The sequence below is a fragment of the Rhinatrema bivittatum genome, chromosome 11, assembly GCF_901001135.1.
Source record: "Rhinatrema bivittatum chromosome 11, aRhiBiv1.1, whole genome shotgun sequence".
NCBI classification, from domain to species: Eukaryota; Metazoa; Chordata; class Amphibia; order Gymnophiona; family Rhinatrematidae; genus Rhinatrema; species Rhinatrema bivittatum.
Window position 1 is genome coordinate 79,817,640 of NC_042625.1, and position 69,733 is coordinate 79,887,372.

General features: G+C 46.8%; 4 protein-coding genes across 10 annotated transcripts in view; 2 read left to right on the forward strand and 2 right to left on the reverse strand.

Moving 5' to 3' along the window:
* Nucleotides 1–1,950: 1,950 nt before the first annotated feature.
* CCER2 (coiled-coil glutamate rich protein 2) lies at nt 1,951–15,018 on the forward strand. Its single transcript, XM_029620104.1, has 6 exons — nt 1,951–2,212; nt 5,688–5,734; nt 8,817–8,910; nt 9,523–9,591; nt 11,693–12,672; nt 13,764–15,018. The coding sequence occupies exons 1-6, from the start codon at nt 2,167–2,169 to the stop codon at nt 13,845–13,847; spliced, it is 1,320 nt and encodes a 439-aa protein (XP_029475964.1). The 5' UTR covers nt 1,951–2,166; the 3' UTR covers nt 13,848–15,018.
* On the reverse strand, nt 8,083–30,110 carry LOC115100974 (inositol-tetrakisphosphate 1-kinase-like). 3 transcript variants are annotated; one of them, XR_003859227.1, is made up of 12 exons: nt 30,002–30,110; nt 27,645–27,669; nt 21,671–21,793; nt 21,367–21,484; nt 21,128–21,229; nt 20,632–20,672; nt 19,816–19,981; nt 19,419–19,486; nt 18,872–19,034; nt 13,671–13,781; nt 8,793–8,900; nt 8,083–8,679 (listed from the first exon to the last, which is right to left on the reverse strand). XR_003859227.1 is itself a non-coding variant. In XM_029620106.1 (11 exons), the coding sequence occupies exons 1-10, from the start codon at nt 30,094–30,096 to the stop codon at nt 13,696–13,698; spliced, it is 987 nt and encodes a 328-aa protein (XP_029475966.1). In that variant the 5' UTR covers nt 30,097–30,110; the 3' UTR covers nt 8,697–8,900; nt 13,671–13,695. The 3 variants fall into 3 exon arrangements, 2 of the variants coding, with proteins under 2 accessions (XP_029475966.1, XP_029475965.1); XM_029620106.1 differs by lacking the exon at nt 8,083–8,679 and having other exon boundaries at nt 8,697–8,900; XM_029620105.1 differs by lacking the exons at nt 8,083–8,679; nt 8,793–8,900; nt 13,671–13,781 and adding an exon at nt 15,745–16,773.
* A 7,040-nt stretch (nt 30,111–37,150) lies between these two features.
* Nucleotides 37,151–47,978, reverse strand: NFKBIB (NFKB inhibitor beta). Its single transcript, XM_029619356.1, has 6 exons — nt 47,270–47,978; nt 44,402–44,507; nt 41,833–42,064; nt 41,574–41,662; nt 39,461–39,694; nt 37,151–39,112 (listed from the first exon to the last, which is right to left on the reverse strand). The coding sequence occupies exons 1-6, from the start codon at nt 47,662–47,664 to the stop codon at nt 39,065–39,067; spliced, it is 1,104 nt and encodes a 367-aa protein (XP_029475216.1). The 5' UTR covers nt 47,665–47,978; the 3' UTR covers nt 37,151–39,064.
* A 755-nt stretch (nt 47,979–48,733) lies between these two features.
* SIRT2 (sirtuin 2) overlaps nt 48,734–69,733 on the forward strand; it is a 24,344-nt gene continuing 3,344 nt past the window's right edge. Inside the window, exons 1-13 of one of the 5 annotated variants that reach the window (XM_029619352.1) lie at nt 48,734–48,833; nt 60,245–60,291; nt 60,764–60,812; nt 61,428–61,544; nt 62,205–62,246; nt 62,950–63,056; nt 63,378–63,434; nt 63,744–63,812; nt 66,367–66,496; nt 67,163–67,222; nt 68,018–68,073; nt 68,171–68,247; nt 69,220–69,271. In XM_029619352.1, the coding sequence (XP_029475212.1) occupies nt 48,827–48,833; nt 60,245–60,291; nt 60,764–60,812; nt 61,428–61,544; nt 62,205–62,246; nt 62,950–63,056; nt 63,378–63,434; nt 63,744–63,812; nt 66,367–66,496; nt 67,163–67,222; nt 68,018–68,073; nt 68,171–68,247; nt 69,220–69,271 (870 nt within the window). In that variant the 5' untranslated portion in view covers nt 48,734–48,826. Of the gene's footprint in view, nt 48,834–50,262; nt 50,315–60,244; nt 60,326–60,763; nt 60,813–61,427; nt 61,545–62,204; nt 62,247–62,949; nt 63,057–63,377; nt 63,435–63,743; nt 63,813–66,366; nt 66,497–67,162; nt 67,223–68,017; nt 68,074–68,170; nt 68,248–69,219; nt 69,272–69,733 lie in introns of those variants that run through there. The other 4 variants (XM_029619353.1, XM_029619355.1, XM_029619354.1 and 1 more) reach the window with 4 other exon arrangements.

The following is a 69,733-nucleotide window of genomic DNA, read 5'->3' on the forward strand; positions in this document are numbered from 1 at the left end:
AGATACTTAATAAAATATACAAATAATTTGTAATTCTGATTACAAATTTTGTAACACTCTATTCACTGTTCAAAATATACAGAAGAAACTAAAGCTAGAACTGATCTGGACTTGAATGTGTTTGCACTAGCAATGCTTGCAATGTTGTGTGGTGCAATACTGAGATTCTGATATAATAATCCCCAGCAAGGACCCTCGTTTCACTGCTCGGCTTCTTCAGGAGGAATGTTTAGTCATCACCAAGCATTGAAAATTCTGCCAATTAAATACATAAAAAATATTGTTGCAAACAAAAGAGCCATATGTAAAATTAAAATGTAATAACTTTTTAGATTATTGAGCTATTGCTTTGAAAAAATATATATAAATGCTATTTCAAATTAAATTAGAAATTTACATTAACAACTTGAAGTATGTGTGTCTTACTGGAAAATGCTATTTTCAATGGGTCAGCATAGTAAGAAATTTTAATAACACCATTTATCCTGAATCACAAGAAGAGATCGAAACAAAATGAATAAACTCGCGGTTATTGATAATATATATATACTCCTTAAAACTCATCTCATTTTATAAAGCTTGTGGTGCAGATGGCACTATTTTGGTAGTTCATTCTGTATGGCCTCTACTCTGCCTCTATCCATGTGCGTGCATTGTCTTCAGCTGAGGTCTTGGAGTGACCTCCTTTACTGGTTATGCCCATCCCTATGCACCCTAGCATTCCTCTGCCTCTGGGCACCGCCTAGCCATACTGTTGTACTACTTTGAGATCATCACTATGAAGTTTATTCTGACTTGGTAGACAACAGTATCTTGCCTCCAGTCCTGTATTGGTCCTAGGACTTTCTGTACTCCAAATGCATGACTTCTCTACCTTTTGCTTTGAAACTTAGCTACTAAGCACTTGACTATTCCTCAGGCTTCCTTAGATCACTTCTTAGTCTGGCAACTCCCTTGGGAATGGCTACTCTGTTATAGATATTAAATGTCATCAGCAAAAAGACACATTTTTCCAAGTAACCCCCATACCATGTGGGTTAGTTAGAATATAAGAAGTTGCCATACTGGGGTCAGACCAAGTCTCCATCTGTTTCCAACAGTAGTTAATCCAGGTCACAAGTATGTGGCAATATCTCAAACAATAAATAGATCTCATGCTGCTATTGCACACTTGGAAATAATGAACAGCGCCCAGACAAATCCAGAAGGCAATTCATTAATCACCCTTCTCTCTCCAGAGTGAACCTTATTGCCTTTCCGCCACTTCAAAGCAGATTACATTCAGATACTGTAGATATTTACCATTACCCTTTGCCATCTATAGTTCAAGCAGTTTCTAATAGGCACACCCCAAATTATTTTCTGCTAGACAATTACTGATATGTCTGCACAAATTAGGATTTTGCGTCATATTAGGGGAAATACTTTGACTTCTTGCTTTGAGGTGAACTGAGGGCCATCCTTGCTTGAGACATTTTGGACCAGCTTGGTTGTTTTGCCAGAGAGAAATGTTTAGAAAAGGATTAAAAATCAGCCAAACTGAAAATCCACTTCTTGTCCAGCCGTTGTACTCGGAGATTTCCAGACTGTAATTGTGAAATGCTGGGCTCTTCAAGAAGAGAAAGGGAGGTAAACCTGGAAAGCCAAGGGGAGGACAGAAACTGATTTAGAGAAAGAAAGAAAGAAAAAAAAAGGATGCGAGATGGACAGAGAGAGAGAAGGAGAAACCTTGCACTAGAAGCAGGGCTTCTAGAATCTGAAGGGAGGCGGGGTCACCGGGAGAAGCGGCGTTTCAGAGTTAGGTGCTAATCCGGAGTGTAGAGGCAGGAGAAAGGGAAGGCTTAGATGGAAAAAGCCTCCTGCCTTGCTGGGAGGTAAGAATCTGACATCACTTCCTATGCTGCTTGCTGCCTGGTATTTAAAGTGCCGTCTCGCTGCCAGGGCTGCAGAGGGAGCCCGGAGCCTCAGCCTCAGACACCACATCTTGAGAGCCGGAATCAGTCCCTCACCCCGGCAGGAAGATTCCCCACCTTCCTGCAGCCCCCCCCCAGGTCTCCTTAGGTTGACAGTTCTGCCCGATTGGCCTCCATCCTCCCCCTTGTTTGCTTCCTAGCCCTTTCAGGTCCCCTTTGGATTTTCAGCAATTATTACTGCCACAACCCCAAAATGATTTCTGCCGGATTTTTCCTGCTCGTCTCTTTAATCCTGCAAGGTAAGGAAGGGGGAAGTACTTGCTCCTAATGCGGCTCCCGTGCCCTCACTCCTGCTGCTCTCTGTGCCTTTTTCCAAAGAATCACAAAGGTGCCAGGGGGACATGGACTAACTTTTTATAATTTCGATAAAATACTGGGCAACAGCGCTTTAGAAGCTTCACCTGTTATTTTTTTCCAGAACATGTTCTACATTCTGGCTTGAAACTAAAGCTGTTTCTAATTATAAGGCATGCCCTGCTCTGTTTGGAGCAGTATTTCATCTTCTCTTTTTTTTTTAATTCATAGGAAAAAAAACCCAAAGAACTGACTGCTCTGTTGCTAAACTGTTAAAATACTCAAGCATATGTGTTCCATCTGAAAATGATCCAAAGTCCCTGATCGGTTTCTTACTATTAAGTCCCGAATGAGGGGCTTCAGCACCTTGGACAGAGGTAGGAAAGTTCCAAGGGGCTGAGGCTGAAAGGACAAATTCAAAGAATGGGGCGGCTAGGGCTCTGGCCGAGCAAATTAATGAGCTAGACCCAGGGTTAAATTTGAACTTGGGGCCAGGGGGAAAATACCTTTAAAAGGGTGACTGCGTTCCCTACTAAGGAAACAGAGCTGCAGGCTATGGAATGGTTTGGGATTAAAGTTAGAAGTAGTGGCCTGGGTCAACCGATCCCTATTTAACTGAAGTTCACTTTTCCCTAGGTCTTAATTCTCCGGTGCAAAGAGATTCATGCAGCTTCACCTCCATAACATTGTTATAACTAATTTAAAGTTAGTTGCAGCAGGGACCCAGTGTACCTGTATATATAATTTAATTTGTTGTAATGTGCCCTAGTTTAGGATGCTATAAAAATGTCTAAATAATAAAAATTCAGAAGGGTCTGAACAATCCAGACAATTATTGCTCAGGGGGTGATATATTCATGTGCCTTTCAATTACGATCATTCTTTTCTTTAAAACACTATCTCCCATCCCTAACTTCTTTGGCAGGTAGTTAAACCAGGATGAGTGACACAAAGCTAAAAAAGATGGAGGGGCTCTGTGTGCATCCTACTGTTCTTGGCCACCATGGTCCAACCTCCGATGCAGAGTGGGACTAATGTTCTAAATAATACATATCAAGTCATTAGGCATGGCGCTGAGCTGGAGGAAGGAGAGTTAGCAGTCCAGCGTGAGTTCTTTGTTGTGTGTGCTCTATAAACAGGGCAGAGTGCAGAGGATTGGATGGACAGAGGAAAACATTATTCCCTGATCTTTATGGAAAAAGGGACATATTAAACTAACCTACAGAGTAAACCTACTTAACCCCACTAGTGTTTCATCAAGAGCAGTGTATTAAGGAGCAAAGCATTCTCTATCACAGAGGGAGCCGCACTGAGCCTACCGTGGGTTTTACTCATGTTTTAGCACAGGTTTTTTAGTGCTGAAAACCCATGCTAGGAAACCAGCGGTATGCTTCAAGCAGGTGCATGCAAACCCCATGTAACAGAAGGCATTAGCTATGCCCCAGCAATACAGGGAGGGGCGTTAAAGAGCAGACAGCTTAAAGCCCATTTTCTTAACACTGGAAATTTAACTCCTAGATCAGAGCAGGAGTAAAACTTAATTCACAAGGCTGGTGGCCATGTTATACTATTTCTGTGCCCAGTGTGGTAGTGTCTAACTGCTTTTACCAGACTGGACACAGCAATAGAATAAGCGGCTACCAGAAATGTGAGTTTACTCCATCTGGGATACAGGAGTTTAATTTCCAGTAAGCTCTTGGGGTAGGCACCTACAGTTTGACAGTACACCAGCGCAGTGCATCCCAACTTTGCTGTACTACTTAACCGTAGGTGCCGTTCCAGGGAGCTTACACTTTGTTCAGCTCGCTCCAGAGAGAAAATTCTTGCATTCAAGGCCATTTTGGCAAGGAATGGTAAGCAAAATCAAAGCATAAGCTCTACGGGGAGGGAACCTACAGTTATCTTAAAGCATAAAACTCTCATGGGGGGGGGGGGGCACCTGCAGCTGAACAGGATGCCAACATCAGATGCACAACACCAAAGTGCTTGCTATTCAGCCGAAGGGCCCAGCCTCAGAAATCTTTACCTTTTTACTCGTCAATCCTTGCTAAAATGGCATTGCATGTGAGACTGGTGCTGTGCATCCTAACTTGTGACCATGTTCTCTCATTCAAGTCCATTTTGACAAGGAATGGCAATTAAAATTAAAAGAATACGCTCTCTGGGTAAGGCAATTACAGCATGCGATATGTACGAAGCATAGGCTGTCTGGGTGGGCACCAACAACTGAACTGTGCACACTTAGTTCAGGATAGCAAAGAAAACCTGGGAATGGTGCCTTCCTCAGAGGGCATACCTTGAAAATTGAACTCCTGTGTCTGCAATGGAGTAAACTCACATTCCTGGTGGCCAGCGTTGTCTGTTTTTTGTGCCCATTGTGCCTCTTCACCTCAGAGACAGGAAGAACTTATATTTCCAACATAAGTTTTCTGGGGCTTGCACCTACAGCTGAGCAAAACATAAGCTCTCTGGGGAAGGCACATTCAGCTGAGCAGTATGTACTTCAGTGTTGTGCTTCCTGACTTTGGCATATTGTTCAGCTGTCGGTACCAACCCTAGAGAGCTTATGCATTGTTTGGTTTTAGGTATCCTGAAGCATATCTAAAGTATTCCAGTACCATGCTGCCTGATAACTTTAGCCATAACCAGCCATATTCAAAAGAATATAGCCAGTTAAGTGGCAATGCTGAGTAGCATATATATATATATATATATATATATATATATATATGTATATCAAGCAGGCCCCTCCACCTAAGCTGTAAATCATGGACTGAGCCAGCCACTCTCTCCCAAACCCCTCTGAGAGGACTGTAACTAAAAAAAATGGAAGGGGTCTGGGGCCAGGCTCCCCTGCCCGGTTCAACTTATTGCTCCAAGAATTAGTCTTCTGCCTTCACCCTCCTGGTACCTTTGCCAATCTCTATAGCCAGCATTGTAGTAAGCTGCTACCATAGACCCAGCCAGTGCTTTCTGTCAATATCTCTGGAAGCGTAACAATGCAGAAAGCGCTGGTCACAATATATCACGATTCCAGCTGAAGGTAGAGATTGTACATTTTATTTATTTAGATTTTTATATCCTGCTTTTTGCACTTCACAGTGGATTACATTCAGGTACTGCAGGTATTTCCCTATCCCCAGAGCACTTACAATCTAAGTTTGTACCTGAGGCAATGGAGGGTAAAGTGACTTGCCCAAGGTCACAAGGAGCAACAGCGGGACTTGAACCCTGGTCTCCTGCCAGCTGCTCTAATCACTAGGCTACTCCTCCACCTACCGAAAGAGCTAGGGTTGAGAGGGAGGGATATCCAGTATAACTTATCTGGCTAAATTTATCTAATCTACTGTTTTTTAATATTGGCCTCTATATGGTGAAACTCCGATCTATATATTTATATCATTTTATCTTGTTTTACAGTCAGTTCCGTACCACTGTCAACTCAGCTTTCTGAAGAAGAAGAGAAGGTAAGCGGCAGATGCAGACTAATGCATGATACAGGGACACACAGGCTGCCTGGTACACAGCACTACACACTTTCTCAATCAACACTTATAATATTTAACAATAAGCTGTTCCAAACCACAACACAGGTTATACATCATAAAAATCTTAAATATTTTGAATAAAGAGTCATCTTATATTCAAAGACTTTCTCCAATGTATTCGCAAAGGCAGAATTTGAAAAAAAAACTTGCTGAGGAAGTAAAAACTTATAATAAAACCTTTTTCAGTTATATTTGAAGAAAAAAAAGCCTGCTATGGAGTCAGTTGGGCCATTAGATGATTGAGGAGTAAAAAGGGCACTATGGGAAGACAAGGCCATAGCAAAGAGTTTAAATGATTCTTTGCTTCAGACTTCATTAAGGAAGATGTAAGAGAGATACCTAGGCCGGTAGTGATATTTAAAGATGACAATTCAAAGGAATTAAAACAAATCTCAGTGAACCTGGAAGATGTAATAGGGCAAATTGATAAACTAAACAGTAGCAAATCACCTGGACCAGATGGTATACATCCCAAAGTGCTGAAAGAACTGAGAAATGAAACTGTAAAACTACTATTAGTAATCTGAAAACTATCATTAAAATCAATTATGGTATCTGAAGATTGGAGGGTGGCTAACACAACCCCAGTTTTTAAAAAGGGTTGCAGGGATGATCTAGGAAACTACAGACCACTGAATCTGATGTCAGTACTGAGAAAAATAGTTTAAACTGTTATAAAGAACAAAATTACTGAACATATAGTTTAATGGAACAAAGCCAACATGGGTTTAGCCAAGGGAAGTCTTGCCTCACCAATCTGCTACATTTTATGAAAGCGTGATTAAACATGTGCATAAAGGTGAGCCAGTTGATATAGTATATCTGTATTTTCAGAAAGTGTTTGACAGATTACCTCAGGAGAGACTCTAGAGGAAATTAAAACATCATGGGATAGGAGGCAATGATGTATTGTGGAGTGAGAACTGGTTAAAAGATAGAAAACAGAGAATAGGGCTAAATGGTAAATTTTCTCAATGGAGAAAGATAAAAGTGGAGTGCCCCAGGGATCTATACTGGGCTCGTTGCTTTTTAATATATTTATAAATGACCTAGAGATGGGAACAATGAGTGAGGTGATCAAATTTGCTGATGATACAAAATTATTCAAAGTTGTTAAATCACAAGAGGATTGTGAGAAATTACAGGAGGATCCTGTGAGATTGGGTCTCCAAATGGCAGGTGACATTTAATGTGGACAAGTGCAAAGTGATTCACATAGGGAAAAGCAACGCAAATTATAGCTACACAATGCAAGATTCCAGATTGGGAGTCATCATCCAAAAAAAGGATCTAGGCGTCATCGTGTATATGTTGAAATCCTCTGTTCAGTGTGCGGCGGCAATGAAGAAAGCAAATAGATTACTAGGAACTTTTATGAAAGGAATGGAGAATAAAAGAATATCGTAATGCCTCTGTATTGCTCCATGGTGTGACCAAATTTTGAATACTGTGTGCAGTTCTGGTCACCACATCTCAAGATATAGCAGAATTAGAAAAGGTACAGAGAAGGGCAACCAAAATGATAAAGGGGATGAAATGATTCCCCTATGAGGAATGACTAAATAGGTTAGAGAAGAGATGGATGAGGAGAGATATGATAGAGGTGTTTAAAATCATGAGGATAAATTCAAATCAGTTGTTTACTCTTTTGAAAAGTACAAAGCCTGGGGAACACACAATGAAGTTACTAGGTGATACATTTAAGAAACATAGGAGAAAATTGTTTTTATGCAACACTTATTTAAACTCTGGAATTCGTTGCCAGAGGATGTGGTGAAAGCTGTTAGTGTAGCTGGCTTTAATAAGGTTTGGATAAGTTCCTGGAAAAAAAGCCCACTTATAGCTGGGATAAGCAGCATGGAATCTATTGACCTTTTGAGATCCTGGATTAGCCACTGTTGGAAACAGGATACTGGGTTGATGGACCTTTGCTCTGACTCAGTATAGAAATTCTTATGTTGTAATCCTCACTAAAACAAAAAATCCATTTGTCATATTGCAGCCACATTTCTGGCTTCTCTTATTACAGCCAGATCAAAAATCTCCCAAACTGGGATTAGCTTTTGGTTCCAATTTTCTCAATTTACCACTGTGCACTGTATAACAACTAATTCTGGACCAGATGTGCAAAGAGTTTTCTCCCCTATTCTGGTCTTAGGTCTGCAAATTAAAAAAAAAAAAAAGTGTGAAAAATAGATAACCAGAACCGGAGAGGATGAATACATGAGATAATACATCAGCTAACCTCCTTGTTAGCTGATGTATTATTGTTAAAGCTATGGGCTTTGAATAAAAGGATAATCTGGTTCCCTTTTGTTTCTTTCACTCCTATATGCCTTGGTTTGGAGGGGGGGGGGTGTTTAAATTCTTTATCTAATCTGCTTTTTGGCATACTAAAATACAAAATATATGTTTCAGAGGATAACAGGGCAGCATAATGGCTTCAGACAGAATTCAGTAAGCATCTGGAAACGCCCATCAAGACAACAAACTGCTTATTATCAATCCCATGGTTGGATCAGCTTAGACCATATTACCTCCTATAACAGCCCCAGATCCTTTCATACTTATAACTTTCACTTGGTTTCTGTTTGAGATGAAAATTTTTCATCAGAGCTTTATTTCAAGGGCTTCTCGCCGATACTAAACTCCGGCATCTTTTCCCTCCACCTGCTTTTGCTTTGTGACCCCTCCAGAAAAAAAAACCCACCATGCATCCTACATGTGAGTACCAGCATCTTTTAATCCAGAAGGAAAGCCCTGGTCTTCATGCTTTGCTGTAGCCGATTTCCAGCGCCACAAATACCAAGAAATATAAAAAGATTTTATTCTTTTTGGAATTCTCCATACCATGAATACCAGCCCTAGACAGACAGAGAAGAGATGTAGATGGTATTTTGAGTTTATCTGTCCTGTGTAGGTATTCTGATCAAAAGTACTTTTGTAAAAATGCAGTTTTAAACATCCCAATACATACATTAATTTTACCATCTTCTTTGAGGTTACCAAATGCATCATGGAGGTTCTGGTGGATTCTCTGGCCAAGCCCAATCAAGGTGAAGTCAGCAGTGAGTGCATGAAGATCCTAAAGGAAGGTAAAGAGTGAAATAACCAACATTAAGAGAGAAAGTAAGGGAAAAAAACAAGCATACACATCCACCAGCTGCAAACCCTGCATATGCAGCATTCACTCACACATGGCACATCCACCAGCTGCAAACACTGCGCATGTAACATTCACTCACACATGGCACATCCACCAGCCACAAACACTGCACATGCAGCATTCACTGCATATGGCACATCCACCAGCTGCAAACACTGCGCATGCAATATTCACTCATGCATGGCACATCCACCAGCTGCAAACATTGCACATGCCACACACACTCACAATACGTACACCAGATGCAAATAGTGCACATGCCCCATGCACACATATATACACACAGCATGTACACCAGACAGCCACATACAAACAGCACATAGATATGTGTGTCCATGCATCTGTAGTACCGTAACTGACTATTCATCTGACTGTCCCTCCAATCACTGTCCTTATTTATCCTAAGTGATCTATCCATTTGTGAATTTATCCCCTTTCATGTATTCATGCATCTATTAGTTATGATCCAGGCATACAATGTCTAAAAAACTTGTCCAGCTCTATTCTGCAGCCCCCATACTCCAGTGTCTGTATTTTGTAGATGAGAGAGTCGTAGCAATGCTGCATCACCAGCACCTGCTGAAAGAGCTGGAGGACCTGGCTCACCGAGGTAAGCAAATGGATCTGCTTCTGTGCTACATTTAGCACTTCTCTTCAGTCATTTTCAGCTTTCTCTTCACTGAAAATGGGGTGTGTGAGCAGAGGACAAAACAAAGTGGAAATGTGTGGAGGAAAGAATAAGAGATAAAAACCTACGAGGCTGACGATGTATTCAGAGGAAGTGTCATATCACACAGCACAGGACGTGGACCCTAAGCTCCAGTATTATCAGTGATACTGCACAAGACATGGACCAGGGAGAGCTATGCTGCAGTATTATCAGTGATATAGCACAGCACACGGACCAGAGAGTGCTATGCTGCAGTATTATCAGTGATATAGCACAGGACATGGTTCAGGGAGTGCTATGCTTCAGTATTACCAGTGATATAGCACAGGACATGGCTCAGGAAGTGCTATGCTGCAGATTATCAGTGATACTGCAAAAGACATGGACCAGGGAGTGCTATGCTGCAGGATTATAGGTGATATAGTGCAGGACATGGTTCAGGGAGTGCTATGCTTCAGTATTACCAGTGATATAGCACAGGACATGGCTCAGGAAGTGCTATGCTGCAGATTATCAGTGATACTGCAAAAGACATGGACCAGGGAGTGCTATGCTGCAGGATTATAGGTGATATAGTGCAGGACATGGATCAGGTAGTGCTATGCTGCAGTATTATCAGTGATATAGCACAGGACATGGCTCAGGGAGTGCTATGCTGCAGTATTATCAGTGATATAGTGCAGGACATGGATCAGGTAGTGCTATGCCGCAGTATTATCAGTGATTATAGCACAGGACATGGCTTAGGGAGTCCTATGCTGCAGTTTTATCAATGATATAGCACAGGTCACGGACCAGGGAGTGCTTTGCTTCAGTATTATCATTTATATAGCACAGGACATGGACCAGGGAGTGCTATGCTGCAATATTATCAGTAATATAGCGCAGAATACAGTTGTGGGAATGTTATGTTGAAAGATTAACTGTGTTATAGCACAGAATATGGCTCTGCAAATGTTATGGGGATGTATTAGCTGTGATACTGCATAATGTGTGGCTCTCAGAGTGTTGTGGTGAAGAATTAGCAGTGATATAACACAGGATATGGCCTTGGGAGAGTTAAGGTGCAGGGTAAGTAGTGATATAGCATAGGACATGGTCAGGGAAATGTTATGGTGCAGGATATGTAGTAATATAGCACAGGATATGGCCCTGGGTATGTTATGTGCAGGATAAGTAGTGATATAGCACAAGATATGGCCCTGGGAATGTTATGGTTCAGGATAAGTAGTGATATAGCACAGGATATGAACTTGGGTGTTTTATGGTGCATGATAAGTTGTCATATAGCACAGGATATGCCTGGGAGTGTTATGGTGCAGAATAAGTAGTGATATAGCACAGGATATGGCCTTGGGAGTGTAATGGTGTGGGATAAGTAGTGATATAGCACAGAATATGGCCCTAGGAATCTTATGTTGCAGGATAGGTAGTGATATAGCACAGGATATGGCCCTGGGAATCTTATGTTGCAGGATAAGTAGTGATATAGCACAGGATATGACCCTGGGAATCGTATTTTGCAGGATACGTAGTGATATAGCAAGGATATGGCCCTGGGAGTGTTATGGTGCAGATACGTAGTGATATAGCACAGGATATGGCCCTGGGAATGTTATGTTGTAAGATAAATAGTGATATAACACAGGATATGGCCCTGGGAGTGTTATGGTGGCCTTAGTCCAATTAATTAGTCTGAGAATGATCTTATAGCTCTCATTTCCCAGACCTATGGAGTTCGGGCACATCATGAATGAGACCTGTCATTCCAGCAGGATGAGGACACAGCAGCTTTACAGACTGCATATCCTCTGATGGGATCTTCTCCTTTTTACAGTAAAAATCGGCTGCTTACCAGTGTATGTGAGTCGGAGAATGGAAAAATTAGAGGTTGAAACAGAAATTGAGTTATAAGATCCTCAGATACTGAATGGATGATCTGGTGATGGAATACATACAGGGTCCTCCCTTCTCCCCATCTCTCAATATCTCTATACTGTAGCATCTTGTTTGTTATACAGATACTGTTTTTCTATCATAGAGCATTCCAATCATAGACTTGGGCATGAAGGAGGACACAGTGTGTGGGAAAGTGAGAAAAATGAAGAAGAGGACCTAAAAAAGAGAGACCCAGCGTCAGCAGCTGTCCATCAAAGAGATGCTCCAAAGCGGGCACCTGTCGAGGGCAACGGGAAGGAGGTGGAAAAGAAAGACAGCGAAAGCAAACAGGAGAACGAGGATCTGAAGGAGTTTGAGAAAAGTGAAACCATAGAAGAGAGAATAAAAGAGCACAAAGTATCTGAGGAGGAGAAAGAAACCAGGGAACTCCTGGAGGAGGAAGACGAGGAAGACAAAAAGAAGAGAAGTTCACCAGGGAAGCGATGGAGGGACAACTTTGAAGAAGACAAAAAGAATGACCAAGAGAAGAAGAGAAACAACTTCCAACTGAATGAGAAGCATGAGAAAGCTAGCACTGAAAGACACCATGCCAGCAAGAGGCCTGGTGGCACCAAGAGGCTTTTCAGTAAAGAGGAAGACAGTTTGGAGGAGGAAGAGAATTACCACCATGGAGGCCATCACCACAATCATCACCAGGGCCATCATGGAGGACATCAGAACTGGGAGAAGGAAGTAGAAGAGGCAGACGAAGCTAAGAAGAGATCTGGTGTCCAAGCCAAGAGTGTCCACAAAAGGATGGATGAAAAAGCCAGTGATGAAGAGACAGCCCAGTTTGAAGCAGAAGAGAAAGGCGTGAAGGTCTCCAACTCTCAAACCCACCTGCATGGTGTCCATGGGGAGCATCACCTGGGCAGGAACCTCTGGGAGGACAAGAGGCATTTCCATCACCATCAGGCAGCCAGTGAAGACGAAGAGCTGCGGAAGAGACACCACGAGGAGGAGGAGCCCTACCACAAGAGCAAGCATCACAACCATGAAGCGGAAGAGGAGGAGGAGGAGGAGGAGGAAGAAGAGGAGGAAGAGGAGCAAAAGGAAGAGGAGGAAGAGAAGGAAGAGGAGGAGGTGAGTATTAGCTGCTTCCTGATGTTGAATAAAGGAGCAGAATTTACTGAAAACTAAAATCAGTTCTTGCATGGCACAAAATCCTTCTGAATTCCAAAAGTGCCACAGATCCCCGTGGACCCCCCCCCCCCCCTTATTCCCCCCCAAATCCTGCTGAGGTCAGAGATATTCATGGTAAACCCAGCAACAATAAACAGTGCATCATTTGCAGCACTCAGAAATAATCCAGAATTAGGGGAAGGCCTAAGCATGTTACACAGTGACTCAGCGTCACCAGGTGATGCTCTTTTTATTGGCATAAATTAATTTAATAAAGAGCTCCTAGATGCCCCTCACCAACAAACTGAGCCGCAGCTTTGGGCTGGGAACTGAACCCTATGCGTTGTTTGGTTCCAAGAGCACAACAGAAGCTGTGTGCCCATGCCAGGTGGGTCTACAAGTTAGGGCTATGCCAGTGTTGGAGCACCAGCCTCCGTCCAAGGTGGCATTAATACTGGAGCGAAGAGAGTGCGAGGGAGTGCACGTTCTGTCCCGCAGGGGAAAGCGTCTGTCAAGCCTTCCCGATCTGGGGGACTGGCCTGTGGCCTGCAGCAAAACAACAAGAGGCAGCAATGATTCATTTGCCAAGAACTCATTCCTGAGCCTGTATACCCATGAAAGGAGCAGTTCCTGTCTGTGCGCAGTGGGCACCCAGCATCCATGGGCTAAATACACTTTGCTGGCAGGGAAACGGCATTCAGTCAGTGCACTGGTAATTGGGTGCTAGGATACCCCACGGTGTAGGTCTTGAGCAGGGCCATAAATAGGGGTGGGCAAGAGAGGCAGCCATCCAGGGGCAAAAAAAAAAAAAAAAAAAAAGAGTGAAATGCAAGTGCTGGCAAGAGCGAATGAAAAATCGGAAAGAGCTGCTTTCCTCCTACCATTCAGGGAAAGAGGATTGGGGATCAGATGGGAGGAGGTGGAGGGAGAGATGGGGATGAGGACACACACACGCTTGCCTTTACTGGGCACGCAAACGCCTGATTAGACAGCTCTCTCGTGCAGGAACGGCTGCTGGTTTGTCACACTCTGTCCTGTACGTCCTCTTTCAGGAACAGGACCTGGAAGACCTGGAAGAGATCGAGTTTGAGCTGAAGAAAGCTGCGGAGAAGCTGGGTGAGCTACACAGAGGTTAACCTGTGCTAGAGGAGGGGGAACCCTCTCCCCCTCAGCCTCAAGAGACCACCACATGCAAAGTCCTCCTTTAGTTTCTGTAGATACTGAGGTTTCCTTACTCATTCTGCCAGGCTGAGTACTGTTACACAGGCCCAAGTGCACACGCTCACCTTCAAGATCCTTTGAGTGCTTTACAGTAGTCATTTATAATCTCTCTGCAAACAGTGTGGTCAGGAATACAGGAGATTAGGAACTGGTCACATCCTAACTTTTCCACAAAGTCAACCGTGTATAGCACTATGAATGCCACCAGGGTAAGGCACTAGATGAATCAAGGAGTCATCGGGGGTTGGGAGGGCCAGGCTGGGCCTGCCTTGGATTTGCCCCCATTGCCACAGAAAGGGTTTGAATGAGCACCAAGTATGAAACTTGTGACCTGTAGCACTGATCATCAAGGCTTCAACCCTTGGCTTTGGCGCTACTGCACACAAATTTCAGACTTGTGCTGATTCAGTCCCTTTTTGTGTGGTGACAGAATCAAATTATACATCCATAGATGCAATGCAGCAAAACTAGGACAGGCACACTCTGTTCCTTATGGTCCGGGGCCATCAGGTCACCTTACGTTTAACTGGAGAACCATTGCCCATGAATAGATTCGACCCCCAGCCACTGCACAAGTGAGTCAAAAGCACACAGTTCCTGATTCTCTGTTTCTCATCAAGAAGAAAAAGGCCCTCCGCCGGCCTGGGCCTTGGCGAACATGTCTGGTCCCTGCGAAGCCCTGACCCCACTCTGCTCTGTTAGGATAAATATTACACTGGCTGTTTCTGAATGCAAGAACCTCCAGCTGTGCATGATGCCTCCTTCCTCTCCATGCTGAACAAGAGGAGAGGGGAAAGGCTGCCTTCCTCATTCTATGAAAATTCAACTTTACCTCACACTCTGACAGGCCCCCAGAGGGAAGTAGCCCTGGCAAGCAGAGCTGGGACACAGCATCCCCTGGATCTGCTGATGACAGAAAGAAAAGGGAACTAGAGAGGCTGAGGGGATCAGCTACAAAAGGAAACCTCTAGGAGCGAAGAATTAACCAAAACAAGTCACAATCTCATGTACATAAAGCCCACCTTCACCCCTGCTCTCCCTTCTCTCAGTTCTTGGGTGTTCCATTACCATAGGCCCCCCCCCCCCAGATAAACAGAGGATATCAGGCAATCAACTGCCACCCCAAAACTGAGGAGCATGAGGAAAAACTGTCCTTTGAGCAGAAAACATCGCCAACAAGAATCCCATCTCTACAGGTCCCAAGGGTCTTCAGGGGTGCAAAGCGGAGGTGGCTGTCTCCCAGGTCCCAGAGGATCAGATCGCTCTGGTTCTACTGGTGGCAGGTGCTCTGTGACTGTCCCTACCGGATCGGCTCTCTCTAGTTCTCTTGATACCCTGTGAGGAGTTGCCACCTCATCCGGGTCAACTCGAAGAGGCTGATCCAGTAATGATTTCATCCCATTGCATATTATGGAGTTGTAATTCTGATTGCCCTATGAAAAGCAGGACCTCATTCCTATGCAGGCAAGGGGGGGAAGAGGGGGCAAAACCTGGACTGCACTGACTTTCTGGTTTGACCTGTGTGAGGTGGCAACCCCTCCTGGTAGGAAATGGCACGAATATTACAGTCCCTAGTGGATCGGTCCTCCTTGGCTGGTGCCATACTGTGTTGCTGTAGTGTCTAACATAATATGGCTTCTTGTGGACTTTTATTTTGTCATTGTTGTAACCAACTGTGGAACAATAAAAACACAGGTTTAAAAAAAACAAACCACAACACCAGCTCAATCTGCAGCAGCTTTCTTTTATCTAGTGGCATGGTAGGCCCTCATCCCCCGATCCCCGAGGAAACAACTTACAAATGAAGCGAAGTTTGCATGTGACAAAACGGTCATCTTTATTTCTAGATGGTGTAATACAATCTGTCAGATAAACCGGTTTGTGAATCATCTCATTTCAACAGAAAAAAAAACAAAAATCAAAGGAGAACATGAAAACCTGTGCCTTGCAGGGCTGTTCCAGTGCTTACCCCATTGAAAATGACCGGAACCTCAGAAGGTTCAGGTCATTTTTATCACTGTAATTTCTTGACCGTTTCCCCTCCCAAGCTTTGAGTTAATGGGTGCAGTTTAGTGGACGTCATCCTGTCGCCGGTCAGACAGACCGAATCGCTGCCAGAGCACTTCTGCACCCCCATGTTCAAAAGAACCAAAAACTTAAACTCAAGTTTGTTTAAACATTCAAAAGGCTTCCTCAGCTTGCAGAGAGAGAGAGAGAGAAGTCAGCCGCTGATCGGGAGCCAGGTTTATCAATCGGTGTCTCTGGGTAAACATTTAATAAACCTGGTCCTGAGTCATTTGTGTCGGGGTCTGGAGACTTGGTCTGGGTTGCAGGGCCTGCTTCACTTTTTTCCTATTCCCCAACCTTCAGGAACTTTATCAAAGCCTCAGAACCCTGGTGATCCTGCTGTACGGATGTGGTTGGGTCATTCCCTTCGTTCTGCCCCCCTCCCTCCCCCCCGGGACCTCGCTGGCAGCCTGGTATTGTGGCTGCTCTGGCAGCAGCATCCAGCGTCTGACGAGGACCTCCTGCCAACACTGCTCGGGAAAGAGCAGCGACGGCGCCGCGGCAAAGCTGAAAAACGCGGCGTCCGCTTTGGGGACTTTGATGGTCTCAAGAGTTTGGGCCTCTCCAATCCAAGGTTCTTGAGTTAGGGAAAATGGGCTATGAGGTGAGGCCGACACAGGGGGCTTTCCTGTGCTTTTTGCAGGTGCAGGCTCCTGGGCTGTGGAGAACGCTCTGCGGGCAAAGGCCTGGGTGAAGAGGTCTGCTCTTGGCGTTCCATGAGCGTCTCGATGTGCCGAAGCAGCGCTGGGAAGAATTCTGGAACGCCTTCATAGCCTGAAAACCCATCGGAAAGAGGAACTAATAAGGGTCATCCCAGAAAAAATGCTGCAGTGTAATAGGGAATCCATTAGATCAAGGGAGCAATTTCACCTACCCTTTCTCTGAGGCAGAAAAGAGAACACAGGCATTTATCTCCCTTCTATCTCATGTATTACACCACTGGTAATAAAAACTGTCCCCAAGCATTTCCATTGGGCACTTTATGCCTTCTTTCTCACAGTATCACATGGTGCAGGGAATAAAGACCATCCCCAAGTGTTTCTGTCCTTTCTATTTCACTGTATCATATGATACAGGGAATAAAGACCATCCACAGGGGAATGTATGCCTTCTATCTTACTGTATCACATGGTGCAGGGATTAAAGACCATCCCCAAGTGTTTCTGTCCTTTCTATTTCACTGTATCATATGATACAGGGAATAAAGACCATCCACAGGGGAATGTATGCCTTCTATCTTACTGTATCACATGGTGCAGGGATTAAAGACCATCCCCAAGACATATATGCCTTCTATCTCACTGTATCACATGGTGCAGGGAATAAAGACCATCCCCAAGATATGTATGCCTTCTATCTCACTGTATCACATGGTGCAGGGAATAAAGACCATCCCCAAGATATGTATGCCTTCTATCTCACTGTATCACATGGTGCAGGGAATAAAGACCATCCCCAAGACATATATGCCTTCTATCTTACTGTATCACATGGTGCAGGGAATAAAGACCATCCCCAAGATATGTATGCCTTCTATCTCACTGTATCACATGGTGCAGGGAATAAAGACCATCCCCAGGTGCATGTATGCCTTCTATCTCACTGTATCACATGGTGCAGGGAATAAAGACCATCCCCAAGACATATATGCCTTCTATCTCACTGTATCACATGGTGCAGGGAATAAAGACCATCTCCAAGCACATGTATGCTTTTTATCGCACTGTATCACATGGTGCAGGAAATAAAAAACATCCCCGGGGCATGTATGTCTTCTATCTCACTGTATCACATGGTGCATAGAATAAAAACCATCCCCAGGCATTTCTGTCCTTTCTATTTCACTGTATCATATGATACAGGGAATAAGGACCATCCCCAGGTGTTTCTATCCCTTCTACTTCAGTGTAGCATATGGTGCAAAAAATAAAGACCATCCCCAAGTGCATATATATCTTCTATCTCACTGTATCACACTTTAGGGAATAAAGACCATCTTCAGGCATTTCTACCTCAGTTATCTCACACCACATGGAATAAAAAAACATCCCTAGATGCTTATATGCCTTCTATCTTACTATAACAAACTGTGCAGGGAATACAGCGTATACCTGGTTTGTTATTCACTGTAACAGGGAAATTCCTTCCTTAAGCCAGAGTTTACTTCGTTGAAATAAATAACAAAAAAAATAGACAAAGTAGGAACTGTGAATGTAGAGAATTCACTTTGGATAGTCCAACATCCGAACCTCTGGAGCCTTTCTCAGTCCCAGGGACTGCACCAGATAGACTGACCTGACCCTCACCTTTAGCAATTGATCTGTGAGGCCTCTGATGCTGTCAGAGGTCCCCACCTTCCTCACTGCTGTACCAGCATGTTCTGAGATTGGACGCTAGTGAAATCTCCTAATTTTTAATTTGCCTTTTAGCTCTGTGTGTTTTTATATTTGGTTTTAAGTGTGCGAAAGCTGGTCTCTTTGAAATGCCTTTCCTTCCTAGAAAGGAGGAGGTTCTCTGTCTCCCTGGGAGGTATAGGCCCCCTACTCCTTGCCCTTCACCCACCCACCCCATTTCCTGTTTTTCTTCTGTAGATTGTTTTGTGGGGTAAAAAACTCCATTGTTACAGTGCTCACCCAATTAGTCAACATGGTTCCTATCTTCAGTTAAACCACACCTATTAACTCACCTTGAGAGGTTTTCATCTTTTCCCTGATTCTCCCAGACACTTATTTGTGTTCCCTCTCTGTCTGTGGTGACTAGATTGCAAGCTCCACAGAGAGGGGGCCGTCTTTTCTATGTGTCTGCATAGCGCTGCACATACCTTGTAGTGCTACTGCAAATATTTAGCAATAGCAGTAGTATATTTTCTGACCTGGAAAAGCATTCACATCAATCACTGCACAGCGTCCAGACTGTGTGTCCACGATTAAATCCACACCAAACAGTGAAATCCCCAGGGCCGAGCCCAGTCCCTGCACAATCTGCTGCACGATGTCGGGGGATGGGGGACCAGCCGTATTCTGTCCTTTGTCTGACTGTCAAAGAAATACACAGGTAAATGAGAGAGGCAGGCATTTTCTCATCTCACTGTCTCTTTACGTGCAGGGAGTTTGCCGATTATTACTAGTGAATTCTGATTCCCTAGGACCCCCTCATGACACTGCGGTCCTGTGGATCTAGATGCCCACACAACCCTACCCCTTACCCACCCAGCCCCCTGCATTCTACCCAGCGTAATGGTGAGGAACTGAAATTATCTCTCTGTTTGATATGGAATGACTTCCTCTGCTCCCAGTGAGTGCAGCCTGGTATAAACCAGCACAGGCACACAACCTTATTACTTCTAACACCTGGACAATAACACAAAAATACAGAGATAAAACATACATTCATTGATGAAGGGAAGGAAAGAAGCTTACTGTTGACAGATGGGAGCAGGATTCAGGCTTAGACACTTCATGGCTGTTAAAGAAAATGGTTTTCTTTTCTGAAAGAGACAAAATGATGTTTACAAGTATGGGCCACTCCATTCCCTAAATGCTACGGCTTGCTCCATGCCCTGGCATGACGCTATACATCTCTCTGCCCTGGAAGCTCATCGCCTCGTTTCACTTTGCCAGAGATCTGTACTACTATAAATGGTCCCGTCATTGTAAAGACAGAACATGATAAAATTAGCAGCACCATCATCCACCAAAGGCCACCTGAGTGCCATGAAATGGATTTTCACTTAAAAAAAAAGGAAAAGAAGCCATGTCAGGAAAGAACGAGAGAGAGAGAAGGGAGAGGGGAAGGCAGGATGGTAAGATTCCTGACCTGACTCCCCCAGGGGAAGGTTTTTCAGCGACGGCCTCTGCACCACAAACTGCGCCGAACCCACCACAAACACCTTGTAGAGAATGGCATTGTGGTTAATAAAACTCTGCAGGAGGCAGGGGGGCTTCACTTGGCCCAGACCATCCTGGTTAAAAATCAACGCCATCTGTCAGAGAGAGAGAGAGATAAAAAAAAAAGAACCCGCCAAGGGGATGGAGGTTATCCCACTGATTGATCACCCTTCAGTCACTGCAGCTCGGCCAGCTAACCCCAGTTCCGCCTGATTCTGCACTTCCTTCCCTACAAGATGATACTGAAGAAAAAGAAAAGGACAAATCCCAAAACAGATATAGAAGACCTGCAAAGCCCGGACTGGCTGAAAATATCACTTAAGAGTCTTAGATTGCAGTTCAGATACTCAGAACTACTGCTTGGCCTTTGAGGGAGGCCGCATCTGTATCAGCCCAGGGGGCCCCCGATCACCCTCTCTCTCCTGCACACTTCCCTCCCCTTCGTGATGTGAAGGAGAGGCCCGATAGTTGGAGCAGTGGGGCTAAGAGCCACAGAAACTGGGATTCAGATCTCACTTCCCCGACTGACACTCTTTGTGACTTTGAGCAAGTCATTTTATCTCCCTCTTAAATGGTAAAGCTTTTGGGGGAAGAGGCTTCTTGTGCCTGAAAAGTGTTTTTTTTCCCCCTTTACATATCTTTAGAAGTCACAGTCCTGACGTCTGATCCTTCTCCCCCCTCCCCCTCCCCCATGCCAGCTGTGCTACTGAGAGCCCTGGAAGCGCTGCTGACTAGCAGTACCCACCTGATGAGAACTGGATCCATGGGCCACACGGGGTTTACAAACTGGGAACAGAAAGCACAAGGGGAATTAGTTTGACTTTTTTTTTTTTTTTTTTTCCGAGAGCCTGGGGATGAATTGTTTCGTTGCAGTGATCGGGAGGCCATAGGCCAGGACCTCTAGGGTCTCTGATTCCTGCACGCTAACTCACGTACACCCTGCTCTCAGTGTTGCGACGCAAAAGCGCACACTAGCGGGCAGGCACGTAGCCAGACAAATAAACCCCTAGAGAAGCAACGCCTGGTTTATTGCTGTGACTCTTCCCTGGGACGCTGAGCCGTGCCTGAGACGAGGGGCAGGCTTCGCGGGTAGAGACGGCGGCAAAGGCTGGGCGGGGTAAGAATTCCGCGCTTCTGACGTCACCACGGCCAGCTCCCCTCAGCCCCGCCCATGTGTTCTCAAGGTTTGGTTTTACTGCCTGTCACCGGGTTATGGAGCAGGTGAAGAGTCACTGACTCACTGAAAGGGAAGGTGAGCTGCTGCTTCCTTATGTGTCTTAGGATCTTGCTCTGGTCACCGGTCAGCACTTCAATGTAGGGTGGAGAGAAAATGCAATTGTCCGCTGTAAAAGGAAAAGCAGAATCACTCATGGCTGGTGCCCCCGGCTACCCAAGGACAGGAGCTTGCTCAGCTCTTTGGTGAACAGTTCGGGAAGAGAGGAGGCAGAAACGTATGTGGCTCTAGCATTGGGTTACTGACCCCGATATAGGGACTGCAGGTTCTGCAGGAGTCTGTAAGACTGAAAGCGATCCAAAAGTGTTCTCATGGCAGGGAGTGGATCCAGGAGGATGGTGCGGGACTCAGTCTCCAAATAGGCCTGAGAATCCCAAACAAGCCAAAGTTAGACCCAGTTCAGGCAAGAGCGAGCAAACTTCCCCACACTACGTTCATGCCCACCCTCTTGTCTGAGTATCAGCCCAGTAATTCTGGCACTGCTGCTGCCAGTATCAACCCCCAAGAGTCGTCTGCCTGCCTCAGTGAAACACCCCCCGCCCCCCATTACCTGGAAGCTTCGGATAAGGTGGTGAGACTGCAGATCATGTACGGATCCCACCATCAGATCTGAAAGTTTGTGGATAATGATGTCGAAGGGACCTTGGGAACTGAGGGGTTTACTGAGGTCAATCTAGGAAGAGAGAAAACAGAGACATGGGATGATGAGCAGTCCTCTGGCAACTGGGCCAGTGTGACTGTAAGTCAGAGAGGTGAGTAGTATTACAGGCTTTTTCACATGTTACACAGAAACACAGAACATGACAGCAGTTAAGGTCATATGGCCCATCCAATCTACCCAGCCACAGCTCCTGCTCAGCTTTATAGTCCCTTCCTCTACCTCAGAAATCCTCTGTGCTTGTCCCGTGCTTTCTTGAATTCTGATACTGACCTTGTCTCTTCCATCTCTACTGGGAGGCTGTTCCATGCATCTACCACCCTCTCTGTAAAGAAATGGACTATTCCTGAGTCCACCACCTTTCACTCTCATCCCGTGACCCTAGTTCTAGAACCTCCTTTCTATTCAAAGAGGTTCACCTTCTGAGCATTTACTCCTTGGAGGTATTTAAATATCTCTAACTCCCCTTTTGCTGCAGGATATACATGTTTAGATCTTTAAGTCTTTCTCCATATGTTTTATAATGAAGACTGTTGACCATTTTAGTAGCCACCCTCTGGACATGCTCTATTCAGTTTATATCCTTTTGAAGGTGTTGTCTTCACAGTTGTACACACTACTCTAAATGAGTTCTCCAGGATACAACCCCTGACCCTCCAGGCACTTCTACCGATGCACATAAAGTCTGTAAAAGCCAATCAAATAGATCAATAAACTTGACAATACCATAGAAAGAAAGGTCAAATACGTTGTAGGTGAGATGTTTTTATTTAACGAATGTTGCATATTTGTGATTATTTTTTGAGAACTGTGCTCTGCTCATCAGATCAGTGCAGAACTGATGAAGGTAGCAGATCTCTCCAAACCAAGCCTATAACTTATTTATTTATTTTTATTTTGATGTATCTAAATGGACTAACAAAGCAAGCGTGTGGCTTTATATTTAAAAAAAAATATCTCACAGAAATTAACAAGCTCCTCTGTGCCTGTCATTCATCAAACTGGTCATTAGGTGGCACTGCACCTCAGGCAGTATAACATGCAAATATACGTGCACTGATGCACCCAGAGCATGATATGTGTTCTCAGCCTAGCCCTGCACACACGCACACGTGTGAGTCCTGATTATTTTAACAGTGCCTCTTGAAATGTAGGTGCCAGCTGACATTGGGCATCACAAATTACCCTAGTTCTAGAACCTCCTTTCTATTCAAAGAGGTTCACCTTCTGAGCATTGCACGTACACAGGGATAATGATGTCAGCTGTGACATCACTCACTGCTCTGACCTGTGGTGTCATATGCATAGTGCAACACTCTCCACTTGCAGACCTTCCATGTGAGTAACCTTTTAGGTGCCAGGCCTAGTTTTCTGACAGTTCCCAACCTGAAGCATTCTGATCACACCTGGGAACTTTTAAATTACCCTGAGATTGTCAAGGTTTGGGGGGAGAGGGGAATTGTGTGCACAAGTTCTCTTATATGCATACAAACTAAAACACTCATATTTTCCATCTCATACGCATACATACTTTCCCCAACACATACTCACTCCTCTTATTCTCCTACACACAAACTCTCTCATACACATATGGAACGATTCCCCTATGAGGAAAGGCTAAAGGAGTTAGGCCTCTTCAGCTTAGAGAAGAGAAGGCTGAAGGGAGATATGATAGAGGTCTATAAAATAATGAGTGGAATGGCATGGTTAAATACAAATTGGTTGTTTACTCTTTCAAAAAGTACAAAGACTAAGGGACATGCAAGAAGTTACTAGGTAATATTTTAAGACAATTAGGAGAAAATATTTTTTTTATTCAATGCATAATTAAACTCTGGAATTCATTGCTAGAGGATTTGGTGAAACTGTTAGTGTAACTGGCTTTAAAAAAGGTTTAGAAAATTCCTGAAAGAAATGTTCATAAACCATTAGGGTGGATTTGGGGAAATCTACTACTTATCCCTGGGACAAGCAGCATAGAATCTAATGATCTTTTGGGATCCTACCAGGTACTTGTGACCTGGATTGGCCACTGTTGGAAATAGGAAACTAGGCTTGAAGGACCTTTGGCCTGACCAGGTATGGCAAATCTTATGTTCTTACTCATTTCTGTCCCTCCTCCACAAAACCACTCTCTCTCCCACATGCCCACTCACACTCTCACATACATACGTTCACTCACACTCCTACTTCTCTCCCCCTCTTGCACACACACACTCTCACTCATTCTCACATGCATGCTCATTCATGCTCTCTTCCCATCCTGAACCCATCAGGAGTGGCAGTTTCCTCCTCCTCCTCTCTTCTAGGCCTGCAATTTAGCAGCAGTTCCTCTTCCTTTGAGCCGCTGGGTGATGCAGCAGCCTCTTCTTCCTTTGAGCCCATGAGGTGATGCAACAGATCATCCTTCTGGCCCACGCAACCAAAAAGAAACCTACTGCTTTCAACTGTGTGGGCCACTGCTTCTTCATTTCCACTGGCATGGCCAGACGCCAGCCACACGACTGACTCATCTCCTCGCTCCCGCCCGCACAGCCAGGACAAAATCACCTGAGCCGTGCTGGGTGGTTCCTCATTCTACTTTGATTTTTTTTCCATGTTGGACTGGAGACCTAGCAACTTGTTTAGAATTCTGAAGTCTCCAGGTCATATCCAGAGAGTTGTCAGGTCTGATTCTGAGACCTGTAGTGATGATTTCAAATGGTAAAAGCAGAGACTACAAATATCACCATACCCTGGCATGCAAGTTTAAAAACCAGGTCTGGTCAGAAGTCTCCCTCCAGGAACTGGGTCACATGACAGCTCTTTGAAAAGGAATTCTGAATGGGTGCAGGCCGAGCTCTGGTCTGCTACTTGGGGTTTTCCCAGAATCCCTGGACGGGAGTAAACCCCTCGGATGGATCTGGACTCTAGAGGCACTGACCAGTGCAGTTTTTCTGTTTGGGATGAGGATTCATTCCGTCTCTTCCACAATCCATAACTTACCATTATGTAAAATCTAGCCAGGACTGGAACCAGACTTGCCTTTATCTGTGGACTTTGTCAGTAGCTGATAATTTATTCTACAAGCCTTATCTAAAGAGGCCCAACCTAACCCAACCAAGGTAAACATGAGCATCACTGATATGGGGCTGGCAGCTTCACACAGAGCAGTCACTCACCAGAAGAGATGCAGCCGCACACAAAACAGTCACTGCAGGAGACAGGCATATGCACTCCACGCAGAGCAATCACCCCAGGAGAGACAACCAAATGCAGAGTGGTGACCACAGAGAAGAGATCCAGACAGAGAGCAGAAGGTGGGGAGGGCGATGGAGGAAAAACCTGAAAAGGCATTCATTAATGTGAAAAGATTAGTGTCCAATTTACAGAGGAGAAAATACTTGAAGTGCTTGCAAAAATAAGAGTGGGATAAGGCCATGAGGACCCGATAGAGTAACCCAGGAACATCGGAAGGAGCAGGCAAGACAGGGTGCCAGGCTAGGGGGGAGGGGCACCATTTAGCCCAGCGACAGTCCTGGGGCCCATCTCAGGATACTGAAAGAGCTCAGTAAAGCACTGACTGCCCACTCCGAGTCCTCAAAGCTCAGTTCAACTTGTCTTTGCAGGACTGGAGGAGACCAGATGTGGCCCCCACACTACACAACAATTGAACCAAGGTTTGGAGGGACGAGGAGGCCAATACAAACCCTTCAGCCTAGCTTGAGTAGAGGACAAAACTATGGAATCAACACTAAAGAAAAGGAGAGCCCAGCCCCTTGAAGCAAGTAGGTTACAGGTCACCAAGGAGTATGGATCCAGAAAGGGACCTGGTTGAGTTCTTTCTTGAGCTACGGTGGACTTCAGTAAGGCTTCTGACACTCTTCTGCCTAGGAGCCTGGAAGCAAGTCAGATGGTGTTCGAGCAGGCCAGAAAGCTGAGGAACTGGAAGGAAAGTGGTAGTGAATGGAGTTCACACTCTAGAGAATGCAGTGACCGGGGGGTCTCCCAGGGCTTAGTGCTAGGCCCAGTTCTGGTCATTATTGTTATTAGCACAATTGCAGATGGACTTGAGGTAAAAAAAAAAAAAGATGCTTTTTGGTAGAGGATACAAAATCCTGTAATAGAGTAGACATGCTGGAAAAGGCATAAAAAAGTGAAAGACGACCTGAATAAACTGGAAAAGTGGTCAAGGATTTGGAAAAGGAGGTTCAGTGCCAAAAAAATGGTATATTTGGAGCACAAAAATCCATCAGCCATATATCATTTAGAAGGATAAGAACTGGAAACTGCTAGAGATCTGAGAGTGACCATTTCAGATGGCCTGAAAGTAGCCAACCAATCTAATAATGAATGCTCGGGCCCGTTAAGCAGAGGTATCATTACGGAAATGGAAGCAATATTGCTCTCGTGTAAATCACTGCTCAGACCCCTCCTCAAGTACTGTGCTGAGATCTGGACAGTGAGAGCATGGAAGCAGTGTGGAAGAGGGCTACTAAAATAATATAGGGTTTGCAACAGAGATCCAACCGAGACCTCCTAAATGTATTTGCTGGAGGAAAGAAGAGATGTGATAGAAACATTCAAATATTGTGCAGGCTTCAATAAATCACAGGAAGGGGACTGTTCCGGTTGCCCCCTCTCAGAAAAGTTATTCACTGACCAATACATCCAGCCGCCTGCAAACAGGTCACTAACATGCTGCGTGTCTCCAGGGGTCTGTTTCAGATATTATAATGTAGTATCATGTAGGTCTGATGGTAAGCTTAATATCAAGTGATAACCGCGTCCACCCTGGTTTCATATTAAGTAGGAGCATTAATCATTGTATCCCTAATGGGACCAGGTAGCAGGACATTAACTCCACCCCCTCCCCCCAACACACATTGCCTTCTCAGATCCCCCTGATACACACTAGACAACCGAACACCCTTCATGAACAATGGATCTCTGTACTACCTTCAAGTTCCTAATAAGAGCCACCCCTGACTCATCAATTGTTTATACTCTTTGTTTACTGCGTTCTTAGGCCTTTCTTTCCAGCAGTCTATGCTTCCAAGTTTACTATCCTTGTTGAATGTAACTTTGTTCTTCCTGTTCAAACTATTGTTTTTGTTACAGTTCCCCAATTCGATGTAAACCGATCTGATATGGTCATTTAACCATGAAGGTCGGTATAGAAAAAAGTGTTAAATAAATAAATAAATAAATAAATAAATAAATAAATTGTATAGGCTCCCAATTTCATTCAAAAGGCCAAGTGCTCACTGGTGTAGGTGACGTCATGTAAATCCCTGTTTTCTCTGCAGGTTAGTTTCAAAGGTATAGCTCCAGATCATGGCTGTAAACACATGAGGCATGTCAGGGTGTGATCTATCCTTGCATGTCCATTTACCTACACAGTATTTGGGTCCATAAAATACACCTCCTCTGCTATAACCAAAAAACACAGTGGAGGTAGGGTTTAAATGGAAGGTGATAGCAATAGGACAGTGACCACCAATCAGAGAATAAAGCCGGACAAAGTCCAAAACCATATTCTAGGCAGAAAATTAAACACACAAATGTTGCTGAGCTGGGGGAGGGAATACTTTATAGGAAAAGAACCCCGTCCCTCCTTACAGCCTTGTGCAAACACATAAAGGCATGCACAGACACAAACACTGAGAAAGAATGACACACATGACACACATGAAACACACACTCAACACACAATGCACAGACATACAAAACGTGCACCGAGAAGCAGACACACACGCACAGGCCGGTCGGTCTTGCTCTGCCGTCATGGACAATGTTCCCCCAGCTCCCCTGTACACCCTTCAGTTACAGAATGAGAAAGAAGAGTCACAAACAAAGGCACACGCAACACAGAGTCTGCACCCACCTCGGTGACTTCAAATCCTCGAGTTCTGTTAAAACAAAGACAAAACGTCCCATGTGAGCAGACAACCCAGAACCCAGGGCCAGGTGTAAGGCTTCATTACACAACAGCGTTAACAATTACCCGGGCCCCGGGTAATAAGCATTTTCCCCACGGACGCAAAATGGGAGAAAGCCTTTAGCACATGTGCCCCAAAGGAAGCAATTGCTTGTTTTCTACGTTTTCAATACCAATTGTTTTTGGAAAGCATTTTCTATAGGCAGTGGAAGGCAAATGCCCCTTGGACTTATGTGCCACCACATAGCCCCTACACCCACAAACGCCCCCTGGCAGGTGGAAGGAAAGGAGGGCATGAGACTGGGTAGAAGATGTTCCAGCGTTCAGCCAAGGGGGAGCCACACACCGGGGGCCTGGTGTCCTGCTGGAAACAGGGCATCATGTTTTTTTGAGAAATTATCCTGTTTTAAGCAAGAATAGGATGCACAATTGTCCTGCTTTGCAGTATGGACATGCAAGAAAAACAAAAGACTGAGTTTCACCTATGGCCAGGTCCAGGATTTTGAGGACAGGGATGCAGATTGGTCATCCACCTCCCCCTCTGTCTCAGCCTCTCTCTCTCCTACCATGGATCCTTCAGGCTTCCCCTCTACCTACCCATTTCTTTCTCTCTCTTTCTCTTCCCCCAGGATCTTCATCTTCTCTCCCTCAGGTTCCACACCTTCTCTTCCTTGCCCTTTGATTCATCACCCTCCTTCCATCTCCTCCTCCTCCTACTCCCTCCCCCAATGTTTCTTGCCATCTCTTCTTTTTAATATCCTGCCCACCACCCTTCCTCTTCCCCTCTCTTCCCCAGGGTCATTTCCATGTCTGTCCTCCCATCCTTTCCATTCTTCTCCATCTTTCCCTTCCCCCATGCTCAGGTTCCCCTCTCACTCCCCCTCTCCTCAGATTTATCTTGATCTCCCCCTCCTCTCCTGGTGCCTTTCAATTTCTTGAGGTACACTACTATTGTAGTGGCAGGCTAGCAACACAGGGCCAAGATGAGCCCAGGAAGCATAGGAGGGGAGGCGAGGTTACTCTGGTCCCAGGCTACTGGCCTGTCCTCACTGTCCCTCATCTGTCTGCAAGGAAGGAGGACAGGCAGCCATTTAAAGTGACAATGTTTGGTACAGCTTTTGCCAAGGGGGATGTCCTGCATCCTGGTCCCAGAAAACAACACAGAAGCCAATCCAACGTAGCAGCAATGCAACCAAAACAAAATTAGATCGGTGTCAGGAAATACTTTAATTAAAGGTAAAAACCAGTGCCCGACTCGGGCCGAGTTTCGCCCATACAATGTGGGCTCCTTCAGGGGCTATGGAGCTGTGAAGGAATTAACAATATTTGAATGGTCATCTTCTTTCTCACATTGCTCTTATATATATAAAACCCCTGAAGCAGCCCACATTGTATGGACGCGAGTCGGGCACTGGTTTTTACCTTTAATTAAAGTATTTCCTGACACCGATCTAATTTTGTTTTGGTTGCATTGCTGCATCCTGGGGATGACACAGATGTACGGCATCCGAAACGTCCCTCATCCACTGCCACCGTCCAGAGAGAAAGACTGAGTAGGGAAATGCAAGCCAGATGCCCAATGCCTTGAGGGTACCTTGCCTTTCTTGAAGCATCCTTCTAAACCTGCACCCTGCCATCCTGCACTGGGACCCTGTGCCTTGCCTTTGCATGTCCCAAGCCCTGCCTGCCTACCTCCCAGACCCTGCGCCCTGGCTTTATATGCCTGCTCCTGCAAAATTAATCTGATCGTAACATTCCCAACACTCCCAAATGCTGGAAAATGACCGAGCCCTGAAAATGCTTTCTGGAAAGTGCACATACAGAACCAGAAAAGAAGGTAAGAGAGAGGAAAAAACATTCATTGTAGGTGCTGTGTATGAGACAGGTGAATAAAGACGATCAGATGAAATGCTCAACGACCAGAGAGACTGAGACAGTCATGGGTAAAGACTGTGACTAAGCAAAAGTGTCAGAGAGACATGTGACAGTAAAAAATAGAGACAATGACTGGAGAGACCTCAGAGATACTGAGACCATCATAGACAGAGACAGTGAATAGAGAGAGCTCAATGGATAGAGAAAGTGATTGGAGAGACTGAGACTGTCATGGATAGAGATACTAACAGAAGAGACCTCAGAGACAGTGAGACAATCATGGATAGAGACTGGAGAGGCCTTGGACAGAGTGAAACAGTCCTGGATAGCGACAGGAGAGACCTCAGAAAGAATGAGATAGTTATGGACAGACAGTGATAGGAGGACCTCAGAGAGACTGAGCCAGTAAGAGGTAGAGAGACAATGACCTGCAGAGCTTTTCAAAGATGTGGAAGTTGAGTTTTCTCTTCTTCTTGTCATTAAGGCAGTAGCCGATCCGCTTTCTTTGTGTGCAGGTGGGCATGGTGCTGGCGCAGGCTCTCTCTCTGCTGCCGGATCCAGGTTAGTTATACACCTCCCTGCCAGGAGGAGGGAGGGACGGGCTCCTGGCACCGAAGGCTCAGCTCAGATCAGCTGATCGCCATAAATATTGATTCTTTATTTTAGTAACTACCTGAGGCAACAACCCTGCCTGATTCATCTAGGCAGGTAAAAGTATTTAAACAGCGAGTATTGCACACCCCTGCTGAAGCTCTGGCCCCTACAGCAGGGATTAGAGCTCATTTCACTGGTCCACCTCTCCCAAAGGGTTTATATCTGCTGCCAAAGCTCTTTGTCCCACAAGAGAGATCAGACCCCCCCCCCCCTGGTACAGCTCTGCCTAGGCCTCCCGCAAACACACAGCAAGGATTATACCCCATGTCAGAGCTCTGCTCGCCTCTTGCCCCATAGAAGTTATACCTTCTTCTAGAGCTCTTCTCATAAAAGCAGGTTTTACTAAAATGTTCTTTTTAATAAAAGCAGACTAGTTAGAGAATCACATGGGGACCGATTGCTTTCTACAGATGTATGTTAAATCTATATTGTCTGAACTGGTCCGGTTCACTCACTCTCTTTGACTGATTTGGAAGTACATGCAGCCAAAATGTGTGACTGTACATAGTCAGTGGTTAGAAATGGCCACAGACTTTAATAGCCAACTCAAAAATATGGCTACAATTTGAATAATCATGTGACATAAAAACATAAGAACATGCCATCCTGGGTCAGACCAAGGGTCCATCAAGCCCAGCATCCTGTTTCCAACAGAATGAGATGTCTCCAAGACATTATGTAGGCACCTCTACAGGGTGCCATTTAGGCAACAAAAGGACATTAAGATGGTTGTAATCTCCTGGTGCAAGAGCAGTTAAACACCTGTTTGCATAGAGGGGGGCCAAATAAACCACCCTGAACCACCCCCCCATCAGGCCCCCAGTTTGCTGATGAAGCAAACAGCTGGTCAGGCCATGGCCCACCCCATTCTGCTGCCTAGAAAGAGAAAGAGGAAATCTGGATTTTAGTCCAGTTTTCCCAAGTAAGGCTCAAGGTATCTTAACAGCATATTTTTTTTAATTCAGATACAAGAAATCCCTGTCCCTAAGACATTATGTAGGTAGTAGAGGCAACAGGAGCCAAAGTGACTTGCTCAAGTTCACAAGGAGTGTCAGTGGGGAATTTGAACTCTGGTATCCCTGGATCACAGCTTATTGCTCTAACCACTAGGGCCACACCTTCCATACAGCACGAATGGAAGCTACTTTCCAGGACATATGCCTAGGCTTTATACATGAATTCTCTCCAAAAAAATGCTCCAACAGGATCATCATGCACCCCCACCCTCACATGTCCTGAAAACATGCTGTGGCTAGGACACAAAAGTACAGCATCCTGTTTCCAACAGTGGCCAATCCAGGCCATAAGAACCTGGCAAGTACCCAAAAACTAAGTCTATTCCATGTTACCGTTGCTAGTAATAGCAGTGGCTATTTTCTAAGTCAACTTGATTAAGAGCAGGTAATGGACTTCTCCTCCAAGAACTTATCCGATCCTTTTTTAAACACAGCTATACTAACTGCACTAACCACATCCTCTGGCAACAAATTCCAGAGTTTAATTGTGCGTTGAGTGAAAAAGAACTTTTTCTGATTAGTTTTAAATGTGCCACATGCTAACTTCATGGAGTGCCCCCTAGTCTTTCTATTATCCGAAAGCGTAAATAACCGATTCACATTTACCCGTTCTAGACCTCTCATGATTTTAAACACCTCTATCATATCCCCCCTCAGTCGTCTCTTCTCCAAGCTGAAAAGTCCTAACCTCTTTAGTCTTTCCTCATAGGGGAGCTGTTCTTCCTCCTATGAGATTAATGTGCACGGACCTTGGGGTAATAGTGTCTGCGGATCTGAAGGTAGCGAAGCAATGTGACAAGTTCATAGCTAAATACAGAAGAATGCTGGGCTGCTTAGAGAGATGGATAACCAGTAAGAAAAATGAGGTGATGATGCCCTGGTACAGGGCCTTGGATGAGACCCCACCTGGAATATTATATTCAGTTCTGGAGAATTTATCTCAAAAAGGATAGAGACAAGAAGGAGGCGGTCCAGAGAAGGGCAATCAAAATGGTGTGGGGTCAGCATTAGAAGACTTATGAGGAGAGGCTGAAAGATCTGAATGGAGGAGGTGTAGGGGGAGATATGATGCAGACTTTCAGATACCTGAAAGGTTTTAATGATGCACAAACTTCAAACCTTTATTGTTGGAAAGGAAATAGTAGAACTAGGGGTCATGAGATGAAACTCTAGGGATGTGATTCCGAACCAACATCAGGAAATATTTCATCACAGAGAGGGTGGTGGATGCTCTCTCAGAAGAGGTGGTGAGGATAAAAACAGTCAATGAATTCAAAAGACATGGGATAAACACTGATGCTAAATATTGGAAGTAAAGAAAGGAGTGATTGGGGGTAACCTGCACGGAACGACAGGTACTACCAGAAGGAGCTTGCTTGCCAGACTGGATGGACCATTTGGTTTTTATTTGCCATCATTACTATGTTACTATTGTGAGTGTGAGTATTGTGTATGTGTGTGTATTTCTTCATATGGATATAACATTATATAATCACCTTTTTGTCCATGGTTTATGCCATTTAGTCTTGGCTTAAATATATTTTCACAGGCATCAAATATCACAATAGTTTTATCAGCTTTTGCTTTCATTGTGTGAACTGACTCCTTGGCCATATTTGGGACCATTTTTACATCTTTTCCCCATTTGAGGCAGTAATCAGACAAATGAGCATCCGTTGCTCCCAATAATTAGGATATTGAAGGAACAAATCTCCTGCTGGGTATTTTATTCAATTATTTAATGGGATATTTTATTTGTTCGGTCCTTTTTATACAAAAGTGCAGCTCATTAAACTGAATCTTTCTTCAAGAATAAATTAGCCAGGCCTCACCAGGCCTTTCTGAAAACTCCCGCCATTAGCTCAGGGCTTGTTTAATAATTTTGCTCCTAGTAAATTTATTTATTTATTTGTACATATTTTATATTCTGCCTTTTTGTCAGATTGAAGACTTCACTCCTGCAGCAGAAACTGAAACATGGCATGCAATCTAAAAAGGAAAGCTTGCATTTTTTAATATTTTGAAAATAGATGTGGTGCAAGTATTAAGGGAGCACTAAGCAAAAAAAATAAAAAATAAAAATATGGGACTATGATTAAAACAGTGGTTTTTCTCTGACAGCAGATTGTTGGCGTTTTTTCCCACATTCTGGTTGTCCCTTAAAAATTCAGTGAGTCATTTTGGGTTATTTGAATATTTGCACAGTTGTACAATACTGGTCTTCTTTTGGGAATATGGTATTTTTCGGGTTCTTTTGCGTGGAAACATAACTTGTTTAATATTATCATCAATGGAGATAATTCTTCAATAAGCATCTCCTTATTTCTATACAAGTCCTATTCCACATTCTCAAGGAAAGAAGGCTTATGGAGGGAGTAGGGATGAGAGGTGTGAATGTGCCCCTAATGACCACAATGATAAAGGGGATGGAACAGCTCCCCCAAGAGGAAAGGCTGAAGAGGTTAGGGCTGTTCAGCTTGAAGAAGAGATGGCTGGGGGGGGGGGGGGGGATATGATAGAGGTCTAGAATGGGCAGATATGAATCAGTTATTTACTCTTTCAGATAACAGAAGTACTAGGGGGCACTCCATGAAGTTAGCATGGGGCACATTTAAAATTAATCGGAGAAAATTATTTTTCACAAAATGCACAATTAAGCTCTGGAATTTGTTGCCAGAGGATGTGGTTAGTGCAGTTAGTATAGCTGTGTTTAAAAAAGGATTGGATAAGTTCTGGAGGAGAAGTCTATTACCTGCTATTAAGTTCACTTAGAGAATAGCCACTGCCATTAGCAATGGTAACATGGAATAGACTTAGTTTTTGGGTACTTGCCAGGTTCTTATGGCCTGGATTGGCCACTGTTGGAAACAGGATGCTGGGCTTGATGGACCCTTGGTCTGACCCAGCATGGCATGTTCTTATGTTCCCCATCACATACATCTCTTTTGGATTGCCGCACCCCAGATGTACGACTCTCTACTTCTTGTCATTGAATCCCAGCTGCCAAATCTTTGAACATTCTTCAAGCTTTCTTAAATCACTTTTCATTCTCTCTACTCCTTCCAGCATGTCCCTTCTGTTGCAGATCTTAGTATCATCTGCTATCAGACAAACTTTACCTTCTATCCCTTCTGCAATGTCACTCACAAAGATATTGAACAGGACCGATCCCAACACTGATCCCTGTGTCACTCCGTTTAACACAATTCTCTCTTCAGAGCAGGTTCTAGTTACTATTACACGTTGTCTCCTGTCAATCAACCAGTTTGTAATCTACGCCACCACCTTGGTGCTCACTCCCAAGCTTCTCATTTTATTCACAAGCCTCCTATGCAGGACCTTATCAAAAACTTTGCTGAAATCCAAATAAATCACATTGAGCGCTCTTCTTCAATCCAATTCTCTAGCCACCCAATAAAAAAAAAAATAAGATTGGTCTGACAGGACCTTCCCCAGTTCATCCTTGCTGCCTCAGGTCCAGCAATCTTCCCACTAAAGATAGGTCACTGTCCTTTCCTTCAGCAGAGTCTCCATTTATTTTCCCATCACCGAGGTGAGGCTAGCCGGCCTTTAGTTTCCAGCCTCCTCTCTGATACACCCTTGTGAAGAGGAACCACCACCACTCTTCTCCAATCTTGTGGCACCACTCCCGTTTCCATGGATCTATTGAACAGGTCCTTCAGCAGACCTGCCAGCACATCTCTGAGCTCCCTTAGTATCCTGGGATGAACCTCCTCAGGCCCCACCATGACCTTGTCCACTTTCAGTGTTCCTAGCTCTTCCCATACATTCTCTTCTGTAAACGTAAGTTGTGTCTACCCCATCCCCATCTATGGTCCTTCTCCGTAGTCCTCTTTAGTGAACACCGAACTGAGGTATTTGTTTAATATTTCTATTATTTCTTCACACATTGCTCATCTCCTTTCAATTTCACTATAGCACTTCGGGCATTCCTCCTTTCCCTGATGTATCTGAAAAATGTTTTGTCACCTCACTTTACCTCTTTGGCAAGCCTTTCTTCTGCTTGACCTTTTGCTTCCCTGATTTCTTTCCTCATCTCCCCTTAGCTTCACCTGCTATTCTTCCCTGCTTAAATATATAATCAATAAATAGGGAAAATCATTGTGAACAAACTTGTATACTTATATCCCAGAGATGTCCAACTTATTAAATACAAAGAATAAAAGACCATCAGTAACTGAGCTTCAATTGCATTCAGTACTTTTACTGATAGCAGCCACTTATAACCAATTGGTCCTAAAGTGCCAAAAGATCACCGCTCCGTCACCGAGGGGTGGTATGAGAGTCCTTTATTCTTTGTATTAAATAAGTTGGATATCTCTGGGATATAAGTATAAAAGGCTGTTGGCAATGTTTTTTCTTAGTTATTAGTTTCATGTGCATTATTGTTGGACTTTAACAAACTGTGGGGGTGCAGACCTCAAATGGTGTCACAAAACCTTCAGCTGGGGGTCACCAGTGCCTCCCAGGCTAGCACCTGAAGCAGCGATCTTTGTAGAGTAAGGCTGCATGGGGCCTGTAAGCCGGCGTGTGCTCGCGGGACCTGCAATGGCCCCACCCTTACATGAACTTGTGTAGTAACAGGAAGTCCTGCATAAGAAGAGATCAGTCTTGTGCTGACCTTCATTACTAGTGACGCGACTACTTGCAGATCACCGTCAGGCTTAGGACCAGCCCTGAGGAGAGGCCTTAAGTGTGTATGGACCGACAAAACAGGAGGATAGGCTATCTAAGAAAGCCATTAGGGTAACAGAATGGATTAGAAGCCAAAAGGTAGTCCAGTTTTGAGCTTTGTTATTTATGTGTTGCAGCCCCTACATGGGGCGAAACTCGGCCTGAGTTGGGCACATATATAAGATTGCGTCTCCATTCAAATAAAGCTCAAAACTGGACTATCTTTTGGCTTCTAATCCATTCTGTTACCTTAAGTGTGTATGGGCCAGTGGAGATGGCCCAAGAGAAAAATGTCCCATCATCAACCTACTCTCTCTCCCTCTTACCAGTTGTCATTCACCTTTGGTCTGGGACAGAAAGGAAAATGTTGCTGCTGACTCTGGCCAAAAGCCATTTAGAGAAGGGTCAGATGCAGAAGTCTGAGGGTTGGATCAACTGAAGAAAGATTGACTCTGGGGAGTGAGATGGGGAAATGAAAGCAGATCAACTGGGGGGCTGAGAGAGGAGTTGGGCAGGTGGGAGAAAAGGGCTCAGCTACAAAAACTTGCACGAGAAGGGCTGGAAAAAAAAAAAAAGGCTGAGAAGGTGAGAGGAGCTGGGGGGAGGGGGGGATGTAAGAGGCTATCAGCTGGAGGGGGTGAAGGTTGAGAAAGATTGACTAAAGAAGGTTGAAAGAGCAGCTGCACTATGGGGAGTGAGTGTGGTGATTATTGGAGGGGGAGGCGGGGGGCACAGCCCTGATAATTTGTTTTGGTCCTCCTCTAGGGTCATGTGAATTTTCTAGTGCTATAAAAAGGTCACACTGACTACGTTTGGGAAGCCTTGCTCTAGATGTTTCAAGCTCAGGTCTCCGTTGATTTCCTTGTTCCGCCACAGGGTGGCACCACTCGCCCACGGTCCAAAGCTGTGCTTCAGTGTAAAGTGTAAGAACACCATCTGTGGCACAAAAATAAATAAATAAAGCCACCCATTCTTTGGTGCATGTCGCTGGCCTCTTCCACACCACACCAGGTTAGCATCTTCTGTTGCCATTGCCTTCACGCATGCTGACAGATTGCCTCTTCTTGGTCCTCCACAGTCTCACACCTCACATACATCTCACTCCTGAGGCACTAGATCAGACTGCAATTTCATCCTCTGGAGCCGAAACTGCTGGGCTAGATGAAATTCATTTGAGTCCCTTTTAAACCAAATAATCACACAAGGCTCATCTAAGTTCCAATTTAATTAAATTTTATTGCCAGAATCTTAGAGAACAGATGTAATACAGAATCGCAAAGCAGTTTAAAGAAGCTATATAAATTAAATACAATGTGATAGCAATAGCAGAATATGCAACAAATCCCGTAAGTTACAGCGAAGTTGCTTCTTTAAGGATCTATAAGTTCCATACCAAGAAAAAAGGCTGCCAGAGGTTGTTTAAAAAAAACAAAACCCACAACTTACAAATATGTATTTTCCGTCCTACTTCTAGAAGACCGAACAGACTTTCTTTCCCTCTCAAACAAAAGCTTTTCTTATCAGCAGGCCATTAGCAGTCACATAGAGGAATCTATTCCCATTGTAACCATTTACCTGCAAAAAAGTAATTCCAGAGTGCAAGCTTTTTCAGGATGTGCAACAAAGCTGGGAGGAGCAATTTCTGTGTGTTTAAAGGAATTACCTCAGGCTACCAAAGCATTCCTGTTACCCCCCTTCAGCTCTCACTGCTTGCACAGGACTAGAATCCCAATACGGTCACAACATGACGACACAGTAACAGTTCAGGACAGAGGCTCCTAAGCATACACCAAATCAAAGTTTCACATTCCTTATCTACATGGTGCTAAGCCTCCATCTACTTTATTTAACCTTTTGTCATTCATTGGGGCGCAGTCTTCAGTACAACATATTTGTCTGACCTGCTGTATCTGTGGAAAGCCATGGACTACGGAGCCTTGGGAAAGCCAATCTCTGTGCTATAGCGAGGAACGGACAGTGCTACGTGGAGTTCCTTCCTGAAAGGAAGGGCAGTGGTCTCATGTAGAGACAGGGGGAAAGAAAAGTGAAAAACCTGCAGAGCTGGGCTAGCAGGTGCCTAGTGAAGCTTTCCTATGCCAGGTGAGGAACACATTGTAGGGAGACCATGGCCGTTCCTTCATCTGTCACCGTACAGGAGGCGTAGCGCAGACCCATGGGGGTGGAGGGCAGGCCAGTAAGAGCATGTGCCTATAGAACAGTAACGGGGGGGGGGGGGGGGTTTACAGAATGCACGGAATAGAGAGTGGCAATCCATGTCAGAAACGAGGGGTGCGAGAAAAAGGAATCGACAATCAGAGAAGAGAGCAGGAATAAAACCCCAAGAAGAAATGTAGATGCTGCATGTCAAAGGAAGAAATGGTCACATAATGAGTGCAGATGTTAACACCTCCAGGCCCGAATGGCAAGACCAGCAGTAATCAAAAGCGGGAACAAGCACAGGACACTGTAGAGCAATGAGGCACAGAGATCCAACACAGTACAACCTATAAACCATTCATCCACATCTCTGCCAATCTGCCGCATTTATTCCACCCACCAGCACACACCTCTTCCTCGTCACATCATCCAGCGCACAACTCATTAACATTCAGTATACGTACTGCCCTCCCTCAAAGCCAACCATTCCACTCCTGCAAACCTTGTCTCCTTTACCAGATGCACTAACACTTGAAAATGAAGGTGCTTGCAACAACATTCACTCTTCATCTAACACCAACCATTAAAAAAAAAACACGCATTTGGAGCTTCCTGTATATTTCAAACTGAAGTACATCTTTCTAAACTGGTTAACTCTCACTGCCAAGGTCAAAATTATACAGATATAGAGAATGAGGTCAGTGTCACCCTTGGTTGTAACTTGAGTTGAGCAATATTCCAAACCGAGAGAGGCACAAGCCATGATTTTTGCTTACACAGCAGGTATTCTAGGTAAGGACTTATGAAGGAACAGAGACCGTTCACTACTGAGACAATGGCATCCTGGTGGCAGGGGCTAGCAGCTCACGCTGGCATTGGAGAGGACTGAAACCCTTGCAGAACTGACAAGGCCTGTTCTAGGTGAAATCCTACTGGTCGTGACGAGGGGGCTGTAACGCTAGATGCTCTTCAGTGCTCACATCGCACAGTGTTGATCACAATGTCATCGTACTCCTCCTGAAACCGAAGAAATCAACCAACATATTAACGTTCTTAAAAACCCAAGCATACAAAACTGGATACAGCATACCCTGCTTTCACAAGGGCATCGTTTTATTTCTTTCCACCCTGTTAGGGCTCCCTTTGGACTGGAAATAAAACCCCAAAGGGGCCAAGGCCTCTCTCCTCTGCCATCTACACAGGTCAAAACGTGCCAAAGAAAGCACAGAAGGCATCGCACAGGCCCCTCACCATCTGCTTCATCAGCCTTTCCATTAACCCCATTACCAGGGTCAAACACATCTTTGATCATTCAAACGACTGTCAACAAAGAAGCTGAGAGAAAACTAGGACTGAATTCCTTACATCAGTGCCTATATCCAAGCTTTCCTCAGACTCCCAGTCAGGTTCCTCGGACCCAAAATCCCGCAGCAACTGCAGGATCTTTTGTTCAGGTCGGTAGGAGGCGCTGTAGATTGGTGTGTATCCAGCATACATCCTGGAACTCGTGTCTGCACCTGCCAGCAGCAAACATTTCACCGCCTCAGGGACCTGCGACTCCACCGCCAAGTGGAGAGGACTGCGACCACAGCTCAGCTCCTGCTCAAAAAGTAGACAGAGATATTAGCTGGGTCCACAAAACAATTTCTTCATGTCTCTGCCCCCAAGAGTTTCCAGTTCAAATCAGAACCAGGGCCGCCATCTGCCACCATAAGCCTTCAGAGTCCATAAGAACGTACCACACTGGGTCAGGCTGAGGGTCCATCAAGTCCAGCATCCTGTTTCTAACAGTGGCCAAATCACAAGACCCCCAAACTACAAAGAGATCCCTTGCTGCTATCCTGCAGTGATAAGTAGTGGCTATTTATTAAGTGTACTTGGCTAATAGTTTCACATTTACCCGTTCTAGACCTCTCATGATTTTAAAAACCTCGATCATATCCCCCCTCAGCCGTCTCTTCTCCAAGCTGAACAGCCCTAACCTCTTTAGCCTTTCCTCACAGAGGAGCTGTTCCATCCCCTTTATCATTTTGCTCACCCTTCTTATCCAATGTAACTATATTCTTTTTGAGATGCAGAGACCAGAATTGCACCAATATTCTAAAATGTGGCCTCATTATGGAATGATACAGAGGCATTATAACACTGGCCGTTTTATTCTCCAATCCTTTACTAATATTCTGTTTGTTTTTTTTGGTTTTTTGACAGCCACGGCACAGTGAACTGAAGATTTCAAAGTATTGTCCAATATGATGCCCAGGTCCTTTTCCTGAATGGTAACTCCTAATATGGAACTTAATATTATGAAACTACAATGTGGGTTACTTTTCCCCACGTACATCACTTTACACTTATCCACATTGAATTTCGATCTGCCATTTAAATGCCAAGATCCTCCTGCACTTTTTCACAACCAGCTTGTGATTTAACAACTTATAATTTTGTATCATCTGCAAATCTGATAACTTCACTCATTGTTCCCCTTTCCAGATTATTTATAAATATACTAAAAAGCACAAGTCCCAGTACAGATCCCTGAGGCACTCCACTGTTTACCCCTTTTCCACCGAGAAGACTATTTAGTCCTACACTCTGCTTCCTATCTTTTAACCAGTTTGTAATCCACGAAAGGACATCGCCTCCTATCCCTTGAGTTTTTAGTTTTCTTAGAAGCCTCTCATGAGGGACTTCAGTAAATGACTTCTGAAAATCCAAATACACTGCATCCACTGGCTCACCATTCTCCACATATTTATGAACCCCTTCAAAAAGCGAGGCAGACTGGCGAGGCAAGATTTCCCTTGTGTAACTCCATGCTGGCTAGATCCCATTAAAATATATGTCTTTCTATATGTTCTGTGATTTTGTTCTTTAGAATAGTTTCCACTATTTTTTCCTGGCACTGAAGTCAAACTCACCTGTCTATAGTTTCCCAGATCACCCATGAGCCCTTTTTAAACAAATCGGGGCTATATTGGCCATCCAAAACTACTTAGGAAGGTTTCTCTTATTTTTATACCCCACTCCCAATGCAATTCATTCATCACAGCGACAACCAGGGTCCACAAACTGCAGCTCCCTCCAGATCCTGCCTAACATGGACCCAAGTCTAACCATTAAACATCCCTCGTGCAATGACTGGGATGCTCTCCCCTCCTAGGACCTGTGAAATCTGTCTCTGCAGCATCCTCTCCCAGCCTGGGAAGCAGAAACTTGGACCAGGAATGGAACCTGGATCCTCGTATGGCGACTTAACTGTCAAGCACTGTGCAAAGCCATACGAGGATCCAGGTTCCATTCCTGGTCCAAGTTTCTGCTTCCCAGGCTGGGAGAGGATGCTGCAGAGACAGATTTCACAGGTCCTAGGAGGGGAGAGCATCCCAGTCATTGCATGTTACCTTTCTAATACTACCCAGATGACTTTGGTCTACCTGTTCGGGTGCACTCTGCCCTGCTCTCCAGCCCCATCAGTACTAACCTGTTTGTTAACATTGGCTCCAGATGCCAGCAGGAGTTTGAGCATCTGCAGATCTTTCCTGATGACGGCAATGTGCAAAGCTGTGTAACCTATGGAAAGAGGTGTGACATGAATGAGGCATTTCACTTGCAGACAGACCTTTATTTTTCTCTTGTTGCCAGCTCATGAACTTAAAACAAACTTATCAGGCCATCTGTTCTTTTCCATCTTTCCTTTACAGGTTAAGTATGGGTTTGACATAGACCAAAAAGCTGCTTACTGTCATAATTGGTGCTGTCTAGCTGTTCCTGGATCTCGCTGGCATTTAGTGCATGTTCGCAGAGCTCTGCTGAAGAAAGGAGGGTCTGGGCACAGGCATATTGCCCTTCCTTGCACGCCACGTGTAGCGCAGTGTTGCCATTCTTCTCCTGGATGCAGGGATTGGCACCAGCCACAAGCAGCTTTTCAACGAAGGTCGGGAGTCCAATAATGACAGCAATGTGCAAGGCCGTCTGCAGAAAGAAAAGAAACACAAAGAAAGTGAAAGGAGAACTGGGCAAAGAAAATCCATTCCGTGGATCAGGGGGGGAGAACAGAAACAACAAGAGGCTTTATTTAACTAAGGGCTTTAATATTTGTCACCTGGTTTTCAATTCAATATTTTAATCCGAGACTCAGCGACAGGGATGTTCAGATTCCTTTCACAAAAGTGAAAGTAAGGGGGGGGGGGGGGTATTCCGCAATTACATTTCTTAAACCCGGAGGGCCTCGGGAGTTGTCAAGTCTGAGGAGAACACGAAGCCCGGCGTGTGATCCCACACGCGGAAAGAAGAGACTATCTTCTGCTGCGCAGGAAGGCATGCGCAACCACACAGAGCAAAGCTCTGTATTCTACTACTGAACCTTTGCCTGCTGGGCCCTGAAGGACAGTTCCCCATGACAGCATGGCTAATTCAGCCCTATCAATGGGAAATAGTGCAGTGTCTGGAATCCAAGGTCGTACAAGATCTGAGGCAGCTTGGCTTTACCCGAGGTAGGTCCTGTCAGATAAATCTAGTCTATTTCTTTGACTGGGTGACCAGAGGGTTGAAACAAGGGTGAACACAAGATGTAGCATACTTTCAGTAAGGCCTTTGACACGGTTCCACATAGGTGACTTGTAAATAAACCAAGTGCCCTTGGCACGGACCCCTAAAGCGATTGACTGCATTAGAAACTGGTGAGTGGGAGGCAACAATGAGTAGTGGTAAATGGAGTTCATGCTGAGGAGGCGAGTGTCACTAGCAATACGCAGCAGGGATCAGTCCTTGAACCATTTTTTTGTCAATGTTTTCATAAGCAAAAGGACTATTGAGGAAGGTTTGTCTTTTTGTAGCTACCAAAATCTGCAATAGGGTAAACACCCAGCAAAGTATGAAAAACACAAGGAGGGATCTAGTAACGTTCGAGGACTGGTTTAGAGACTGGCAGCTAAGAGAATGCTAAAAAATTCAGGGTTATGCATTCAAGCTGCAAAAATCTACAAGATGAATATAGTATAGAACGTGAAATTTTTCTATTGCTGGGAGGAGAGGGGTGTAAATGTATCTGATGTTCTTGAGGCAGTCAGATAATGGATAAGGCAAAAGCCAAAGCTAAAGGAGAGGAATGATTAGGAGAAAACAGTGATATTGCCTCCTTATAAGTCCCTGGTGAGACCTCATTTGGAAAAAACTGTAAACTGTGCACTTTCCAAAAGATAAACTGGATCCAGCTGGTCCAGAGGATGGCTTCACTTACAGCTTATGGGGACAGACGTAAATCTTTAATCATGAATAACCTAGAGCAGGGGTTCTCAACCCAGTCAGGTTTTCAGGAAGCCCACAATGAATATGCATGAGAGAGATTTGCATGCCCTGCCTCCATTGTGCGCAGATCTCTCTCATGCATATTCATTGTGGAGATCCTGAAAACCTGAGTAGCTAGATGTGTTCTGAGGGCTGGGTTGATATCCCCTGACCTAAAGGAAAGGAGAGAGAGAGAGAGAGAGGAGAAATGAAAGATATGTAAATACATCCAAGGTAGGCCTCTTAATGGAATGGAGGCTCTAGAACAAGGAGTCAGGGAATGAAGGTGAAAGAGAGTGGACTTGGGACTAATCTAAGACAGGGAAAAGCAACTCCGGTCCTGGAGTGGAGGTTTGGTTTTCAGGATATCCACGATGAATATGCATGAGGTACATTTCTATGCAATGCCTCCACTGAATGTGAATATATTCATGCATATTCAATGTAGATGTCCTGAAAACCAGACCTGTTTGTGCATCTCCAGGACTGGGGGTTGTCTTCCCCTGATATAAGGAAATATTTCTTTATAGAAAAACAATGATGGATGCATGGAACAGACTCCCAGTAGAGGTGGTGGAGACAAAGCCGTTATTTGAATTCAAGCAAGTATGGGACAAGCGCAGGGGATCTCTGAAGGAGTGGTAGGGATTGTGGAGCTGAGCAGTTGGCGTGGATGGGCAGATTAGATAGAAACTTGACAGCATAAAAAGATCATATGGCCTATGTTTTGAGAAGGAGGAATAAAATCCGAGAGCTAGAGGCAAGAATGCAACAGTTTTTCTAAACATCTTGACAGAAGAAAGTATTCTCTTTTTTAATTCATAGCATTTGGAGGCTGTGGATACTGCTGCTCCTTAGCTATTTTCTTACTGAAGTCACTCGGTGCAAATTATGCGAGATAATTATAATTAGAGGACCAAACAGGAGAAACAAGAAAAGAATCCTCTCCAGATTTTGAGAAAAAAAAAAAAAAGTAACCAGCCTGCACAGTGCAGATAAAATGGCTTCAAATTGAATTCTGACCTGCCCCAGGTCATTCTGCAGGTCCAGGAATTCTGTGTTTTCTGTAAACTGGAGAAGAGTTCCCAGGAAGGCTTCATGCTGATGGATCACAGCCAGGTGAAGTGCTCTGGAACAAGAAGAGAGAAATGAAGACCTGGTTCCACAGGAGACCACACCCAGACACACAATATCAATTTGCAATACCACATGTACTTACGGCACATCTGGTATTGCACATCAGCAAAGCAAACCTCTTTCCTCCCATGAGAACAAAGTGCAGGTCGGAGAGTGGTTTATGTCCAAGGATTTAATTCCTTCCAAAGGCTGTGAGCATTAAGCACCCTAAAGAGTTCTGACACCAAAACTGGACCAGGTCCCAAAGGCTGATCAATGACATGAGAGCTATTTGATAATGGGCTATTGTCTCTTTTCTAAACAATATAAAAGGAGGACAATCTTCAAGTTGTGTTCCAGCTCCTCCTCCAGTATTTCCTTCCCCACATTCAGTCCCAGACAATAGACTTGCTGAAACTATTCTTAGCCCTTAAGTTTACTTTAGTACCAGAATAATGAGCTTACCTAGGCAGACTCCAAGGCTTTCTCCCCGATTATCTCAGATCTAATACTCTGTGTAAATCCTAACTCTGACCCTTACTACATTTCACAGAAGCAAACAGAACTATTTCTTTCAAAAGCTGTGGCTAAGAGAATATCAGAAAGAAATGGAGCAGGTTTTCTTTGTTAAGACCAAATGCTAAAGCTGGACAGAGCCCCTTTTAAAGATATTTGTGGAGACTTCTGCTTACTGTCCCCATAGCACTTTAAAGTGAAAAGTATCAGATCCATGTTAAGGGAAAAAAAAAAAAAGGCTGGACAAGGAACACATTAAAAGGAAGCAGAGTGCTGGAAACACTGAGACAACAGAGAATCAAGACAAGAGGTAAGCTGTCACTTCTTTTATTTAGAGAGAAAAGCTCTGGCTTTCATGGGTGGGCAGATATTTTCTCAGGCAATATGATAGGAACCCATTGGTAATTTAGTGTGTTCACAATATGAGTAACAGAAACAGAATAGAATGGAAAATAAAAACCGTGAGGCCATCTGGTCTGCTCAATCTTCCTGTTGCAGCACCACAGACCCCAGTTGATCTCTGGCTTTCCCCTAACTTCTTCCCAAATAGTGATCTTCTGTATTTTCCCCAGGCTTTCTTGAATTCAGTTATTGTTTTTATCTCCATCACCTCCACTGGGTGGCTGTTTCATGCATCCATCACCCATTTTTGTGAAGAAATATTTTCCAGTGTTGTTACGGAGGCTGACTTTCCCCATATAATGATCTCTTGTCCTAGAGTGGGGTGGGCAATTCCGGTCCCTGAATATGCATGGAAGCGATTTGCATACAACTGAGGCAGTATGCATGCATCTCTCTCCATGCATATTCATTAAGGATATTCTGAAAACTCGACTGGTTTGTGGCCTCAAGGACCAGAATTGTCCAACCCTGTTCTAAAGCAATGCTTTCCTCTGGAAAAGTTTGCTTCTTGTACTTAAATATATTTAAAGTATCTGAATGTTTGTACCATTTCACTAGCCCTCCCCCCATCTCTCCTCTCAGGTATATATATTAAAATACCTTGAGGCTTGTTGATCCTGCACCATTTGAATTGGTTTCCTCTGAACTGCCTCCAGTCTATCTATATCCTTCCAGAGCATTGGCCTCCATAAGTGGACGTATATTCTAGTTGAGGTCTCACCAACAACCTATAGAGGCATTATTGCCTTTCTTTCTGGTTATGCCACCCCTATGCACCCTAGCATCTCTCTCTCTCTCTGGCTACCGCCTGATCAAACTGCTTCATTACCTTGAGATCAGACAAGATCATCCCAATGTCTTTCTCCTCGGAGGTGTCCAACAGTATCTCACCCTTTACTGTGTACTGCTCCCTTGGATTACTGCACCCCAAATACATAATACTGCACTTTTTGTATTAAATCTTAACAGCCACTCAACCACTTCTCAAACTTTTTTAGATCATTCTATCTGCTCCCTCAAGAGTATCCATTCTATTACAGACCTTAATATTACCAGCAAAAAGACAGCCTTGTATTCCTGGCCCCTCCACAATACTGCTCACAAAGACATTGAACAGCCCAAGCCCCAGAACTGATCCTGGGGTATTCCACTCTTCACCTTTCTTTGCTCAGAGACAATTCCATATACTATTACTTTCTATCACTCAATCAGGTTCTATGCCAGTCCACCACATTAGGGTTCACCCCAAGGCTGGTCAATTTATTTATGAGCCTTAGGTAAGAATTTCAAAAGTTTGCTGAAATCCAAGAAAACCATTTCTGACACTTGCCCTTGATCTAATTCTCTAGTTATCCAAGTCATCGGATTTGCTTGACAGAGACTGCCTCTGGTAAATATGCTGCTTTGGTTCCTGCAATCAGGGAAAATACCATCCGTTTATTCCATTATCCTTGGGAAGAAGAGCAAGTAGACAGACTACAATAGAGTCTATGCTTGGGCTAAACAATTCCAGAAGTCAGCTTATAGAATTGAAGTTTAGGGCGGGTGCTATGTGGTATTGTGTGTGACATATATATCAGCAAAAGATAATAGAACTCAAGCTTCTTCAGGCTCTCTCCAAGTTTTAAATCGGGGGTGGTTATCTTTGTGTAACTGAGCAGGGCAGTGGCAGCAACTACCAGAAGTTAGTGATGTCTCAGGGTAAACGGGGTTGTTCTCGGGCAAGAATCAATGCTCTGGGATTAGTGAAGTCACTACTGGGTATCAGTGTTTGTGTGTGGTGGGGAAAGAGACATATTTATGGATTTTAACTCATTACAATATTTCAGTGCTTCTATGCCAGTGACTCTTACTTACGTGTCCCCGTCCTCTGTAACGAATGCCAAAATGTCGTGGAGCCACGGTTGGAGGGAATCCTCCTGCAGGCGCAGGGCTCCCACCTCCTGACTCAGCCCTGCAGCCTCATCCTCCTGTAAAGAGTCTCCCAAAGCAGAGTCCAGCCGCTCAGGCTCCGAGCTCCCAGGCTGGGTCTGATCCAAGGGCCCGGGGCTGCCGCACGACTGGACCCCGGATTCTTTCTCCACCTCCGCCTCCTCTTCATCCGGCTGCAGCGACCACAGCTGTCCATCCCCCAAGGAGCCCAGTCCACTGTCGCACCATTCCTCGCCCGACTCCGGCGCCTTGCCCCAGGGTCCATGGCTCAGCAGGGCCTTTCGCGTGGGGCTGTGAGCGGGGACGGCACGCTGTGCCATGACCAGAACCGCCAAGCAATGGCAGGGGGCAAGAAAGGAGCGACACGCGGAGAGGCTGCACAAATGCCGACCATCGGTTCTCCCCTGCCGGAGCTCGGGCCTCTCCTCTCCCCTTTTTCCCTCCCTTAGAGTTCCAGGCCTCTCCTCTCCCCTCTTTCTTTCCCTTCCAGTTCCGGGCCTCTCCGCTCTCTCTTTCCCGCAAGGAGCGAGTCTCTCTTTTCCTCTTCTCCACCGCCTCTTGTTTACTAGACGCCACAGAACTGGAGACTTTTTGCAACACGGGAATTCCCACCCACAGCAGCCAATCAGGTCACGTTCTGTTCCATCAACCAATCACGCGGGGTTTTGTTGGTGGGTGCGGAGGCAAGAATTGGTATCGCGAGAGCGTGGCATGCCGGGAGTTGGAGTTCCGCTGGTTGCCTTGCTCTCTGATCTGAGGTCGAAGGCAGCCCGTGAGGTTTTCCCGGGAATTCCCCAAGATAAATAAAATTTGCAACCCACGCAGTTCGTGCTAGCGTGCAGATAATGTTTCCGTCTGCTCGAGGCTGTATCATTTTTAATCTCGAAAGACTTCACCTAAAATAGCTTAATTTTCAGTAAACCGGTAGATCTCCGGTACAAATCTCAAAACCCTTGGAGGGTTTGTACTTCCTTATAAAAAAAAATGTTGTCATCACAATCTGTTGTTTTAAAGAGAATGAATTAGGATTATTATAGTTTCTTCGTGCAATGACATTTCTTCAACTGAGTTGAAATCTAGTAACTCTGCATCTTTTTTCCTGAAAAGGAGAGAAAAGTATATAACACCCAGTTTTCTGCGATTACATTTATAGGCATAATTATATGATTCTTTAAAACAAGGCATATTTATGGTAGTTTGTGTATTTATTTTCAGAATGGTTTATATTTAATTCAGTAGACTAAAATACATGGATAGGATAGATTACATGCAATTATTTTAGGGTAAATATAGTTATGACGGTGTATCCATTTTTAGTGTTACTTTTTCTAGGAATAGTTGTCTGGGCAGGACTTTCTCAGTAGATTTTTCTCTAAACCGGATGTTTTGTCCTTCCTCCCGCCCCCGGCTCCGCCCTCCCTGTGTCCCAGATCTAAACGCTGTCAGGTCTGGGAGAGGGAAGAGGTCGGTGCTCAGCCCGAGATGGAAGGTAAAGGGTGGGAGCTCTGGGCTCAGTCGTTGAAGGTAAAGAATGAGGGGAGGGCTTGCTTAGGGGTACAGTGAGCCTGGAGCTGGCGCTGACACTGAATTTGCTCTGCATTTCTTAGCCGGGTTTAGGACCACACAATTTCCTTTCGTCTTAAGGGTTTGTTCCCTAGAAGGGAATATTTACTGTTTTGTTGTTTGTTTGTTTGGTTTTTTGTTTTTTTTAATGGTGTGTGTGTGTGTAAATCTTCTGGGTTTTTTTGGCAGGGTCAGTTTTATGACCCCGGTGGAGTAGAGTGGAAACTAGTAAAAAGGAGATGCTGTTGGCTCTGTACAGATCAAGTTTGTCTTTAGTAATGGGGGTTGCGGAAGTGAATGACTACCCCAAGCTCCTTAGTTTATAAAACAGTGTTGCCAGATGTATGATACTTATCATATTTATGCAGTAATTGGACCCATTCTACAATATATGATCAATAAATAAAAAAAAAAGTACAATAACTTTTTTCTCACTGATTCATGTTAATATTCTGCTGCAGTGCCACAAACAAACTTTGCCAGCAGAAGCCAAAGAACGTATTTGTCTGGAGTTGGTCTACAGCCTAAACACTAAAATAGCAGTTTTCATCATAAAGTCTGTGGAGACAGAGTCATGGATTTGGTCATCCACCACTGCACCTAGGCACTGGTTCAGTGCTGGTACCATTCTGAACTTTCTTTCCCCCCCCCCAGCAAACCTCCAAAATATAGATGGTACCCCTGGACCTCAGCTCCAACAGCGATCCTCAAAGTGCAGTGAGTATGGGGAGACTAAGCCTATGCTCACAGGCTTCACCCCTGCACATGGAAGCCCAGAGGGGCAGGGATGTGAGCGTAGGCTTAGCCCCTGCGCTTACTGCACTTTGGGCATCGTATTTGGAGCTGAGGTTGCAGGGGAAGAAGCAGTGGCAGCACGAGCAGGAGGGATGCTTTCTAATACCCAGGGCAAAATTGCAGGGGGGTGGAGGCATCACTTTTAATGAAAGGAGCCTCTGGAACAAGGGGTCATGGGATGAATAGACTCAGCAGGAATCCAGGTGGTGGAGAGGCAGACCCTATCAGAATTCAAGAAAGTATGGGGCAAGCACAGAGGATCTCTGAAGCAGGGGAAGGGAGTGTAAAGCTCAGCAGGAGATGTAAATGGGCAGACTGGGTGGGCCGTATAGTGTTTTGTTTTTTTTCACGGTCATGTTCCATTTTTCTCAGTTTATGTTTACATGGTAACATCAATCTAGCTTGCTGTAGCTGCCTGCCTTCCAATTCCATTTCCTGGTTACCTGTAGCCAATCAGCTGATCGTAATTGGCCTTCTGCAGCCAATCAGCTGACCTTGACTCCTCGGCCCTGCCTCCTGCAGTTCTGCCAGTACTGGGAGGAAGGAAGGAGCGAAGGCGGAACGTGTTCTCCTTCCTGTTCCTCCAGTCGGTCAGTTGAATCCTTCCTGCAGGTAGGTGAGGGGCATAGCAGAAAAGAGCTGGCGCTCCTTGTCCTAATATTAAGGAAACTGTCATTCCTTTCTGCGGTGCAGCCCGTCAGCAGAGTCCTCTCTCTCCTGAAATCACTTGCCCGGGGGGCAGAACTTGCTGCTTGAATTTGATCTCATTGCCACTGACAGCAACCGGTGCCTCTTACCTGGAGATACCGAGATGGGACTGTATGATGGCCTGCATACTGATGTCTGCTCTTTGACTCTAATGCTCCTAAACCTGGCATGTGCACCCCTTATGTTATCAGTTTGTCCATCTGTGACATGTGACCTCCGAGGCAAGCACTTACAGTGCAGGCAAACAAAGGGGTGGTGAAAGTGCCAGGCAGTCCATGATATCACCCCCTCCTCCCAGAGCCAGACAGTGCCGCACCAGGAGGAGCTGGAGCTTGAGTGGCAGAAGTTCGCAGTCTGCACTGTATCTGCAGCTGCTGAGGTGTGCTGGAGAAGGGGGCATAGCCAGTGAGTTTCATGGTCGGAATAGCCTCAGCTGTTGCAGCCGTGCCACTGCAAGTTGAGGCTGGAGGGAGGGAAGAAGCTTATGGAGAGGCCAAAGGAGGAGGCAGCTGCAGGGAGGGAAGAAATAAAAGCCAGCGGAAGGGGAGACCGAAATAGGAAAAGGAGCAAAACAAGGCTAGAATTAAGTGGATACTTAAAAGAGTGTGTTTTATGGAAAGATAATAGATATATTAATATATATTCGAGGCCACCTGGTACCTCGGCTGCTTTACCCTGGTTCAGGATTTCATCATCTGCATCAAGGAATAGCATCAACCAAAATAATTTTTCTTTTCCTAAAGCAGGTAGTTCCCTGTACGTACCCAGATCAGTCCAGACTCCTGGGTTTTGCCTCCCTGCCAGCAGATGGAGACAAAGTTTTACTGATGCTGCCACTTAACCTTGTGTGCCACCTGCAGCTCCTCAGTATTTTTCTGTCTCCAGCAGAAGGTAGATGGTGCAAAATCTGCAGCTATGAAGTTTATTTATTTAAAAATGTTTATATACTGCTTTTACAATATAAAAATTAATCAAAATGGTTTACATACAAAACATACATAATAAATATAACATCTCAAGTTGTGTTAAGATTTTTTTCTTTTGAGCCTTCCTCCCAAGGAGGGTTTGGATCCTGGTGGGTCCTTCCCTGTCTGGTTGAGGAGGGGGAGGGGGGGGGGGTTCGTGACCCTTTAGTAGGCTTGGTCCAGACACCTATGAGGTGTAAATCTAGCGGTCCAGATCCCTCCCTTCACGAGGCCGCTCTGGCGGCTGCAGGTTCGGGGACGGATTCCTCTTTTTGAAGCTGAATGCTTCCTTGGTTCTTTTTTTTTTTTCCCCCAGGGTTACTAGCTTTATAAAGTTTACAAAAAAAAAAATTACTGAGTGAGTGGTGATTTCTCCTCCTCGGCGGCTCAGGTTAGTTTTTGGGGTTTTTCAAGACTGTGGTCAGTGTGCGATGGGGCGCAGGTCGGGCTGCCGTGCGTGCAACTCAGTGTGTGCTCGTTTGAACTGGCAGGACCTGTGTTCGATGTGTGCTGTGGTGGAGGAGGGGCCTTCTGAGGGCTGGAGCAGTGCAAAATGCCTGCGATTGTCTTCCCCACCGCGTTTGGAGGCTCGTCAAATGGCACGGCAGGGGGATGATTCCTTCTCCCTCGGCACAGGACTGCAGCTATTTTGAATTCTTTTACGGCCGTTCCCCCTGCATCTGTCACCAATCCGTGCCTGCCTTGAAGGGGGTCAGAGCAACTCCGATGAGGCTGAAGAGCCCAGCACAGATCGGCTTGCGCAGTCTCCGCTGTTTTCGGCTGGTTTTGTGCTTTTTCTGCTTGAGGCCTATTTGGCAAGCCAGCAGGCGTGTCTGCCTACTCGCGAGCGTGGCAGTCGGTTGGAGGGGCATATGAGAGATCTGATGGTGGCTCGGGTCTCGGTTGGCCTCATCCCTGTGGTCCCGGAGGGGGAGGATTTAGGTAGTAAATGACTGCAGAAAAAGACCAACTGACTTATCCAGTCTGCCCAGTTATTCCTGTCCACACTGCCAAGAATATAGTCCCGCTGCCAGCCATAGAGGCTTGACTGCTTGTAGGCTATCACTCCTTATCCAAGTCTGTTTTTGTTTTACTCATTGCTTCTTTACCATCCTGAATAGGTGAACATACAGGATCACACATTTAATCCAACTTCCATCTCCCCCTCCTTCCCAGTGTTATAATCACCAAGCTTTATGATAATCTAAACCAAGGGCAGGCAAATCGGGACGATTGCCCTGGGCCATCTGCCACTGCAGTAGCTGCTCCCCTGGCAGCAAAGTTCCTACTGCATGCTGTGGTGGGAGGAGGTGGGCTGCAACATCAGACCAATGTGGCCAGGGGGCAGACAAAAAATATCGCAGCGCTATAGCCTCCCCCGATGCGGCTTGCACAGGGCCAAAGAACTGCTGCTCTTCCCTAGTCAGACTATGAGCAGTGGAGGGAAGTCTGTGGTGGCACTGCCTGTGCTTCCCTCCCTACAATACATACCCAGTTTATGAATACCCCCTGCCCCCTCAAATAATGTAGGGCACAAAATGTTAAGGGGACCTCACACCGCTGGTTTGCTCCAAGCCCACCATCCCCTAGGATCAGCCCTGAATAATACTGTGCTCAGTTTTCATTCCCTGCCTTTTGTTTGCTAGCCGCGCGATTGGCTGTTTTGCACGAGCTGGCACCTTTCAGGAGGTGCGGGGCCTGTGAGCGGGTGGTCCCCGCAGTTACGTCTCAGTGTGGTGCTGCTGCCGCTGCTATGAGTGATAGGGCATTAAACCCCTCCATATTAACCACTTTGCCAGACATTCTGGCAGACCCAAAATTCATTGTTGATTCAGATGAGTATGGTGCTAGGGATATTTAAACATATGCCACTAGGCCCCATTTCATGTCTGTGGGGAAAATGCTTAGTATATTTAAGAACATAAGCGCCATGCAGACTAGATGGGCCATATGGTCTTTCCCTGTACGTACCCGGATCAGTCCACACTGTGGGTTATGCCTCCCCTCCAGCAGATGGAGACAGAGAAAAACTTGAAGGGCACCCTCTCTTAACCTGGTGTGCCGCCTGCATCCCTTCAGTATTTCTGTCTCTAGCAGATGGAGGTGGTGCAAACCCTGCAGTCTTGCCCTGTTCTTGGGTTTAAAGCAATTTCCCTTTTTAAAAAAAAAAAAGGTTAGAGTTTCTCTGACAAGAATCAAGCAAAAAACAGACTAGATGGGCCTTATGGTCTTTTTCTGCTGTCATGTTTCTAAGACAGACTAATGGTCCATTCAGCTCAGAATCTTTTCTCCAACAGTGGCCAATCCAAGTCGCTTGGAAGTACCCAAAAGATCCTTCCCTGTTGCTCATTCCCAGATGTAGGAGGTGGCGATCCCCATACCTGCCTGGCTAATAAATATATATAGTGACCCAAGGCGTATATATTCCGAGTTCAGCCTTTTTTTGGTAATGATCAAGTGGAAGGGCCCAGTCGTGAGCTAAGGATAGTTCTTCTGTCTCAGATCGATAACTTGTGCAATATGAAATATTAGAAGTCCTAGCGATAATGCAGGCATCCCCATAATCAGCTTTATCTGACAGGCTATGATGGTAGAATCGACTAACAGCTGGGCCTTTCTGGCAGGCTGCAAGTTCTGTAATAACTGGAAGTCCTAGTGGAAATGCAGGCATTCACGTTGCCAGGAGAGGACCTAAGAGGCCAGATGTTTGGGCAATGACCACACTTAATACCACTCCCTAATTTAGGTTATTAAGAGCCTTGTGGTTAGATATGTGGGTTCTGGAGGGAACTAAATGGAGATATGCTTTTCCACCCAAAATGGAAGAGGAAAAAGGCATAAGACAAAAAATCTTGCAGGTGGTCACACTCTGTGGCTGGCATTAACAATCTGGACAATATCACTGGGCAGTGCATGGGTCAGGTGGTCTTTTTCTGCTGTCATTTACTATATTACTATGGAAGAAATCTTTAGTACATCTGGCCCCATAAGTAAATATTTACAGGTACTTCAGGATTACATAGTGTAAGTATTCATTCACATGCTGTATCTACATATTTATTGATACTTTAAGCTTTCACCTACATGACTTGTGAATATTAACTGACTTTTCAGGTTTATATTCACAATATCTGCATTCTTTTATATATTTTAGGTTTATAGACACTCTAATACTATCCCAGATTAAAAAGAACAGATGCCTCAGTCTTGCCTTGCAGATTTCTGTTTCATATCATTCCAGAGCTTTCCTCATTCTAAAAAGCTTTGGAGCAAGAGTTGAAAACCCAGGCTTGGGTCAGCGGTGCCTCGTGCCTCAGAGCCCAGGGCTCCCCTTGATTTAATAGTTGCAGCATAGTCGCAGTCGCTCTGTGACCCATGACTAAGTGTGGAAGCGAGGCCTTTCCTCTGAAGCAAATGGGTAGAAAAAAAAAAAGCATCAAGAGGGTAATTCTCAAAGACTGTAAAGTCTGTGATTGCTTTTTCACCCATGCAATTTTCCCTAATTTGCGAGGCGGACGCATGCATGTGCTTTTTCACTTTGCTCATTCTCAGAAGGTGCATGTGCAGACTCCCCAGCCCCTGGATTTATGTGCGAAGTATATGTGTAAATCCCCACTCCCCAGAGCATCTCTCTTGTGTGTACAGTAATGCACACACAAACTCGAGTTCTGCCCACAAAAACCAGTACTGTCCTAGCGTGTAGCAGATAGACTCAGGACCAATGGGTATAGTGTACTCCTGATAGCAGTTAGAGACAGATCAGATTTCAATCTGACGTCAGCCCTACTACATATACCCCTGCAGGAAGTGCAGCTCTTCAGTATTTTCCATCTCCATAGCAGTTCGGGACTTTATGCACGCTAGCACAGCAGAGTAATTTACCAATGAAACACAAAACAAGAAGAAATATTACCTCTACAGACGAGCCCCACTCTCCTGCGGTGACACCCCTTGGGTCCCTCCCCCGGTTGAGAATTCCCGAGGTGATTTCCGCGATCCCTCGGAGGTAAGCCTCGGGCCAGTGGCCGACCCTCGGCGGGGACCTAGCCCCCAACATCGGGTGAGGCTGAGAGGCAGCGGGTGCCACTTCCAGCGTGGCGGTGAAGGTAATTCCCTCTCCCCCCGCAGCCGGAGACCGCCCGGAACGAGACCAGGAAGCGCTGAGACAAGGTAAGGTAGAAATCTATTTAAAAGTCTCCGGTCTCCGAAGCTCGAAGATTCGCACAGGTCGCCAGTGCCAGTGCCAGTGCCACCGGGTTGATCAGCCCTAGCAGGGCTAGACCCCGGTCAGATCAAAGGGTCCTCCCACGTGGAGACCCTCTGAGGTGGTCGCCGTCACCATCTTGACCTGTTCGCCACCCTGTCTGCCGCCCTGACCCGTGCGCACATCGTGCGCCCAAGATCCGTGCACACAAGCAACGCGCATAGCCACAATCTTTCTGTGTCGAGCGCATAACTTCTGTCTGTGCGCACAACAGCACGCACATCTCTTTGAGTGCATACCAAGCCTATGCGCACAACTTTGACACGCCGGAGCACGTAACTAAGCCATCCGGACCCTGTATTTTACGCGCACAAGTCATGGCACCACCAGAGAAGAAGCTCAAGGCCTTTGCCCAGCATGCCACATCAGAGCTGCGCAGCAAGAGGAGGCCACGGCCCTGTGTATACAGTGCGAGGAGGCCCTGGGGGATACAGCCCATGGTCCTCCCCAGGTACCAGGTTCCAGCTTCTTGAACAGTACGCCGGACCTAGCGTCTCCCAGCAGGAGCCTCCCTCAAACGGGGCTCCCCAGGGACACAGCGCCTCTCAATTTAGACCCAGCATCTATCTCCTGGGTGGAATTCTTCAAAGGCCTGCATACCTTCATCCACATGCAGCTGAGACCTTCGATAATACAACCACAGCCTCCACCAGAGGACCTCAACATCCCAGGACCCTCTATGCCCAGAGAAGTGCTTCCACCGCCCAGAAGCCCTACCTGCGGGGACATGGACAACTCAGATGAGGATTCAGAACCCCTGGAGGAAGGGGAACTCCCCCCAGGGACCAAACCCCACCGAACCATGAGGCGCTTCTTCACCAAGGACGAACTTCCAGACCTGGTCACACACAGCTTGAAAGAGCTTGCTATCCCGGACACAAGTGCCTCGGGGAAACCTAGAGGGACTCCGTCAGATCTCCTGTCATTTCCCACTGTCACAAGCCGTCCAGCAGCTAATTGACCTGGAGTGGGAAGACCCGGAGACCACGTTCAAAGGGGGGGCGTGCCCAGGCAGCTATGTACCCCCTGGATCCTGCAGCCAAAGATCTCCTGGCATGTCCGAAAGTGGATGCCATGGTCTGCGCAGTCTTGAAGCGCACTACTATCCCAGTTGAGGGAGGAGCAGCACTAAAGGATACTCAAGACAGACGTCTGGAATCCATCCTCAGTCTTTTGAGTCTCTGCTATGTCTCTGCAGATCGCAGGCTGCTGTGCCGTGGTGACACGCGCCTGCTTATCACAGACCAGGAACAACACTCCCGGGGAAGCCCTGGAACCAGCAGTGTCATTCCTCACAGATGAAGCTTCGGATCTGGTGCGCACCGCAGCTAGAGGCGTGTCATCTGCCGTGGCGGCCAGAAGACAACTCTGGCTCAAAGCTGGTCGACCGAAGCATTGTCCAAAACGAGACTCGGAAGGATGCCCTGCAAGGGAACCCTTCTGTTAGGAAGCGAACTAGAGAAGCTACCAACAAATGGGGTGAATCCCCACTGCCGTGGCTACCGGAGGACAGGAATAAGAGAAACCAGCGACCTTTCCCTCAAACTTCTAGGGGCAGAGGATCACAGCGCTTCAACCCATACAGAAGCACATATCAAGCGGCTCAACCCGCAGGCAGGAGCCAGTCCTTTCGGAACAAGCACAACAAAAGGGGAGCCAGCTCGGGCCCACGCCCCAGCTGCACCCCACAATGAAAATCAGCCGACCCGTCCAAAGGAAGAAGCCATAGAGGGCAGGCTTGCCCTATTCTACCAAAGATGGGTCGAGATAACTTCAGACAAGTGGGTCCTAACCATCATCCGAGAGGGATATTACCTGGATTTCCACCGCCTCCCTCCGGACAAGTTTGTGGTTTCCCCCTGCCATGATCCTTCCAAGAGGATGGCAGTGGAGGCTACACTGACCAGATTACCGGTACTGGTGTTATAGCCTTAGAGGCTATAACACCGGTACCCGCACAACAAATAAATACTGGACATTATTCCATCTATTTTATCATTCCCAAGAAAGAAGGGACGTTCCGACCCATACTGGACCTCAAGTCGGTCAATCGCCACCTGAAGATTCCTCGCTTCTACATGGAAACCCTACGCTCGGTAATAAGGGCGATACAACCGGGAGAGTTCCTTACATCCCTGGATCTGTCGGAAGCCTACCTACATGTTCCAGTCCATCAAGAGCATCAGCGTTTTCTACGCTTCACGATCCTGGACCACCACTACCAGTTCCGGGCACTACCATTCGGGTTAGCCACAGCACCCCGGACGTTCACCAAAATCATGGTGGTAGTGGCAGCAACACTGAGGAAGGAAGGAATCCTTGTACACCCTTATCTGGGCGATTGGCTGATCAGGGCGAAATCCCCAGAGGAAAGTCACCAAGCAACCAACAGAGTCAAAACTCTACTGGAGAGCCTCGGGTGGGTGGTCAACACAAACAAGAGCTGTCTACAACCCTCCCAATCTCTAAAATACCTGGGAGTCTGGTTTGACACCAAACAAGACCAGGTCATCCTGACACCGGCAAGGAGATCAAGACTGATGACCCAGTTGCGAACCCTGTTGAGCGAGCTTCGTCCCACAGAATGGGACTACCTCCAAGTCCTCGGCCTCATGGTGTCCACACTGGAAGTAGTGCCATGGGCAAGAGCTCACATGAGACCCCTACAGCGCTCCCTACTGTCACGATGGAACTCGCTGTCCCAGAACTACACCGTTCGTCTCCAGCTCCCGAACAAAGTTTGGACCCAACTATGATGGTGGCTACAAGAAGGCCATCTGAGCCAGGGAGTGAGGCTATTCTCACCGACCTGGATCCTGCTCACCACGGACGCCAGCCTACGAGGATGGGGAGCACACTGCCAGGAGCTGACCGCCCAGGGGCAATGGAACAAAGAAGAGTCGGGATGGAACATCAACTGCCTAGAAGCACGAGCAGTCAGACTAGCCTGCCTACGGTTCAGTCACAGACAATGGGGCAAATCAGTCAGTCATGTCAGACAATGCCACAACAATGGCCTACATCAACCGTCAGGGAGGAACCAGAAGCCAACAGGTGTCTCTGGAAATAGACCCCCTAATGTCATGGGCGGAATCGAACATTCAAGAGATCTCGGGGAAAGACAACGTCGCTGCGGATTACCTCAGCAGAGAAAGTCTAGACCCAGGAGAATGGAGACTGTCGACCACAGCATTCCAGTTGATAGTAAACTGTTGGGGAACACCAACCATGGACCTCCTGGCAAACCGGTCCAACGCACAAGTGCCCAGCTTCTTCAGCCGCAGACAGGAACCTCGGTCCCAGGGAATCGATGCCCTGGCCACAGAAAACTCTATTATACGCCTTCCCACAGTGGCCCCTATTGGGCGCAATCATCCACAAGATAGAACACCACAAGGGACCAGTACGTCTAGTGGCCCCAGACTGGCCAAGAAGGCCATGGTACACAGACATGCGAAGCCTGCTGACAGGGAGCCCTCTCCCGCTACCGCCACACAGGGATCTGCTCCAACAAGGGCCGATCCTCCACGAGGACCCAGCTCGATTCTCTCTTACGGCCTGGCCATTGAGAGGACTCGCCTGAGGAAGAGCGGATACTCGGGGGCAGTAATTGACACCCTGCTCCGAGCACGCAAGTTCTCCACATCCCTAACATACATAAGAATTTGAAGAATATTCAAAGCCTGGTGTGAGGACCGTGACATCATCCCACGCTCAGTCAAAATTCCCGCGATTTTGGAATTCCTGCAGAACGGCCTACAGAACGGGTTGTCTCTCAACTCCATCAAGGTAAAGGTGGCCGCATTGTCATGCTACGGAACCATGAGTGAGGTCGGTAGCCTGGCCTCTCACCTGGATGTCTGCCACTTCCTGAAAGAAGTCAAGCAGATCCGACCACCCCTAAAGTGGCAGGTGCCCCTATGGAATCTCAACCTGGTCCTAGACTTCTTAGCAGGAGCCTTCTTCAGACCTCTCCTCGGCCTGTCTCTCCGACTATTAACATTGAAAACAGCCTTTCTGGTGGCAGTCTGTTCGACCCGTCATATCTCCGAGCTACAAGCACTGTCCTGCCGGGAGCCGTTCCTCAGACTCACTCCGGGAAGCATCCAGTTACACACGGTCCCATCCTTCCTTCCCACAGCTGCCATCATTCTTGGGCGACATCCCCGAGAGCGAGGTATTCACAGGTAAGCCATGCTTCCCTCCAATTAGGACACCCATCCTACCGGGTGTCGGCATTTCTCGGTTGAGGGCACTGGCGGTCTCCAGCTATAACCAATTCAACCAGTTCAAGTTAACCAAGATATAAAGTTAATCAAGTTATTCAGTCATGCATATATCCACAATTGCTTTTTGAGGAGAATACTGAAGAGCTGCACTTCCTGCAGGGGTATATGTACTAGAGCTGATGTCAGATTGAAATCTGATCCGTCTCCAACTGCTATCAGGAGTACACTATACCCATTGGTCCTCAGTCCATCTGTCTACACTAAGGAAAACGAAATTATCAGGTAAGTATTTCTCCAATTTTCCTTAAGTGCAGGTTTAGAAAAGACGCGCAATCAAATCTCAGATCCAAATCCATTATGTTTTTTCTCTGTCTAGATCCTGATCAGAAACAGAAGGAAAGAGAAAAAGCTGAAAATTCTGAGGTGACTCTCCATGCTGATGCCAACTGTCTTTCTTGTAGGTTGTACACAGCTCATCTGTATGTGTCACCATCAGGGCTCCCTTTGGGTTGTCTGTGTGTCTTCCCAAATTACTTTTTGGTTGAAGAGTGTTAATTCCCATGAGACTCCTTGAGTTATATGTACTGTATGTGTCTGTGGGTATCTCCCAGAGGCCTCCTTGGAGAGTGTATGCTCATTCTATGAGACTCCTTGAGTTATATGTACTGTGGGTGTCTCCCAGAGGCCTCCTTGGAGAGTGTATGCTCTTCCCTATGAGTCTCTTTGAGTTATATGTAAGTGTTCATTTGCGGGAGACTCCTGGGAATTGGTGGGGGAAGGGAAGGAGGTGTTCTTCATCTCATGGGTCTCCTTGGGTTTTGTGTGTTGGCGGGACTCTGGATTTTTGGATTTTTTTCCCCCATTTCTCACTTTTTGTTGTTGTTGTTGTTCTAAGGATTCAGATTCTGAGGAAGAACACGGTGGAGCAACTGGAGACTCAGAAAGTAGGTGTCCTGCTGGGCAACAGTATGAAATGATTCAATATTCAGTCTGTGTATCATTGTTTTTTGGGTTATTTTTGATGAAGTGCAGGTTTAGAGCGAGTCTGGTCAGATGAATCAGATACTAGGGCCAGGTGCCAGCACAGAGGAAGCAGCTGGATGCGTTTTCAGTGCGACACTCACGTAGCAGGATGGACATGATTGTGGGAGGCATGGTGCTTGGGGCATGGGAGACGTATCCTACATATGACTGTGCAGCACTATATTATAGCACTGCGATACTCTTTGAAGGAGCTAATAACTGTGTAAAGGAAAGTAAATCATTTGAGATCTATGGGTTGCAAATTCAGCTGTCCTGTTGGAGCCCCTCAGAGTTCTTCAGGGGCTGTGGACTGCTTGGCAGGGCCAGCAGAGGAATGAGCCTTGCTGACGGGGGAGGGGGCATATTAAGCCCTGGATTTAACAAGCAAATACTCCATTTGCAAAAGGTGATTTGCTCACTTGCAGGCTACACAGTGCTCCAATACTGCACTATTTTCCAGGCTTGCAGTTCAGCCTGGTTATGTACAATTAGTGTCCCAGACTTGGAATTGGTTTCTACTTTTCTGCATCTTTCAGTGGAGTTCATGCGGAATTTGCTGTCTCGGACCCTTGGATTGGGCAACGAGAAGCCAGAGAAGGTCCTGGATGAGCTGACCCTAGAAGGGGTGGCCAGGTTCATGCAGAGCGAGAAATGTAAGGAAGGGTTTCATATTTGTTTCCTTTTAAATAGTCAAATGTGGACTTTGAGTGCTACAAGTTTTCTCTCTTGTGTTTACATGGAAGTTTGATCAGAAACCAGGTGGGGTTTACAGACCTGTAACAGGAGCGCTGGAGGAATTGCAAGCAGTGGAGGGCTGAGGGTGCTGCAGGCCGTGGAGGGGAGAGAGGTGGAGGGCTGAGGGTGCTGCAGACTGTGGAGGGGAGAGAGGTGGAGGGCTGAGGGTGCTGCAGACTGTGGAGGGGAGAGAGGTGGAGGGCTGAGGGTGCTGCAGACTGTGGAGGGGAGAGAGGTGGAGGGCTGAGGGTGCTGCAGACTGTGGAGGGGAGAGAGGTGGAGGCCTGGGGCTGCTGCAGGCTGTGGAGGGGGGAGGTGGAGGCCTGGGGGTGCTGCAGGCTGTGGAGGGGGGAGGGCAGGGGGTGCTGCAGGCTGTGGAGGGGGGAGGTGGAGGCCTGGGGGTGCTGCAGGCTGTGGAGGGGGGAGGTGGAGGCCTGGGACTGCTGTAGGCAGTAGAGGGTTATGGGAGCTGCAGGTTCTGAAGCCAGATGAAAAGTTTGGGTTCCAGCCCTTCATAGGAAGATTGTTAGTTCCTTTAATGCAAAACTTGTAACCTTCTCTTGCCTTTCTTTAATCAGGTAAGAACGTGGTCTGCATGGTTGGTGCTGGAATCTCCACCTGTGAGTACAGCAGTGTTCAGCATCCATGGCTGAGCCGTTGCGTGGGTGTCAGTGTTTTTCACCCATTCTCACTCTTTTACAATCGGTCCATAGCATTGCACACCTAATTCTGGGCTCTAGGCTGCACTTCCAGGAGCGGATTATAAGAAAATCCACCATTGCACTGTTAGAGCTCTTTTATATATGTTGGGGGTTGTTTTTTTTTTGTTTTTGAGTTTGTGTTGTAGCTTTTTGCTTTGTATTTTGATGTTAATTCTGTACATCGATTCAGGCCGTTAGTTGTTAGCCAGGATTGGCAATTGACAAATGTTTTAAATGAATGAATCGGTGCTCTTTTCCGGGTATTCCTTAGGTTGCCTATCCCCTTTCTTTGATGAGGTAAGCAGGGAGAGCTGTTTTAAGGGCCACCCGCTATGGATTGGAGAGCGCTGGACACTACCATATTCCATGCTGATGACAGCATGGGAAAAGCTTGTTAACTGAGAATGGTTTCAGAGCTGGGTAATAAGTGCAGAAAAGCCTGATAGGACAGGATAATGGAGAGTGTCTGCTAGGCTGCAGCAGTCAGACCGCTGTCCTCCCAGTTGTGGGCACTTCTAGCACTGCCCTCTGCCGGAAGAATTTTCTAGGTAGCACGACCTGAAGGGATCCATGTGTTTGTGCACCTTCCTGAGAATCTGAGATCCCTTTTTGTATTGATCAGCTGCAGGAATCCCAGACTTCCGCTCCCCAGGCACTGGGCTCTACGCCAACCTGCAGAAGTACAACTTGCCTTATCCAGAAGCAATTTTTGAAATCAGCTACTTTAAGGTACGTGTTACGTTTAAATACGAAGCCAGATGTTCCTGGCTCTGAGTGGTGGCAGTCCAGGCAGCAGGATCCTAGGGTAACCTTGGAAGAAACAGCTGACGTCAGGCTGGAGGCGCTTCTAGTGTTACTCTACTCCAGGTCGCCACAGGATGGGGGAGGAAAAAGCTCCGCGAACGACTGCACCCTCCACCTTCTGAAAATAGGTGAAGGATTGTAGCAGGTATTCCAGGGAAGGAAGCCTGTTCTTACGTTCTGCTCCAGCTGGTCCCCTGCTTAAAGGAGCAAAATGCTTGTATTGATTATTGTTTCTTTTTTTTCTAGAAACATCCAGAGCCGTTTTTTGCCCTGGCAAGGGAACTGTACCCCGGACAGTTTAAGGTGAAGGTTGCAGGGGGCCTTGGGTTTGGAACTGACCATAGTGATGGGAGGTTCTTGAGTGGCACAAGGACGGGCGCTCTTTCACCAGGCACCTGGCAAGCTATGGAAACTCGAGGTGGAGGGAGATGGAAGCAAGGAGAGGGCAGCAGGGATTGTAGAATGTGTACGAGAGGAGACACAGCTAGCAGAGCTGGAAGTAACGACTGGAGCTGAATTAGCGTGTCAGGAAGAGGAAAACCATAAGATGAAGAGCAGTTTCCTAATCTTAGAGAAACACAAATTAATAACTGTAACACTTCTTTATTTCAGCCAACGGTGTGTCATTACTTCCTGCGACTACTGAAAGAGAAAGGGCTCTTGCTGCGTTGCTACACCCAGGTGAGAGAGACCGGCCCTGTGGCCCTTCCTACGGTCCCTGCCCAGCCACATGTGGGAGTGAGAGAGACCGGCCCTGTGGCCCTTCCTACGGTCCCTGCCCAGCCACATGTGGGAGTGAGAGAGACCGGCCCTGTGGCCCCTCCTACGGTCCCTGCCCAGCCACATGTGGGAGTGAGAGAGACCGGCCCTGTGGCCCTTCCTACGGTCTCTGCCCAGCCACATGTGGGAGTGAGAGAGACCGGCCCTGTGGCCCCTCCTACGGTCCCTGCCCAGCCACATGTGGGAGTGAGAGAGACCGGCCCTGTGGCCCCTCCTACGGTCCCTGCCCAGCCATATGTGGGAGTGAGAGAGACCGGCCCTGTGGCCCTTCCTATGGTCTCTGCCCAGCCACATGTGGGAGTGAGAGAGACCGGCCCTGTGGCCCTTCCTACGGTCTCTGCCCAGCCACATGTGGGAGTGAGAGAGACCAGCCCTGTGGCCCCTCCTACGGTCCCTGCCCAGCCACATGTGGGAGTGAGAGAGACCGGCCCTGTGGCCCTTCCTACGGTCTCTGCCCAGCCACATGTGGGAGTGAGAGAGACCGGCCCTGTGGCCCCTCCTACGGTCCCTGCCCAGCCACATGTGGGAGTGAGAGAGACCGGCCCTGTGGCCCCTCCTACGGTCCCTGCCCAGCCATATGTGGGAGTGAGAGAGACCGGCCCTGTGGCCCTTCCTATGGTCTCTGCCCAGCCACATGTGGGAGTGAGAGAGACCGGCCCTGTGGCCCTTCCTACGGTCTCTGCCCAGCCACATGTGGGAGTGAGAGAGACCGGCCCTGTGGCCCTTCCTACGGTCCCTGCCCAGCCATATGTGGGAGTGAGAGAGACCGGCCCTGTGGCCCTTCCTACGGTCTCTGCCCAGCCACATGTGGGAGTGAGAGAGACCGGCCCTGTGGCCCCTCCTACGGTCTCTGCCCAGCCACATGTGGGAGTGAGAGAGACCGGCCCTGTGGCCCCTCCTACGGTCTCTGCCCAGCCATATGTGGGAGTAAGAGAGACCGGCCCTGTGGCCCTTCCTACGGTCTCTGCCCAGCCACATGTGGGAGTGAGAGAGACCGGCCCTGTGGCCCTTCCTATGGTCTCTGCCCAGCCACATGTGGGAGTGAGAGAGACCGGCCCTGTGGCCCTTCCTACGGTCTCTGCCCAGCCACATGTGGGAGTGAGAGAGACCGGCCCTGTGGCCCCTCCTACGGTCCCTGCCCAGCCATATGTGGGAGTGAGAGAGACCGGCCCTGTGGCCCTTCCTACGGTCTCTGCCCAGCCACATGTGGGAGTGAGAGAGACCGGCCCTGTGGCCCTTCCTACGGTCTCTGCCCAGCCACATGTGGGAGTGAGAGAGACCGGCCCTGTGGCCCCTCCTACGGTCCCTGCCCAGCCACATGTGGGAGTGAGAGAGACCGGCCCTGTGGCCCCTCCTACGGTCCCTGCCCAGCCATATGTGGGAGTGAGAGAGACCGGCCCTGTGGCCCCTCCTACGGTCCCTGCCCAGCCACATGTGGGAGTGAGAGAGACCGGCCCTGTGGCCCCTCCTACGGTCCCTGCCCAGCCATATGTGGGAGTGAGAGAGACCGGCCCTGTGGCCCCTCCTACGGTCCCTGCCCAGCCACATGTGGGAGTGAGAGAGACCGGCCCTGTGGCCCTTCCTATGGTCTCTGCCCAGCCACATGTGGGAGTGAGAGAGACCGGCCCTGTGGCCCCTCCTACGGTCCCTGCCCAGCCACATGTGGGAGTGAGAGAGACCAGCCCTGTGGCCCCTCCTACGGTCCCTGCTTAACTGTATGTGGGGGGTGAGAGAGACCGGCCCTGTGGCCCCTCCTACGGTCCCTGCTTAACTGTATGTGGGGGGTGAGAGAGACCGGCCCTGTGGCCCCTCCTACGGTCCCTGCCCAGCCACATGTGGGAGTGAGAGAGACCAGCCCTGTGGCCCCTCCTACGGTCCCTGCTTAACTGTATGTGGGGGGTGAGAGAGACCGGCCCTGTGGCCCCTCCTACGGTCCCTGCCCAGCCACATGTGGGAGTGAGAGAGACCGGCCCTGTGGCCCCTCCTACGGTCCCTGCTTAACTGTATGTGGGGGGTGAGAGAGACCGGCCCTGTGGCCCCTCCTACGGTCCCTGCCCAGCCACATGTGGGAGTGAGAGAGACCAGCCCTGTGGCCCCTCCTACGGTCCCTGCTTAACTGTATGTGGGGGGTGAGAGAGACCGGCCCTGTGGCCCCTCCTACGGTCCCTGCCCAGCCACATGTGGGAGTGAGAGAGACCAGCCCTGTGGCCCCTCCTACGGTCCCTGCTTAACTGTATGTGGGGGGTGAGAGAGACCGGCCCTGTGGCCCCTCCTACGGTCCCTGCCCAGCCACATGTGGGAGTGAGAGAGACCAGCCCTGTGGCCCCTCCTACGGTCCCTGCTTAACTGTATGTGGGGGGTGAGAGAGACTAGCCCGCCAGTGCCTCCTACAGCCTCTGCCCTTTCCCTGTGTTGTCATTTTATTGGAGACTCTCATTTTCCTGGTTTCTGGTAGAACATTGACACTTTGGAGCGAGTTGCTGGGCTGGAGCAGAATGACCTAGTGGAAGCACACGGCACCTTTTATACCTCACACTGTGTCGGCACCTTCTGTAGAAAGGAATACCCATTATCCTGGATGAAAGGTACCTGTCCTTACTCCTTTCCAATGGCTTCATTGTTGAGAGAGAGCCCATGTTTGTCTGGGGGAAGCGTACTATGTCTCAGGTGAGAGAGAAGGAGACAACCATCTCCATTTAGGAAGGGCCTGGGAGAGAGAGAGAGACTCCCATCTCTGTTCTGGGAGAGCACGGTGTCTCGGCGGGGGGGGGGGGGGGGGGTGAGAGAAACCTCTGTATTTTTCTCTAGGAAGAAAATGGTATCCCAGAAGAGAGAGAGAGAGAGAGACTCCTGTCCCCATCTCTGGGGAGAGCAAGATGTCCTAGAGGGAGAAGGAGACCCCCTTTTCTGTCTCTAAGAAGGGCATGGTGTTCAGCGAGAGTGCGAGACCCCTGTCCTCGTCTCTAGGGAGAGATTGGTGACCTGGGCAAGGGAGTGCAAGAGACTGCCGCCTCCCCTCCCCAGCCCCCACCTTGTAATGGCATCCTCGATGTTTTATTTTAATATATTATGACGAGGGTGTGCCCGCAGGAGATGCTATTCACTGTTCCCCTGCCTCAGAGGATAACAACAGAGGAATTTTATGTTGGAAGGCCTCATATTTTTGATTGTTTTCTGTGTCTCAGGTTTGAAAAGCTCCCGTTTTTAAGCTCTAACAAAACTGTCTTTTTTTTTTTCCTTATCAAAATTAGAAAAGATTTTCTCTGATCTCGTTCCCAAGTGTGAAAAGTGCCGCAGCGTCGTGAAACCCGGTAAGTGGATCGCTTTTTTATGTCGTCTGCGGCCATGCGCCCGCTTCCGGTAAAGCCTTTTACGAGTCCTGCCAGTACTCGGGACCGCTGTCAGCTTCCCGGGAGCGCATCTCGCTCGTCACCCCGAGAATCATGGCCGGGCGAAGTGCAGCGCTACCGGGTTCTGGGCGCTGGAGTCTGGGGACGCGCTTTACCCCATCGGGGGGGGGCTTGTGCTGTCGGACAGCCCAAGTCAAACTTGCTTTGCCGGGTTGGTAACGGATCCTTGCTGCCAGGTTGGCGGAGGCTGGGTATCAATCATCCAGCAAGGCGAGAAGGAGAAACTGAGGCACAGAAGGAGTGAGCGCGACCTCGCCAGACCGCAGGCCCACGGGACAGCCAGGTCAGAAGGGAACTGACGGGCTGCAACTTTCCGGAAGTCACCTGGGTCAAGGCTGGTCGATCGGTGTCTAAGCTGCCAGAGGTCTGGGCGCTAGTTTTGGTGGCGGTCTTACATTTGCTACAAAGCTTGGTGGGTAAGGTGTTGCTGAGGGCAGGGATGGGGGATGCTGAGCGTTGAAATAAGTACGAAATCTTGTATGCCCCATCTGTCCAGAACAATATAAAACCAAGGAAGAAGATAGGAAAAGTGACTTGGACAAGGAGTGAAGTCGTACAAGGAGTTATTGTCTTTGGCTGGCAGCTGGAATACATTGCTTGCAGGAATAACCAGGAAGACTGTTACTCCGTCTCGGTGCCGTGAGAGACCCCGGAAGCACCTTCTTACTGTCTGCCTTTTTGTGGGTGTTTTTGCAGATATCGTGCTGTTTGGAGAGAACCTGCCTGCGCGCTTCTTTACCGCTATAAAGTCCGTACGTATGAGTTGGCCTTGGTAGATGCTCTGGCTCGGGGGTTCCCTCTCTGTGCCGCGCTTTGCAAGGTGACTTCTTTTCTTCTCTTTGCCCGTAGGATTTCCAGAAGATCGACCTTCTGATTATAATGGGCACCTCGCTGCAGGTGCAGCCCTTCGCATCCCTTGTAGGCAAGTATGTATCGGCTGCTGCGCTATGGATTGTATCGTGTTTAGAAGTGCGTGGGTGCTACTGAATAATAATTTGGTTTTGGATTCAGAAATTGCTAGTTTCAGTGGGGGGGGGGGGGTTTCAGTTGCCAGAACTTATGGAAACAAATGGCGATTTGATACGTCAGCAATTGGGCTTTTGACACGGGCATTAGTTGAATCGTAGTTTTGACTTTTGGAATGCATTGTATTGTGGTTTACCCCCCAAATCTGTGCATTGGTTGCGGTTTTGGTCCAGCATGCGACATCGCGACTTCCTGCTGGGATCCTATGTCCCTATTTGTTTAAAAAAAAAACCCCCAAACAAACCTACACTGGCTCCCGGTGAATTTGCCTGCTAAATTCATGATCTGCTGCCTAGCATTGAGGGTGCTGGTCCTGGGCTGGCTGCCTTCAGGAGAAGCTGTCGTCATAAGTTCCCTGTGTTCTCAGGGTGAGAGCTTATTGCAATAAGAGAAGTCTGTTTAATGTCGCTCTGCCAAAGGGCCTTTTCTGTCCTGGCTCCAGCTATTTGAAATTGGTTACCACCAGATGTGTGCATCCTACACATGACTAGTTGCTCTTTCGTAAACAGTTAAAACAGATAAATATATGTAAATATAAATCAGATAATTAAAAGAAAATTAGATAAGGATTTTGGATGCTGTGTGTTTAATTGTAATGTGGGCACAAGTTTATTCTGTCATTTTTGTAATGTAACTCGCTTAAGAGTTTGCTAGAATAAGCGTGTAATAAATATTTTTAAATAGATTCCCAACCTTATAGCAGGACTCTCCTCCCTCACTAATTGGAGCCCTCCACCCCAGCCTTATAGGAGGTGAGGAGGAACAGGAAGAGAGCTCCAGGGATGCACTCCTCCTCACACACAGCAGATACTGACTTTTTTTTTTTTTTTTAACCAGCTGGTGTTTAACTTCCTGTCTCCGTCTTCCTGCAGGGTGCCTAAAAATGTGCCCCGGCTCCTTATTAACAAGGAGAAGACAGGAGAGGTAAGCCAGAGGCACTGGAGGCAGGGTTGTCACCGGCAGAGTCCCGTCTCTGCACATCGGGAGATGCAGCATAGGCCAGCTCCAGTGGGGATTAATTCTGCTATCTAGGAGAAGGGAATGAGTGCCCTACGATTACCGCAGTGAGGTCCTGTGCCCTCTGAAATTTTGTCTGTGAGTCCCAAAAGCACCAGAACCCTTGCAGATGGGTCCCAAGCTGCGGCTGATGGTAGGGTTAGCCCAGGTTTTTTTCACAGTAAAAAAAACAAACCCCAAAGTGTGCAATGTGTTTCTTATTCTTTCTGTCTTAGTCTAGCATCTGTGGGTTTTTCTCTTTGCACTATGTTGGTGCTTTTTCTCTGCTTCCTTATTGTTGGGGCCTGCAGCCGTGAGCTGAGCCTCGGAGCTGAGAGGAGCAAGTCTATGTCCCTTACTGTCAACAGTGGATCCGAAGGGAGAAAGAAG

Coding starts and splice junctions, on each gene's coding strand:
- CCER2 (XM_029620104.1), top strand. CDS start 2,167: ATGATTTCTGCCGGATTTTTCCTGCTCGTCTCTTTAATCCTGCAAG. Junction 2,213..5,687: donor CGTCTCTTTAATCCTGCAAG/GTAAGGAAGGGG, acceptor CTTGTTTTACAG/TCAGTTCCGTACCACTGTCA. Junction 12,673..13,763: donor AAGAGAAGGAAGAGGAGGAG/GTGAGTATTAGC, acceptor GTCCTCTTTCAG/GAACAGGACCTGGAAGACCT.
- LOC115100974 (XM_029620105.1), bottom strand. CDS start 30,096: ATGCCCACCTGCACACAAAGAAAGCGGATCGGCTACTGCCTTAATGAC. Junction 21,794..27,644: donor GAGGATTTGAAGTCACCGAG/GTGGGTGCAGAC, acceptor CTCTCTTCCTAG/ATTGACCTCAGTAAACCCCT. Junction 20,673..21,127: donor GCAGCTCACCTTCCCTTTCA/GTGAGTCAGTGA, acceptor TTCTGTTCCCAG/TTTGTAAACCCCGTGTGGCC.
- NFKBIB (XM_029619356.1), bottom strand. CDS start 47,664: ATGGCACAGCGTGCCGTCCCCGCTCACAGCCCCACGCGAAAGGCCCTG. Junction 44,508..47,269: donor GTTACAGAGGACGGGGACAC/GTAAGTAAGAGT, acceptor TTCTTGTTCCAG/AGCACTTCACCTGGCTGTGA. Junction 42,065..44,401: donor TGCAGAATGACCTGGGGCAG/GTCAGAATTCAA, acceptor TTCTTTCTGCAG/ACGGCCTTGCACATTGCTGT.